We start from the raw sequence: 72089 nt of genomic DNA, 5'->3' as shown, positions 1-72089 counted from the left end.
GTCTTCATCTGGCACAGGGGCTTCAACATAGACTAGCTGTGTTTTGATGCTCTTCAGTCTATTAGCTAAAGCTGCAATATTTTCATCTTCACGCATGCGAATAGAATATAATTCCATTTTTAAACTCATTTTTGAATACTTAGCTTTGGCACCAAAAAGCTTCTCTAACTCTATCCGGGCAGCACTTGAAGAATCAACATCATCCAAATAATGAATAAAGTCATCTTCTAAGGAAATTAGAATGATTCCAAAAGCTTGTTCGTCTTTCCTCTGTTGCTCAGCAGATAATGCTCTTGTAACTGCAGCAGATGTGCCAGATTCGTCGGCGGCTGCGAGAGGCTTGACCATGTTCCATAGGTTTTTTGGCATCAAATAGCCTTTAACTTTGATTTGCCAAGTGTGGAAGCCAGATCCATTGAACTTATCCACCTTTGATGCCATCCTTGATATGCTTTATGATACGCCACAAAAATCCTCTCAAGCTCTCAAGTGGTATTTAGAAGTTCTTTGGGAATCCCAGCTATGTCTTGAACGACCAATTTCACCACCAAAGAAGAAAAACAAAAACTTACTTTGTCGGAAGTGTTTGAAAAATTGCTAATGTATGAATCTTCAATTCCGACTTATTGGTCATGGTAGAGAACTTGCTTTCCTTGTTTATCTACTAGGAGCACCGGGTAGAGGATGTGAGTAAGTTGCTCGAGGTACTGAGGATGTGAATACACCTTTGCTCAAAGCCAATTGAGTGGCCAATGTATAAGAGTGCGAACACAAATATAAAGAAAAAACAATTTTTTTTGCTGCGACCAAAACTGGCGATGGCGTGGATGATGGAATTCACTTGCAGCAGGCGGTATGATGCGAGTTGGTTGCCAAGCATGTGACGAAAAAGGATTCTCAGGCTAGAGAGATTTGTTTGCAGCCATCTTTGCACGTTTTGGTGCAGGTCGACAACGCCTCTCTCTTCTATGCTAGCGGCTGCTCCAGCGCTGTGTTGACTCGAGGAGAGGCCGGGTTGCCAAAGCTCTGATACCATATGTTGGGGAAGGAGGGGCTAGCTATGGAAGCATGATGGTGCAGGCATGCTACAGTAGAGAGCAAGAAAGAAAGAGAGATATTGACTCAGCTTGCAAAAAATAACACGCTACTACAATCTTTAATTAAGTTATTTACATATATATATCTTTTGTGAAATGCTATCAACCATTCTTTGACTCATGCAAACTCCACTAAGCCTCTGCATGTGTGAAGAGGTGTTCCCACAGGCTAGACATCATTGCAAAGGGCTTGGATACCCAACAATCCTTGGCCGCTTCTAGTTCGTCTTCTATCTTGTCTTTCTCGTCATGCAGGCTCTTTATCTCCCTTGAGACCTTTGCCATCTGCAACGTAAGGGTGTCTATTTCACTCTCAATATCCCTTAGCGTTTTAGTGAGATCCTCAAGCTCTTGCTCTGCCACCTCAGCTCTTTGACTTGTTACCTGGAGAGTTCTTGTGAGGTTGTCATATTCTTCTTGCATATTCTCCTCCCTTGTTTGGAGCATGTTGTTTTCCTTTGCTAGTGTAATAGAATTCAGTCTATTATCTGATGAGCGTCTCTTGCATCTTCTTCATTAGTTGCTACCATGTTTCTTGCCAAAGGGCTAGGGTTGGCTTCGTCCATCCAAGCTTTAGTCAGCTTTAGTGTTTCATTTGGGATGGTAACCTAGGGCATCCACTAGGAATTATGTAAGATAGCACGTGCGAATGAAATAAGGGAGTTATACATTTACAAAAAAATGTACTTACATAAAGGGTTTATTAATTGAGAAAGTGAAAATTTTAATACATAAAGGCTAGTTTTTTTACAAAAATGTATACATAAGGCGTATATATAATACTTGAATATATACAAGTAAGGGATTATTTAAATACCTCTTGTTCGCACGTGCTATATGCAGTTTTTACATAGTGGACTCCCCGAGGATGGTAAATGGCTATGCTATTGCAATTATATCTTTTAAGGAAATTATTTTCTTCTTTGCTGGTGGCGACTTACTGACATCCATTGATGCTACACACACTCCAAGTGCAAAAGTTACCGTCTTTTACAAAATCTGGCAATTAATGAGCTTCTAGCTATCCAAATGACTTCAAAATTGATACATAAGCTAATTAGGCCCTATGGATGCAATGCATGTGGCCAAAAGTGCATTTTGGGTGCAGATTCAGGTTGTGAGACATCGTACGCATGCTCAAAATGAGGCGATTTTTCATATCTGCATAGCTCATACCATGTACATCATGGATATATACATGGATTTCAATTTGGATGTCATTTGGGAAAGTTGTGACCATTAGAACTCCCTTCATGCTTTGAAGCTAGATTTTGGCTTAGTTTTGAGCAAGTGAGGTTCAAATGGGATAAAACTCGGTAGATGCTCTCACAATCATGTAATGAAGGCTTAGAATAGGTCAGATTAGGTTTCAGTTCCATATTCAGGCTAGTGAGACATCATACACGTATTATGTCTACCTTGTCCAAAGGGGCTCAAACTTGTACCAGAGGTGGGATTTAGCATGGATAGACTCATGTGGTATCGAACTTTGATTTGGGATTGTTCTCATGTGTTTGAAGCTAGAGCTTTAAAGTTCTAAAACTTGGGTTTAGATGGGTATAAAGAGTTGAAACTTGATGGGACTTGAGCTGTGGGCTAACAATAATGGAATAACGGCATTGGAAGTGAGAAATTCCCCTAGATTAGTCATTTTGGCCCCTGGAGACATCATACGCGTTGTCAAAATGTGTGCGGTCTAGCTGGGAAGGTGCAAAACCTCTGGCTCTGAGATTTCGTAATGAGAGTCACAAACACTTTGTGAAAAAGCATTTGTGGAGAATCACCAACCCTCTTTCTAAGGGTGACAGAAAATCTAAAGCGTTCGTATCGTTTGTGGAGAATGTCCTGCGTGGCTTTAGATTTTGAACATAATTATGATGCAATTCTGCAACGGTGCATGTTAGTTGCTATTTTTGGCAATTTTTGCTCGCATCAGTCTTTATAGGCGAGATGAGTGTACCACCATGAAACACTTGGACTATGTACATTGTCAAACAAAATTAAGCATCTTATAAAGTGGAAAAGCACGCAAATGCGCCACATCCAGGACCACGACTCCCCGGATAGGTATGTACACGATAATGACCGTAGTAGACGCTTCAACATATATCACAATATGTACATGATTGCTTTTATTTGCATACATCGAGAAGTTCAAGAGTGAGGTGATTGTTTTTATTCACGCTATGTACATGCCACGACAAGAGATCCACCCCCTCTGAACCTGCACTGATGGGTTGCAGTCGTATGGAGGATGCAGTCGATGGGGAAGATGAGCCATGGCAAGGAGCTCGGCTTGTAGAGAAACGATAGAGAGAGCGAAAAATGCCGATACTCAGCAAGTTTAAAAACATCCTATGACTGATGATATTATTTTTTGTGTAAAACACCTTACAATATATGAAGCCAACTTGCCATGCAAGACTTGAACTCTAAGGGAAGCTACTTGCATGCTTCATAAAAGGGGAGTTTCCCATAGGCTAGACGCACACTAGGTTTGCATACCCAACACCCCCCCCTCAAGCCCAAACCACTGAGAATGGCCTTGATACAGACCATGTCAGAGTCCAATCACCTGAAACCATGAGTAGAAGTCCCCCCCTTGACTATAGAAAAGGCATGTGTGTGTACTATCCTCAAACAACCATCAGTGTGAGACATATTAGAACCCAACCAAACAATAAAGGGTGGTCTTCCCACTTTTTATGTGGTAGTGTCTATAACCCGTACAAAGTTTTTAGCATGACAATAACAAACAACTGAGAGGCTAAAACAAGGCTTTGAAATTGATATTGACAACACACCAAATTTGAAATAAACCTGTGACACTTAACTGGTTTTGTAAAACTTGTACTATAGTCGCAAAGTAGATACTCATGTGAGATGTGTAGCAATTGTTGATGTATCGAGTGCTTGAAGCAAAATCGTTGAAAAGGCTGGATGGTTCTTCACTTGGTTTCTTGCTTGATAAGCTTTGATTGTGGAGTCGCATATTTGCTATTCTTTTACTGACCTTGATTTCAATATCCTGCATTGAACAATGCCAATATGCAAACCCTTTTGAAATCTTTAAGCTTTACAAAGCCGCCGAACACGACTTGTCGATGACGATGAATAACGGGGTGTGAATGGCCATATGTGTGAATTATCACATTGTGCGGGAACCCTAGTTTCAATAGGGGTGTTTTAAGCAAATCCTTGAAAAAAAACTACAACTTGGGAGGAAATAACGAGTCTCTGGAATGAGTCGGTGCAGACACAGCATTGCTTGGGAGGTTCTCTAAAGCACCGTGAGTAGAGGTAGGTTTTAGGATGGCACTGCAATTGTTTTGCTTAGTATGGGTTGTGGAGGTTATGCAGCTTCGGCCTTGTCTCCTGATGAAGCTCCTAGGCTCTGAAGCCCACTTTGTGATCACCAAACCATGAAATTGTGCACCATCCACGAGCTTTGCAATTTGACCAAGCTCTGCAACCGGCAGCAGTTCAAAACGTAGTGCTTTAATTCCTACCACAGAAGCCGCCTTGCCAAATCTATCGATGCCAAGAGATCCTCTCCTCCTTGCTTTAGCGGCCCACTTGGGCTCTGATACCATATAATGGGTTGTAGGCCTATTGAGGATGTGTTACCATATACATGTGGTAGTGATGTGTGTGAAACTGTAGGACCGCCGGGGCATTTTTCCCTCTTTAGGAGGTTTTCCCCCCCGTGCATTGTATATACGCCCATCAGTCTAGGGCTATCTATCTTTCCATTGCACACTAAGTAACAAACTCTCTATTGTGTGCCTTGAGCTTCCTTCATCTTCTCCAAGCTGTGTGCGTTTCTCTGCAACCCTAATTCCAACAATTGATATGAGAGCAGGTTGCATCCTCTCCGGCTTAGTCGCCAGCTGCTCCAGCACACGCCTGCTCATTTTCTCCGATTTCAATGAGCTTTGGCGAGCGTTCATAGGTTGACAAAATTTGTGGGAGTGCACGGTAGAGCTTAGTCTGCTCAGATTTTTCATTCGGACTCCTTTCGGCCTCCGTTTCCCCTACAGATAGGTCTACATAGGCAATTTTGTCATTTTGTGCAAAAATTCTGTGATTGCCATTTCTGCATAAGAAGTGCCTTACAATCTTCTATGATTTGTGCTATAAAATACATGTTGTTTCTGCTCCGTTTCTCCTCTTTTTGGGCAGTTTTCACATCAAGTGCAACATTTACCACGGCTGACAACAACACAAATGTGTTCAAGATGTTTGCCGTTGAGGACAGGTTGGATGGGGACAATTACCCTATGTGGGCTTATATGATGCAACACATTCTTGTGTCAAAGGGCGTCTGGAATATTGTGCAGGGCAATGAAATACGTCCTGGTTCTGAGCGATGTTGAGGATGTTGTAGGTCTTGCTACAAGGATTGCTACTATTAGAGTTGTTTTGCCTACGATAGAACAAGATCATTGGGATGTAAAGGATGCATAGGCTCATGCATTGACTGTGTTGTCTATGAAGCGCACCATTGTTCCTCACATTTGTTCAGCAAAATCTGCAAAACAGGCTTGGGATGTTCGAGTAGGTCTTTATGCAAGCCGCAATGAGGCTAAAATTTCTTTGCTGCGTAAAGAGCTGGAGTCAAAGATTATGCATGAGGAAGATGATATGGACACTTTCCTTGTTGGTGTCAAGGATATCAATGCGCAACTTATTTCTGCAGGTAAAGTCATTTTAGATAGTTCCCTTGTGCAAACTGTTCTTGATGCCTTACCAGATTCTTACCAGACTTTTGCTAGTACTTGGAGACTTATGACCCAAGGAAATCCTGAAGTTGTCAAGTTTGATGCATTATGCACATTGCTGTTGCAAGAGTCACTTTCCAAAAAAAAAAGGACTAGACAACGTGCAGTTGAACATGCTTTTATTTATTCTCAAAGAAAGGGTGGTAACAGCAATGCAGCCACTTCTTATAGTTCTAGTATGAGTGGCAAAACTTATGTTCCCAATGCTTCTATTGGTAGGACTTCGTCTGGAAATTCTGGTGATAAGAGCAAAAAGAAGATGCATTGCCATTATTGTAAAGCTAACGATCGCTTGATCAAGCAGTGTCCTAAGTTACATGCCAAAGAGGCTAAGAAGAAAGAGGGTGGTTCCACTGCAAATGCTGGTTCCACTACAAATGCAGTGTCCTAAGTTACAGGCCAAAGAGGCTAAGAAGAAAGAGGCTGGTTCCACTACAAATGCAGCCATTGTTGAGTCTTATGTGAAAGGAGACTGTGATGCTGATGTTGATGCAGAATGGGCTTTTAGTGCAGAGTGCACTTACAATCCTGCTGTCCATGATGCATGCATGTCAGTTGCTGCAGATTCACATGTGTGCTATTTCAACAGTGGGACTACAAAGCACATTACCTAACATTGTGAATTGTTCCCCTCTCTCGAGTTTGTCCCTCATGGGAATTCAGTCACTTGTGTGAGCAATGCCTCTTATCCGGTTTAGGGAGTTGGAAAGATTGTGCTTACTGCTGCAAATGGAAGTTCTGTCACACTTGTTGATGCACTTTATGTACTTGGGATCAAGAAGAATATTTTGTCTGTATCTGCACTTGCTAGACTTCGATTTGTAGTCAAATTTGTGGATGAAAGATGTACAGTTCATGATCTCAGTTTTGGTGATAAAATCGCCGCATCTGGGCTTTTGTGTCGTGGGTTGTATAAGCTCACTTTGTATGACAAGTGTGGACATAATTTTGCAAATGCAGTTGCAGATTCAAGGGCTATTTCAAATGCAATACTTTGGCATGCACGTTTTGGTCATCTGAATTTTGCATGTTTGCTGTGTTTGCAGGAATCTGATATGGTTGCTTCTTTGCCGCCTCTTGAAGCACTTGTCAAACATGTTTGTGAAGGCTGTATTTTGGGTAAGATGCAGCATTCGAAGTTTCCAAAGGATGGTTCAGTTAGGGCCACATGTAGGTTGCAGCTTGTGCATAGCGATTTTTGTGGATCCATGCTAACCCCTTCCTTGAGGAATTACCTTTACTTCGTGACTTTCATTGATGATTACTCCAGGCATGCATGGGTATTTCCGCTTAAAGCGAAGTCCAAAGTTTTTATGTGCTTCAAACAATATTTGGCTATGGCTGAAAATGTCTCAAAATGTACTATGGGCACCCTCCGTTCCGATCAAGGGGAGGAGTATATGTCTCTTGCATTTAATGCATTTCTGGCTAGTCGTGGGATAAAACACCAATGTACAATGCCTTATACACCTCAGCAAAATGGTGTTGCTGAGAGGAAAAATAGGTTACGCATGGAAATGGCACGCTGTATGGTCAAAAGTCAAGCTTTGCCGAATTCTTTTTGGCTTGAGGCCATCATGTGTGCCACTTATGTACTTAACAGGTGTCCTACGAAAGCTTTGCAGTCCATTACTCCATATGAAGCATGGCACGATAGAATGCCTTCTATTGAGCACATGAGTGTTTTTGGCTGTTTAGCATATGCTTTGGTGCCACAAACACAACACAGAAAATTGGATGATAAGGCTGTCAAATGTATTTTTGTTGGTTATAGTGCTAAAATCAAAGGTTACAATTTGTATCATCCGCAAACAAAGCATATTTTGGTTTCACGGGATGAATTTATGGAAGATTTTGTTCAGCCCTTGCTGTCATGTACTAGAGACAGTAATGTAAGCTCATAGGACATTAATGACACTTTGTTGCCTCTTTTTAGTGGTGGAAATACCAATGTAAATTCCAATGAGGAAAATGTACATCCTATGGGGGTTTTTGAAAATATTACAGATTAGCCTATTATTGATGTAGATGTACATGATGTACTTGATGAGGAAAGGGCTGAAAATGAGCAAACTAGAGGTATGCCAAAATGGCTAGTGCATACATTGCGTGATAGTAAATTGGATGCACCTTTGTCTGCTTGAACTCGTTCAGGCTCTTGCCATGCATCTTATGCATTAGATTGTTATGCTTTGGATGTGTCTAGCTTACATGATGTTGAGGAATCTCTCTCTTTTGATGAAGCACAAAATTCAAAAAATTGAATGGCTGCCATGCAATCAGAATATGATGCACTTATAGAAAATGACACATAGACTTTATGTGATTTGCCTCCTGGAAAAAGGCCATTGGTACAAAAAGGGTTTACAAGTTGAAATGCAAGCTAGATGGTGAGATCGATCGCCATAAGGCTCGACTTGTTGCAAAGGGTTATGCACAGCAAAAAGGCCTAGATTATGAAGAGACTTTTGCTCCCACTTGTCATATAACTACTGTGCGTTTTCTATGTGCATTGGCAACTCATTTTGTTTGGGATGTAGTGCAGCCTCGTGGTTTTGTCAAAAAAGGACAAGAGGACAAAGTGTGCAAATGTAACAAGGCTTTGTATGGGTTGAAGAATCTCCTCCTGCTTGGTATGAGAAAGCTAGCACTCATTTGGTCAAACAATGTTTTCGTAACAGTCCAACAGAAAGCACATTGTATGTAAAGCATTGTAAAGCATGAGGGTGATGTACTTCTCATTGTGGTTCTTTATGTAGATGATTTGCTGATCACTGGACCAAATGAGAAACACATTGGGTGGGTAGTAAATTATGGTGTTCATACTCTTGGATAAGTGTCTTGGAACACCAAAACTTCTAACTCTATTTGCTGGAATTACATCAATGACCTTGTCCCAAAGCCACTCATTGAGGGTTTTCTCGATACCGTTAGAAGTAGCAACAGTGACACCCGAATGTGAAAGCAACAAGTAGTATAACTGCACTACTCTCACTTCTTCTCCCCAACGGATTTTCTTTAAGTTGGTAGCCAGGCATCCTAACTTCCGAGCGTTGATGTAGTAAATCCCGCCTTCGTGGGTGGGTCCAGTTGATCTCCCATCCTTTATTCATGCGAGTGGAGTGCGGTGTATTGACTTTTAGCAGCATCTCCATCACGTCTCATTGAAAACAATAATTTGGGGAACGACGTGCTTGCTCGTAAATAAGCTTAAAGACTTGAAACTTTTGGTATTCAAGTGCGGGATCTTCCTGCAACACCAATGCAAGGAGTTCCGATTAGCTACCTAGATTTCCTTAGTTCTAAAATTTTCAAGCAGTACAAATTTTAGTTCCCAGTCTATCCTAAACTTGCTCTGATACCAGGTGTGAGGTCCCCACCCCGTCATCTCAAACGACGGTTCTGACGGTAAACCTGGTGGCCACTAGATCTATAGCGGAAGCAAACCAAGTGGTTTAAGGGATCAACTAGCGGACGAGCTCTCATCACCAAGTGAATTGAGTCGAGCCTACTAGCAAAGAGATCTAGTTCCACCCCGCAGGGAAAAGCGTGTCTAACCAATTATCAGTCCTAAGACTCACCTTCCAGAAGGAGAGAAGTATCGAGTGCCTTTTTCCCCATTGCTTTCAGAGGCACATATACTTGGGACTTCACTACTTTTGGTGTAATGAGCAATTCTAGCGTCATTTACCGTACTATGGGGACAGAGAATTCCCGACCAATCGGGACCACCCTTCTCATAGGCATTGGCAACCCGAGCCAAGCCCCCACTTTCCACCCCCATACTCACATTTTGTCTTGTGTGTCATAATTGCTAACACATTTGTTGTTCAACATATATATTCATTGATTAATTCCGATTCACAGGTTGTGTTAAGACAGCCCTTCAAACAATTTTTCAAAGCAGCACCAGAACAATCTTTCTAGTAAAAATTCACTCAATAACTCATTTCATTTAAACTTCCAATGTCCTGGAGGCACGAAATCCCACAGCGAGTGTTAACTCCACCCGTTGTCACCTAGTTGCCCATACAACTAGATTTGTCCACCGCATAAAAAGCATGACATGGACATCCCACCGCAAAGAACGCAAGTTGTGGGTATCCACCTCAAAGAACGCAAGACGTGGATCAAAGCCCTAAGCTAGGTAATCTTAGCTACTGCGAGAACCTCGCGAGCTGCCCCCTGTGATCAAGAGGGGGATCAGGACTAAATCAACATTGGAATTAAAAATGAACTGGCCGAGTTAATTTTTCCTAGCAAACAGTCTTTCCTAGTTCAGATAGTTTATTCCAAAAACATTCATTCCTACTTGAATTTACTAATACACTAATTAAAATGCCGTGGTCTCCGTTGGATTACCAACATGTTTGGGGTAATGATATTTTCCTATCTTACCGAAATGCAATGTTATTAAACTGTATTTGAATTAAAATTTAGGTCTACCTCGACAATTTCCTCCTCATTGCTTCGTGAGATGACCGGTACTTGCTCGACCATGGGAGCCTTCCCCTTTTCGTTGGTGTTGGTCGTCCCGGCCTCATGGACGTGAGATCCACCAAAATGGGTCCTCTAAGACATAGGATCCTCCTCCCTACCTCCCTTTATATAGGCCTACCTAAGCGGATCCCTAGTCCACACTGGTCCAGTCCAGGCCCTTGGCCTAGGTCCCTGACCCCCTAGGTTGGGCCTTGCCCCGTAGGACCCTTGTCCTGACATTACTCCCCCCTTAAGGAAGAGTTTTTACCCTCAAAAACTAGAGTGAAAAGAATAAGTTTTCACAAAAGTTGTAAAGCAATAGACTTGACTGTAGACTAGTCAAATCATCCATAAACCGTACCATATGAATCATATCAAGAGTTGTAATGTGCATATGCTATCTAGTATATCCTAAATGTATGTTCTTAGCACCTTTGAATGGTGTTGCCACCTATATTTTATGCTCGTAGTAGCAAGTTTATGCTCTCAGCATGTCTATTGTCCTTTCTTAAGTTGCAGAATATAAACCCTTTGTTTATAACATGCTCATAACTTAAGTTACAGGAATGATTGATGATTTACTCCTTCCATTCGAAAGAGAGGTTTCATCCTTGAAACAACTGGAGATGTAGTCTCATGCCGCCTTAGACAAAAGAGTGTTAAACACTAGGGCCCATAACACCTAGTGTGCATGCAATAACAAACCTTTATCCTAGCTTGTAGAATACAAGAATGCATAAATCATCATAGATAGATAGCATTAATTTACTTAGGTAACACATTAGATCATTACAGAGAACACATGTTTCAGTCTAAAGTGTGTAACTTTTTTCAGTTTCCTTGAAAGTGACTTGCTGACGTAACTCATCGGCCAAGTTTAAGTCCTTGACTTGTTCTCAAATTTCATCAATAAACAACCATAACCAATGTTCAAAGTTGAGAACCTGACTTATACATGAAGAGACTAAACCTAGTCGCAAACATGCTTTAACAGATAGTCAGTAAACTCCAAATAGAGCAATAAATGCCTATTAATTGGATATGCTTGGTGCTAATGTACGCATTTTGCATATCCTTTAGCCCAAGATTACACTTTGTAATCTGCCTATCCCCTTGGATAGCTGACAGTCCTGAGGCGTGTTTCCTTACGGTTTACAGACAATCATCCCACATGACTGGTAAATGGGAATCACAATATCGTGTAACATTGTTGAGGAGTCAACAATGGCTGGAATAACCTTCGTGGTTAACTTGAAAAATCCACAAACACTCAAACCGAGCCATGACCTCTATTGGTGATTAGTAGACCCAAAAGTAATCTCCTAGAGATACTGCACATAGAGTGCAAAATGCTTCATAAGCAATAACTTGAGGAATATGCATGCCGTTCCAAATCAGCCTTTGCTAAAACTAGGGCCCATAACACCTAGTGTGCATGCATTTAGCAAAAAACAAATCCGAACCTGTATATCGCTGATTATCCTTGCCAATACGTATGGCAAATGTGATGTGTGTAGCACACAGTAAAGAGAAAGGTAAGTAGTTCCAAACAGAAACTAAATACTGTCAGTGGTAATCAAATTCAAGCCTTGCTGAAATGGTTGAACCATAATAGAAGATGAAACAATGATCACTTCTAGGTACAAACAATGAAACTTTTTCATTAAAAACGTAGAGCCTTGCTATATGTATAAACAACCATCTGTAATGTTGTTTAGCAATACTTGTAGCTGAACAAGTCATTCTAAGTATCCGACAATTTTTGGCCCACTGAAATTGCTCCTGATACGTCGTGCTAAAATGGTCGAGAATACAGATTTGACCAGCACCTAGGCACTTTATCATGACACATATTGGAAATAGTGGCGCCAATGTCAGTCCAGAGACTCATATTCTCCACATGTGGAATATGTCTCATGTGAGGATGTGTAAAAAAGAACATCCTTTAAGTACAAGATGTACTTGTGTGTGGAGGTAACTCTAAACACTTTGCGACAAGAGTGAGAGGGACCCTCATTCATTGCTCCACATTGACTAAACCGAACTCCTTGAGTTCCTAGACCATGTTGTATCCCATGTGACAACATGTGCCAAATTGAACCCTACAAGTAGGTTCGTAACAACATAAGGCAGAAAGATAGATTGGACACTTGGCCCAAAATAGTTTGTGCCGACATGCCCTTGACATGACTCTATAACATTCAAGCGTACTTATACGTCTTGAAAAACCAAGAAAAGCATACTAAAAATGGAATAACACCAAATCAATAGATGTGTACCTGGAGATTTGAATGTAATGTTCACTTACCCGTATTCAAATGGAGAGGAGCACGTCCCCTACCTGAAAAAACAAACAGCATTGCACTGGAAACCCTGGGTGTTGCCTTTGCAATCCAAGCGCTTGGATTAGAATCTACGTAGTCAAACCCCTTGATAAGACTCTTTGTAGAAACTGCTCAACTAGCAGATAACGGTAACCAACATAGTCAATCGTGTATAGATTGATTGGAATCAACCTGAAAAGTGTGTTTGTCTGCTAGCGCGTGGTAGATTTCAGAATTATTTCCTTGAAAGTATAACGGGGATAGATCAACTGTGATCCTCAATGCAGATCAAAATGTGATCCTTAATGCCTATGGGGTGATGTAGCAATATCACCCACCGGGTCTTACCCCAAAACAGTATGTCCATAGACACTCCGTAGTGCTATAAAGAGAGCAGGAGACCCACACAAGTGAACTGCCGATCTCTTATGGACAGCCATGCTGTCAACTGATTGCTACATCTATACTTTCTTGTAGAGATCAGCTGCTGTGAGTTGAAGATTATCAAAAACTCAACTTGAGTGTTGCACTGAAAACATGTAGTGCAAAAATGACACCCTAAACATCCGTAATGACAAGACTCTTGCTTGTTCATTAACATCGATGTGTACTTCCTTGGGTAGATCTTGAAAACAATCACCCAAAGAATGCCAATAGTTGGGTCTTACCCTTGGCCTGACAACGGCTCTTAGCCTGTTTGGCTCATAGCCCTTATGCAAAATAGTGTTCAATCGACGAACCGATGAAGACTAATTTGAGTAGCATCTTAGCCACGTGCTAGTTGTGAGTTAGAGCACCTTGGCTCAAGTTGACTCACGAGCAAAACATGTATCAAAAGCTTCTTAGAAGATTTTCATTTTTTTTTCTTAGACAGAGAGAGATAGAGAACAAAAAGAAGAGCATGCTGGGCTGAGGAACTTTCCTTAAGTTTTTAGAGTTTGTGCCCAAGCTATGTGCTCTCACGCATCTTATGCCTGACTTGCAGCTTATCGTATAAGGATTCCCCAGTTTTTTGGTATGACTCTCTCATCGAGAGAGGTAACAGAAAAACACAAAACTCATTCCGATCCACCTACCTTGCAGGGGTCGTGATTGTATGAGGACGACTTAGCATTGGCACTTTGCCCATGAAATAAGTCCTAGATTTAGGCCCTTGGCGAGAGTGATGGCCTCAAACATGAGAGCCAAAACCATTAGTGCTTTGCACAGTCTAAAAACTGGTGATATTCCCTACTTTCCAGTTCCCTGAAGTCGGGCTTCATATAAAATTGCCAAAGCAGTTTGCTTTGCACAACGACAGTAATTGCCAAGTAAAGTGTAAACAAGAAAAACTTAAACTTGGCTAACCTGGTAGTTGTTGTAACCCATTGGCCCGATATTCCGTGGAAGAAAACTCGCTTAAAAATGGTGCATAGCCATACCTGCTGCACGAGTGGGGTCTGTCGTATGTACAGATATGACGCTTGTGTCATAAAATCTAATATCTAATATCTAACCAACCCAAATGATTTTCTCATATTAAACTAATCACTTAATGTGGAGAATAAACGAAAACAAGGGTTAAGATATAGACATGTGCTTATAGATCTATCTCAACACGGGGCCAATGGTAAAGGAGCCCAAATGAGAGATGGTCTATCAAAGAGCAAGGTTAAACAATGGAGCATAAGACCTTGGGGTTAGCTTCATTGAAGACCTCCAATAATGTGTGTAAAAGTCCTTAGATTTAGGACCATAGTCAAGCTAGGTCTGAGCTTGAGGTGGGAACCCGGCCCAAGCTCGAGGTGCTTGTCCTGCTTGAAGTGCTTGTCGTGCTTGAGGTGCCTGATTAAGGTGCTTGAGGTGCTTGACCTGCTGCATGATTAAGGTGCTTGAGGTGCTTTGACATGCTTGCCTGAGATGCTTGTGGGAACACCCCTAGTCCAAGTGCTTAGTCATGCTTGATGACTAAGGTGCTTGAGCACCCAAGGTCAAAAAGATCCCTACAAAGAGGGGGGCGAGCCCTTTTCTTAGGGGTTAGAAAGAGAACACACACACACACACTCTCAAGGAAATCCCAAGCTTAAAGAGGCATCAGGGACACATGGCAAGCCCCTACCCATGTTACCTCCATGAGGTGCTTGAACCCTATTGACTAGGATTAAAAGGGGTCCAATGATAATTACAACAATTATCTAATTGTTTTTGCATTTATCAAGTCCTCTCTCTCTCTAAGGGGAAAGGGGGACACTTGTCCCAAGACTACACCTATTGCTAGAAATGGCCCAAGCTTGTGATTGGCTAGGCTTGGCATGAGCCAATGAGCTTCAATGATGAGATAGAAGAGGGGGTCGACCTAGCAAGGAGGGGGGTTGCTTGCAAGGTATACTCACCCACACACACTCACAAACACTCTCATTGTGTGCTATGCAAAGTGCAAGAGATCCCTCTCCTTCTCCAAGCAAGTAGAGGTTGAGAGCCTACACCAACACTCTTGGATATGGAGTGCAAATCCAACCAAGAGCCATGTTTCAATGCTTAAGCTTGCCATCTCCTTCTTCTTCATTACTATGCTATTATGTATGCTAGCAACAAGAGTTATGATAAGTGAGGAACTAATTCGTTCTCCTACGAAATGTTTCTTCTTCCTCTTCCCTACCCTCATTCCCTGCTAGCTCTCTCCACCTTCGAAGGTGTTTGAGGTCTTGGGGCTGAGGCTTGGGATAGTTAAAGCTTTCTTCAAGTTTATGTTATGTCTGTGATGCATGAAGCTTTCCATCTTCATTGCATCACCTAGGTCACAAGGAACACAAAGATTGTATTGTAACAAGTCTCTCTTAATGGGAGAAATCATAATACAAATGCCTATTGGAGGGGGGACCGGCTCCACATAAATCCGGTCCTCAACTGTTGTCATGTTCTCTAAATTCTCTCTCTTGCAAAAGTATTGTTCATGCCAAGTTAACTAATTGCTATGATTATGTTGCTATCTTCAACTATGTTCACCCGCTATGCTCACAAAGTCATTTCTCAAAAGTACTTTCATTAATTTCCGCTACTCTCAAGTTAAATAGGCCAATTCCATTACACTTGTATCATATAAGCCCGTCTGTTTCTCATGAAATAACCTGTTGGCATATTGTCAAGTCCTTCCCAAGTTTGTATGCTCATAGCATAGGCCAAACATGGAAGTCTTGTCTTTGCATGATACTTTCTGGTAGACCCACTTTGGATGCTACCGTGCCCTAGAGCTACAGATATTCTTGCTCCTAGACAAATGTTCTAGTAAAGAAAGTCGACCTTGTCGAGCAGTCACAAATAATTGACCTTGTCGAATTGTACAATGTATTGAAAAGCAAAAAATAAAAATTCCTTGCAAAATATGTACCTCGTACCGGAGTGGCTTGATGACGGAGACGAAACCGTGCTCCAGTGATGTCTAGAAAACAAGCCCTAACAATTTGCTTGACAACTTATGGAAATGGTCGTTAATGGTTGGTCCTGGCGAGCACCTTTGATAATTTGTTGTATCGGCCACAGTGCCCGCGTTTTTGAGTATCCTTGAACCTCGAACCATGTCCAATCTTGAGTCAAAGCCTTGCTCGAATACTGAAGATCATATCATTGCCTTGCCAATACCTTCATACGGAACACCATATGACGATACTGTTGATCTTCTATGAATAGCAATTGAAGCCTTGAACAATTCTCCAGCAGAGGATCATGACCTCATGTAATCGCTTGTACAGATGAAGCCGTATTATGAATGCTTTAGCCCTTTTTAGGACTCTAAAGCAATCTCCTCGAGTAATCTTCTTGTATCAACAACATGCATGCTTTGTCTTTGCAAATCACTCAGTTTGCAAAGATTTGAAAATGTTCGGCTGACCATGCATTATTCCCGACCACCACCATGCTATGCATGGGTTCTGCATAATTTTCATACTTTGTGTTGATCTCGTAAGTTGAAATATTTGCTAAAAATATTTTCTTGCTTCATGTATCTCCCTCCTTAAGAGCTCGACTACACATGGTGATACTTTTTGAACACGGATGCAAGCCATTGTTACCGCAAACGAAGCCGAAACCTAGGCCATGTCGTTCCATGGTCTCATAGTAATGTACAATATTGTGGTCAGATATTGTGGTCGATGTCTGCAATTTCAGAAATTGCAGCGGTTTGTTCAAATTCTGCACTGCAACACATGCTGTTACTTGTTGTCGCTCCGGCTCCATAGTCGAGGATAGGAGGAAAATACCTCCGTATCCATAAGGTGAGAAAGACCCCTTAGCCAAGAAATTTTTTGGGTCTAAGCATATCGGGCTCTTCCCTGTGTAAAACCAAAAGCTCGACAAGCTATGGCGCAGGAAATAGTGGCGCGCTAGGCAGATTGCATTGAGAGAGAGAGATCGGTTGCAAATCTTGCCATTGTGCAGAATCAAAACCTCCCCAGTAAGTCTGCGCGATGCCATCAAGAATGAACTCGTTCAATTTGCTGTTGGCCGACTTTTCCTCCCCCCTTGATGCTAGGGTCATTGCACGTGGGCCTTCCCCGTCCTCCTTCTCTGTCGCCTATCAAGGACCATTGCCCATGGCCTTGCTTCTTTGGTGCATGAGCATGCAAAAGTGGTTGACTCCACACCCCCCTTGCCAAAAATAGAACTGCTTGGATACCAATGTAAGACCTAGGAGACTAAGACATAGGATCCTCCTCCCTACCGCCCTTTATATAGGCCTAGCTCCTAGCTGTTGCCCTAAGCGGATACCCAGTCCACACTGGTCTAGTCTAGGCCCTTGGCCTAGGTCCCTGACCCCCTAGGTTGGGCCTTGCCCCGTAGGACCCTTGTCCTGACATTTGGGGCCATTTTTACTCACTACTTAAGAAGATGATTCCGAAAAAGAGACTAGAGTACGGTATACCATGAGAATTCGCAATTGGTCAGATAACAACATGATTAACTTTAACAAGCATTTCTTCTTATACGAAAGAAACAGAATCATTTCATGGGTATGATAATTCCTCCTCTATCATAATCTATCTTTGGAAAAAGTTAGATTAACACTAGTGATCTAAGTTTTAATTACATTGACAGCATCTTCACATGATCTTATGAGAATTGGCCTTAAAATTAGATGTTTAGATCGGTAATTGGAAAATTTAGTTTCCTTTGATTACTTGCTTAATCAGAGTAATTGAATGTTGAATTTGCTATACTAATTGCTTCTCTAAGGTGAACAAAAAAGTACAGAATTATCTTGTGCACATGCGCAAGAATTTCCTTTTCTATAATGACAATAATTTAAGAGGGTGATTAATTTCTCTAATATACACATTAATCTCTTGTAATTAGAGTTTAATTCTTGTTAATTAAATTCATTCCTAATGCAATGATCGATTGAAGTCGTTCAATTTGCTACTTTGCTAGAGATTAACTTATTTCCATCATTGATGCACTGAACTAATTAGCTAGCAATTCACTATTATTAATCTTGGATTAATTGATGATTAAGGAAGTTGATTTCATGCATAATTAACTAATTGGATTAAGATAGTGAAATAGATTAATCACATATGTGATTTAGAGAGCTTACTACTAGATAGAGTAGCTAGATTTTGCATAGAATTAGCGGGAGATAAGGAATTCATAGAGAAATCGAGATGAAAACATAAAATTGACTTTGGATTATCGTAAATCGAGCTAATTAGTCCAGAAATGCTGATCAAATGAAGCCTAATTGACAAGAGATTGGCATCACCTTCTCCTCTTAATCCGCTTCTAGAGATTGTGTATGCCGACAACACCTCGCCCAATGTGTGTGTGTGTGAGGGAGTGTGTGTGTGTGTGTGTTGAGTATATGTCTCTGTGTGTGTGTGAGCAGGTCCTTATATAGTGCTTAGTCTCATGCAGATCTAAATCTGCTACTAAATGCATCTGAGTGAGCACTTGGTCTTGCATAGGCAGCTTGGGTGCATGGCTTGCAAAGTGTCCAGTTAGCTTTTCCAACTGCCTCTCACACTCTCTCTCATGCTTGGTAAGTCTCCCACGAGCTCCTAGATGAATGGGGGCACCCTCTAGCTGCTAAAGCAAGCCTCCAATGGCCTAGAGCCTGTGCACACACTAGCCCCCGAGTGCCGGTGCCCTTGCTAGCCTTATAAATTTTTTTTAAATTTTTAACCTTAGACGGTCGTTACAGCTTGGATTTTAATTCCGAAACTTGCTGTGCTAAGACGGAACTAAGGTGCATCATCCCAAGTACCTGCCATATTTAGCAGCTCCCGGTGTCCGGAAATGCATTTTTTAAAATTCTGTGTGTGGGTGCAGTTTGTCGAGCCGGTCAAAACTAGACGGGTCGGGTGACCAAAAACTTATTATTTTAGGAAAATTTTCACAAAAATTATTTTTATTCATTTTTGAAAGCTCTATAACATTCTAAACATCTTGGCACCGATAGATTTAGAAAAACTGCCAAAAATAGTAACTTTTTGCAGTATGATTATTTTGTAGTACAGGGGTGCTCTTTAGCTCGGGGTCAGAGATCTTACAGGATAGCTTAGAAAACCCTTAGGGAAGCTGTGGAAAAAGTTATCATGCCTATATAGGAAAATAAGAAATTACTAGGTCAAGAATTTACCAATTAAGACTATAGATTTAACCTAGATTTGGGTAAAATTGGACACAAAGGTTAAGTCTAGCTTTTGGATAATTTACCTAATGATTAGACGTCCTTTTTATAAGGATAAGAAGTTATGGCACCTAAAAGGACCCGAGCCAATCCTACATCTGATGATGAGGGCAGAGCTCTAAAAAGAACGAGAGTGTCGCACGACGATGAAGTTGGGCCTAGTAGTAGGCCTACAGAGGAGAGTATTCAGGCGCCAGTGCAACAGCAGATGACCAATCAGTCCCAAGTAGGGTTTTACATTATTAAATTAAGTCTTTAAATAGTTTAAGCTCTTTTATAAGTTAGCATTGCATACGTAAGAAGTGAGAGAATCAGAAAATGAATAGTTGACCAAAAACGGAAGGTAAATTCCAACGTGCATTTGTTTATAAAGTAGGAAAGTATTGTTTGGGTTGAAACTGTTTGAATTAGGAAAGGTATGGTTGATCATCCTTAAGACAGCTTGTCTCAAGACACCTCCGACTCCTTGGTATATTTTGATCAATAATGATGGCTTTCCAGCCACTGATAAGTCGGTTATCCCCATGAACGATGAGTTTCTACTCCATGTCATGTCTTGATGTTTCTATATAAGTTAGGATACCGTTTTTATCCTAGGGGAGCCGCCCGTTTGTATGGGCAACTGGTTTGGTGTATGGGCATCCGGAACCTTGGGTAGGGGTTTATCCACTCCGGATTGTGAATAAGGAATGGGTGCCATTTTTTCACCCTTAGGTGGTCTTGAGACAAGAAGAGTACTGGTCATGGTTATTATGGACAATGTTTTGATTGACAGTACCCTATCTTAAGTTTAAAGATGTCTGTTTGCTAAAAGAATGTTTTCAATGCTGTTTTAATGAAATTCTATTATGAAGGATAAAAGGAATCATTATTTTTAATTGTGATGAGAACGTGGTAGTGATTAAATAACAAATGAATCATGTGTGAGTGCGAGGTGGTAAGTAGAGATTGACTAAGGTTGTCAATCATGGACGGGCGGACCTGATTAGTCAGGTAACTATCCATCCCCGCGCACTAAAAACGTTTGGAAAACATCTTCACTTGGAAGAGGAGTCCACTAGCGGCTGTGCCCTCACATATGTTAGGCGGAAAAAAGCGTTGGTTGAGGATACCTTAGCCCAATTTGTGGAAGTTATAGGGCCGAAATAGTTTTTTGGACTTTTAATACGTTGTTCCATTTCCGCTGTGAGACATGACTAGGTCTTCTTCTAAGGCTATAGATCCAAGCCATTGTCAATGGTAAAGGTCTATTCCTTGGATTTTTCTTGTTTAGACACTCTGATTTTTATCAGACCTAGAGACCTGTCAAGGATCCCATCCCAATCTTGGTATTGGCGGGTTGGGGATCTCACAACAATCAGGGATAGAAAAAAAAGCGTTGTCCGAGGAGTTGGGGAAGCCAACGCTGTGTCGAGGAGACTGAGAGGGGAGTCTTGGTTGGGCCGTCAAAAGAGAGCAGTAGAAGATCCAAGGAGGAGCGCTGTTGAATATGAGGCCGAGCAGGGAATATAGAAACTATTGTTTTTTGTTGTGGCGCCAATTGCAGAAGCATTGTTTTTTTAATTTATTTGTATTTAAACTCAAAGTTGAGTTTTTTTAAAGTGAACCAAGGGGTAGTACATACAAGAAGAGCCGAGTAACGATAAGAAATCAAAAAAATTGCAACAATAACTGTGATAGAAACTTGAGGAGCAGCTTCATGAAGTTAGAGTGAGCAGGTTTACAGCCCGGGGAGGTCACCTAATAAAAATGTAACCTATCACGTGAGTTCAACAGAAGGGTATTTAAAGTTCTTGAAACTTACATAAATATATATACAGAAGGGCATTATTTTTTCAAAATTAGCAAAAATTTATAGATTTTAAAAGAAAAGGGTACATTATATTCCTAACAAAATTCACAGATAAGGGGTTTTACAAACATGTCTTGAACGCACGTGATATGGTAGTTTTACACATAGTGAACTCCCCGAGGTTTACAAAGAAAGTGCACTATTGATAAGGAAGGCAAGTTTGTGTTCGTAGAAGAGGTCGAGAAGAGCAAGGGAAGTGTATTGAGGCTATAAAGCTTTGGCTTTGCACTGATAGCCGTTTTTTCGGCTCTTTGTAATTGCCACAGTGAGTTACCTCACCCTACCAAAATCACCCAAACACTGTGGCTATCCCTACCATTTCACTGTACATAGGCGTGCGTGAGTCACGGGACTTTTCCCATATCTTCTTAAAAAACCCTCAATTAGCTAGTCATTGGGCTAGTTGAGCCAAAAAAAAAAAAAAAATATAAGTGTATTAAGGCCCATGCGTATGTAAATATTTCTTTGTATATAGGGCCTAAATAAAAGATTTTTTTCATAATTATTTTGGTATTTATTTAAATATTTCTACCTAGGTGTGTGCTATTTATGCTCTGTACATTGCCTCACCATTACCACAATTTTTCTTACCATTTTTCATACTCTTTATTCCATATAGAAATATTTTCATGTAAGCTTCTCTTATTTTTGGTGTAACTCCATCCCAACAAAAATCCAAAAAAACTAGTTTTATTTATGTGTATATTTTTTCACTATTGTGATTTTTCCCTTCCTACATCTATTTTGTTTTTTTTTAGAACACCAAAAATATTTATCTTTTTATGGTAGCCTCATAATGAGAGAGATTTCTTTTGACCCCTTTATATTTTTTCCACTTATATTATTTATATTTGACATGTACATATTTTTTAGACCCCTCAATATTTGATTTTCTTAGTTGTACTATTCACTTATATCATAATCTCAACAATATCTTCAATTATAGACCTACCAAATAAGGTCAAGGGTAGGTGGCATGCATACATGCACTATGGAGGGCTCACTCTTGGAGGTATTCAAAAGAATCATCCAAAGAAGGACCCCACAAGGACCTTGTGCAGTGGAAAAAAACGATCGGTTTTGCTGAATTTTTAAAGTTCACTTGCTCTCCGAATTTGAAAAGGTGATACAAACAAAAGTTGTAGCTCGTGGGCTGAACTTTTGCCTCAAATTTTTTCATATTTTTTTGAGCTACGAGCTGTGAGCTATGATTTTATTAGTGGACCCCAGTTTTCCCATGCTATGCAGCCACACTCTCTCTTCCACTTTATCATTTTCCTCTTTCACACACACTTCTCCACTCATCATCCCCACCTCTCTCACCACTCCTCTCTGCACCCTACTCACCTTCTCCTCAACCTTGAAGAATAAGAGAAACCATGGTGAACTCATACCTCCCACACACAATTCCATTCCAAAATTGACCACCTAGTCTCATTTTTCCTCCTCCAATTTACCCATATCTATCAAAAAAACCACAAAATTCAGCCTCTTCTCTTAAAAGACAGCATCATGGTGGTTGATTACTCAGCTTCAATTACCTTGTCTCTCAAGGAAGGTCAAGAGTGGAGAAAAAATGTACCGTCAAAGCTAGTGGACCGTCAACAAGCGTCAAAAATTGGCCCTACTCAAAACACTTGGAGCATCAACCTTGTAAGAAATCCACCTTTTCTTACCTCTTAAGAGTTTTTCTTCCTTATTTGTATCCTACATGGATACTCCCATTGTAAATATCCAATTCCATTTGTAAATTAATACTAACCCTACTAACACTAACCCACTATGAAAAGTCCTATCACCTCCATTTCTCTCCTCTCTCTTTCCCCACCAACTTCTTGATAATTCCAAGCAAAAGAAATTAGATAAATTGCGGAAAATCTAACCCAACCATGGTTAGATGAGTAACCCTAGCCTTCAAAATTTCTATAAAAGGAGGGTGTAGCTAGCACAAAAAGGGGGAGCCATAAGCAAGAGCACTATGCTATAGCTTGAGAAGCCAAGCTCAACCTCTCTAGAAGGAGCTCTTGAGTGGAAGCTCATTGTCTTATGCATGTGCATGTGTTGTAATAGGGGATTAGCAAGGGAACTCTATGCCATTGTAAAAGAGAGAGTGATCATTCAATTGAGAGTAGGAAATCTATCATTTCTCCTACTAGTGTAAGCCCAACATTTGCTGAATCAAGGAGGGTGGATTTGGACTAAGCCTGGATACTTTGTCTCCCTTCCAACGTGAAGTAATGGACAACAATGATGCGTAAGTGTCTTGGTGTTTTTTGTTAAGTTCTTGATAGCTTGTCTCTGGTGTTGTCATCAATTTAGCCATAAATCCCACATACTGTAAGAGGGCGACAGGGTGGAGAGGACTCCCCTGGCTTTAAGACAGTGATTGAGGTGGTTTTTTTTGTGATGTGTTGTGGTGAACTTTACGCAAGCTATGTTGAACAAATGCTAATCTCACTTTGATTTGTCATGATAGATTTGTAAGAAGGTATTAATGCAACAAGCACCCCCTCCCCCTTTCTCTCTCTTTCTTAAATATATAGTTGTGTTTGCTTGATCATTGCCGATACGTTTCAAAGCAGCCCGAGCACTATCTCTCTCCCTCTCTCTCTTTCTCTCGTGTTTTAGTGTGTGAGAGTGTTCCATTGGTGTTAGGGTCAGTGTAAATTCCTTGCTTGTTTGTGGGTTGCTCTAACGATTCTCCTCTTTTGCGTCCTAGTTCGCTCTTAAACTAGGTGGTGCCCCTTGTGTAGTTGGGATTTGGCTGTGGGTTTGTTGTTTTGGTTTGTGTTGTGTTGTGCCCCAGCCCCATTGAGCAGCACGGGAGCCTTGAAGGGTGTCTAGAGGTTTCTCTTCTTGTTGCCCGCCCCGGACCGCCTCAAATTGGTGTCCCCACGGAGGAAGGCTTGTGTATTTTTGTGTAGAATCAACCTTTAGCATAGTCAAGTAGTTTGCATGAATCACGAAAATTTGTATGATCCCTTCATTCCCATTGCAAGACAAAAGGTACACATAATTGTTAGTACGAAGTTGCAATTTCAACGTGTCATTCGTAGAATTTTAGGTCCTCTTAGGTTGGCCGAGATAAACGCTTCAGTAAATCCTTTTATTTTTCCTCTCATTAGGTACGACCTTAGTTTGGACGTCTGTATTTTTGTTTTGTTTTAAGCATTAGGTCATGCATAGACCATGGATAATGGCCCAGGAATAGAGGTTTTCCCCTTCCATTTCACTCCACACATTAGAATAAACATTGCAATTAGTAGGAAAATCCATTTTCAACAACGTATGGTGTTCATGTTTGGTGCCCAAAGAGTAGGAGAAATTCTCGCATCACCAAACCCTGTCATCCTACCTCTTATTGATTATCATAGGTCGTTTGATGTGAATATCTTTATTTTGTTGTAGAATAGATTGCAAGCTAGATACATTATTGTGTAAATCTTTTTAAGAAAGAAAAACAAAAACGGGTGTCACTTTGAAATCAATTCAATGGAAAGCCAACGCCAAATGTCTGGGTATCCTCTTTTATTTGGAGAGCCTGGAGAGGATGCTGAATTATTTTTAGCGAATTTCAAGATGTCTTGCCGTATCAAGAGGATAATAACTGATCAAGAACGTGTAGAAATGTTTGAGGTGGTCCATAGGAAAGATGCTAGCACTTGGTTTGACTCTTTGCCTGAGGAAGTTAAGGGGAATTACACAGAAGTTTTGAATCGTTTCAAGAAATACTTATTTGATCCCCAAAACACTCAAAAATTATGGCAAGACATTGTTTCTCATAAGAAAAAAGACTTAGATGACTACTACTTGTACAAGCAAGAGTTTCTAAGTCTTTGGGCTCTATGGATACGAAATGTTGCTAACCCTGGTGATGGTGCAGAATTTCTAAAGAAGGAGAGGTTCATAGCCGGACTCTTTCCTGACCTTAAGGTAAAAGTTGAGGCGGGTGCACCTGCTACCTTTGATGCAGCTGAAACTAGGGCTGCTGAGAAATATAGGAAACTCAAGTGCTTAAGGGGAGAGGTTCCAATAGAAGGTCTTAGACCCAAAGGTAAGTCACAAGAATCTACATCGAGGGAGCTTCCTGAGGTAACGGCAGAAGTAATTGAGAAGTTAAACGAATCTTTAAGCAGCCTGTCAATTCACCTTGCACAAGTTGTAGGTCCAAAGGGACAAGCAAAGAAGTCAAAAGAGAAAGAGCCACGAACTAGGAGAGTCTTGCAATGTTGGAATTGCGGAGAGTCTGGACATGGGATGTATAATTGTCCTTGGCCCCGTGGAGAGCCAGGGAGACCTAACTTGAATTACCCAGTGATGAATGCAGGAGAAGGAGCTGGTCAACAACCAAGGCTTCTACAAAGGCCAAATGGACCAAGACCACCTCCACGAGGGGTAGAAGGAGTTCCACCTTTGCCAGATCCAAATGTGCATGTGGTAGAGGTGACAAATTCAAATGAGGTTGACATGGAAGCCAATGGCATTAAGCGTGGCCGAGGAAAAGGTAAAGGGAAAGAAGGAGTCACATCACAAAGTGACCATGGACAAGGCAAGAAGGCAAAGGAAACCAAGGAAACCAAGAGGACTCGACGTCGTATCAACCTCCAAGACTTCCCTCTTGGACATGGTATGGCTCCGTACGACTTGTTAGAAGACATGAGAGGTAAGGGTCCTGATATTTCATGGCCTCAATTTCTTGCATTATGTCCACAAGTTAGGAGGGATTTAACAAGGGCAGTTAGCACTAGGAGAAAGGTAAAAGAGAGTGTGCCTGTTGTAAAAATTGCACAAGCTGAAATGAATGAGGACATTACACCGGTGCTAGACTGTTACATCAAAGGAAGATTGGTTAGGAAAGGTCTAGTGGATGGGGGTGCACAAATTTGCATCATGACAGAGGGACTCATGCAAAGACTAGGCATGCACATCTATGAGACACCTGAAATCAATGTCAAGATGGCAAACAATAGCAAGGCTAGGTGTGTAGGCATTTGTAAAAATGTCTTTGTATAGGCCTTTGGCATTAAGAAAGCGGTGGATTTTTATGTTATGTCGACCAAGGGAAGTGGTTATCCATTTATCCTAGGAAGACCATGGCTAATGAAAATGCGAGCTTTGCAGGATTGGGAGAGTGGGAAATTAATTTGCAGGAATGACAATCATAAGAAGGTTGTCTTTGACATGAAGGAGCAACTCCAAGAGGAGCTCCATGAAGAATCATCTCAAAGTGAGACGGAAGAAGGTTGGACCGATAGCACTTCAGAAGAAGAAAGTAGCGGCAGCATTACTGAAGAGGAGTCTTCCATCGAAGTCATGGGGGTAAGGTTTAAGCCAAGCAACCAAGAGACCTCTTGTCAAGGCTTGGAGGAGGTAGGTCCTCAAGAGAACGAAGGTGTTCAAGATGAAGGGATGCTGGAAGGTATTCTATCAACAACACTTACAAAGGATGAAAGAGAGGAGTTCAAATGTGTGCTAAGGAAATTTCCTAGGCTTTTTGCTAAAGACTACACCGATGTGCGTGGAGTAGATGCTGTTCAACACAAAATTGAGTTGAAGCCAGAGGCCACACCTAAGGCTCAGAAGCTACGAAGGCTAGGAGTCATCAAGGAGCAGGCTTTACTCAAGGAGGTAAGAAAGCTTCTAGCAGCAGGTTTCATTTATCCAGTGGAGAATTCAGAGTGGGTCTCTCCTGTTGTTGTCACTCCTAAGAAAAATGGCAAGTGGAGGGTGTGTGTGGATTACCGTCCACTCAATGAGGCAACAAAAAGAGATCACTTTCCCCTCCCATTTCAGGATGAGATACTAAATGATGTAGCCGGTCATGAGAAGTACACTGTGTGTGATGGCTACTCAGGTTACTTTCAAATAGGGATTGCATTGGAGGATCAATTGAAAACAACCTTTATCACTCCTTGGGGTTGTTATGCTTTTAGAGTCATGCCATTTGGTCTGACAAATGCTCCTGCAACATTCCAACGTTTCATGAACATGGTGTTTCAAGCATTCTTTGGAAAGTCAATTAGGGTGTTCATTGATAATTTCTGCATTTATAGCTCAAAATCATTGCATCTACAAAGGGTAGAAGAAGGTTTAAAGAAGCTCTACGACATGGGAGGTCAACTCAATCGCGACAAGTGCCACATAGGTGAGGATGAAGTGATCTTGCTCGGTCACAAGGTTTCCTATAAAGGCATTGAGGTGGATCCTTCAAAGGCAAAGGCTCTTATTGAGCTCCCATCACCGAAGAGTCTTAAGGAGGTCATCTCTTTCATTCAGAAGGTGAAGTATATGTCACGCTTCATTCACTTAGCCTCGGAGTTGATTCATCCTTTGCAAAAGTTGACACAACAAGTAGAATTTGCATGGTCTGATGATCTTGAAGATTATTTTTGTAACATTAAAGTCATTTTGTCAGAGCTACCAACACTCATGCCTCCTTGTTGGGAGTACACATTCTTTGTTAGCTCTAGTGCTGGGAAAGAAACAATTGGTGCTGTGTTGCTACAACAAGATCCCCACACTACAAGGATGCGACCCATCTACTTTGCTAGTAGGGTCATGAATGCTTTGGAGAGAGACTACACAGAAGCAGAACTCATGATGCTTTCTCTCATGTTTGCGGTGAGAAAGTTTAGATCCTACCTGCTACCAAAACCTTTTGTAATTCTCACTGCAGAGAATTTGTTCCCTTGGGTGTCATCTCAAATGAATCTTAGTACTAGGATCTCAAAGTGGATTATGGAGTTGCAAGAGTTTCAATACTCTTTCAAGGTAGAAGATAGTGTGCGTGCACAACTGGCAGGGATTCTCACTTATAGGGTGCATGAAAAGGAGATTAAGGTGCCTGAAGTAAAGACCCTACCATTACCACCACCAAAAAGTATTCCTAATGCTTTTACCTTGTTCTTTGATGGAGCTTTTCGTCGAGCCACAGGAAAAGCAGGGGGAGGGCTAGTGTTTCTCAACCCAAGTGGAGAGGTGGTCATGAAAGAGAAGTTCAATCTACCAAGTTCAGCTAGCAACAATGAAGCAGAATACGACACACTAATTCATGGTTTGAAGATGTGCATTGGCCAAGGGATACAACGCCTCATGGTAAAGGGAGATGTACTTCTCATTGTTAAACAGATTTTAGGCATTTGGGCATGCAAGAATGAAAGCTTACGGACAAAAGTTCATGCCATTCGTAGATTGTTTAATCAATTTGAAGAAGTGCAACTATATCATATTCCTAGGAAACAGAATGAAGATGCCGATTTACTTGCACAGCAAGTAGTTACATGTGTTGAGAAAGAAGTGCAGGTCATCATGGTGGCAGCAACTGTCAAGCAACCGAGATACCAGGGATTGCAGTCATTGACTCCCATTATTAGCTACATTTTGGAGGGCGACTTTCCACAAGACTTCACGAAGGCTCAGAAGAGGAGACTCATGAAGAAGGCAAGCGCATATCTCTTCCTAGAAGGCTCCCTCTATCAAAGAGGGAGGGATCAAGTATGCAGAAGAGTACCAACTATTGAGGAAATTCCAGCCATTCTAAAAGGTTTGCATGAAGAAGCATGTGGTGGTCATTTTGCCCAAGAATTAACTGTGAAGAAGATTTTGCTTGCGGGGTATGTTTGGCCAAGTCTGCATGTGGATGTCCAACATTGGTGTAAAAGTTGTCACAATTGTCAGGTAAATGGGAATAGAAGATTGGTTTATGGTCCAAGGCAAATCGTGCTTGCAAATGGACCCTTTGAAAAGTGGGGCATTGATGCTATGGGTCCTCTGCCTAGGACAAAAAATGGTAAACTCTACATTCTAGTGGCTGTAGACTATATGACTAGGTGGATGGAAGCACAAAGTGTGGCAAAGGTAAATGAGAAGACAGTGAGCAAATTCGTCTACACTCACATTTGTTGTAGATTTGGCACACCTTTGGAGATTGTTTCTGATAATGGTCCAGGGTTTAGAAAGGGATTGCTCACAGAAGTCTGTGAAGAACTTCACATTCTACATCGTCACAGTACACCCTACTATCCCCAATCAAATGGTTTGGTAGAAAAAGCTAATGGTGTCATTGCAGGCATCATTAGAAAGATAGTGAAAAACAAGACAAAGTTGTGGGATGACTTCTTGGATGGTGCCTTGTGGGCGTATCGAACCACATATAGGGAAGCCACGGAGTTCACACCATTTCACTTGGTCTATGGTCAATCTATGGTCAAGAGGCTTTACAGCCAATTGAACTAAACATTCCAACAATGCAACTTCATGGCAAATCAGCACAAGATGATCAAGAAGCATGGATGGATCGACTTCTTACCTTAGCTGAGCTTGAGTGGAAAAGAGAAGCAGCATACGAGTGCTACAAGAGGAAAGCTACGCAGCCAAAGGAGAAGCTTGACAAGAAACTAAAGGACAAAGGCATCAATGAAGGAGATCTGGTGCTAAGGTGTGACAATCGACTCGATAATCGTTTTGATGCCAAGTTTGAAACTAGATGGCAAGGGCCATACATAGTCAAGAAGGCTTTCAATTCAAGTTACTATCAGCTTATGGACTTGAATGGTAAAGAGCACTCCAGGAAAGTAAACGGGTATCGCTTGAAGCCCTATTTGAGTCGCCTTCTACCAAAGGATCTACCAAAGATTTGTCAAAAGGCCACTGTCTCATGTAAGTATTGTTACATGAAGCATGAGTGTAACTCTAGCCAAAATTCCGAGGGGCCAAACAATGAAGATCTTGTCAAGGACTCTGAAGCACTCTCTTTGGAAAAGATGCTCTATGATGGTACATGAATATACCATCATCCAGGGGGAGGGCTAATGATAGCCGTTTTTTCGGCTCTTTGTAATTGCCACAGTGAGTTACCTCACCCTACCAAAATCACCCAAACACTGTGGCTATCCCTACCATTTCACTGTACATAGGCGTGCGTGAGTCACGGGACTTTTCCCATATCTTCTTAAAAAACCCTCAATTAGCTAGTCATTGGGCTAGTTGAGCCAAAAAAAAATAAAAAAATAAAAAATATAAGTATATTAAGGCCCATGCGTATGTAAATATTTCTTTGTATATAAGGGCCTAAATAAAAGATTTTTTTCATAATTATTTTGATATTTATTTAAATATTTCTACCTAGGTGTGTGCTATTTATGCTCTGTACATTGCCTCACCATTACCACAATTTTTCTTACCATTTTTCATACTCTTTATTCCATATAGAAATATTTTCATGTAAGCTTCTCTTATTTTTGGTGTAACTCCATTCCAACAAAAATCCAAAAAAACTAGTTTTATTTATGTGTATATTTTTTCACTATTGTGATTTTTCCCTTCCTACATCTATTTTGTTTTTTTTAGAACACCAAAAATATTTATCTTTTTATGGTAGCTTCATAATGAGAGAGATTTCTTTTGACCCCTTTATATTTTTTCCACTTATATTATTTATATTTGACATGTACATATTTTTTAGACCCCTCAATATTTGATTTTCTTAGTTGTACTATTCACTTATATCATAATCTCAACAATATCTTCAATTATAGACCTACCAAATAAGGTCAAGGGTAGGTGGCATGCATACATGCACTATGGAGGGCTCACTCTTGGAGGTATTCAAAAGAATCATCCAAAGAAGGACCCCACAAGGACCTTGTGCAGTGGAAAAAAACGGTCGGTTTTGCTGAATTTTTAAAGTTCACTTGCTCTCCAAATTTGAAAAGGTGATACAAACAAAAGTTGTAGCTCGTGGGCTGAACTTTTGCCTCAAATTTTTTCATATTTTTTTGAGCTACGAGCTGTGAGCTATGATTTTATTAGTGAACCCTAGTTTTCCCATGCTATGCAGCCACACTCTCTCTTCCACTTTATCATTTTCCTCTTTCACACACACTTCTCCACTCATCATCCCCACCTCTCTCACCACTCCTCTCTGCACCCTACTCACCTTCTCCTCAACCTTGAAGAATAAGAGAAACCATGGTGAACTCATACCTCCCACACACAATTCCATTCCAAAATTGACCACCTAGTCTCATTTTTCCTCCTCCAATTTACCCATATCTATCAAAAAAACCACAAAATTCAGCCTCTTCTCTTAAAAGACAGCATCATGGTGGTTGATTACTCAGCTTCAATTACCTTGTCTCTCAAGGAAGGTCAAGAGTGGAGAAAAAATGTACCGTCAAAGCTAGTGGACCGTCAACAAGCGTCAAAAATTGGCCCTACTCAAGACACTTGGAGCATCAACCTTGTAAGAAATCCACCTTTTCTTACCTCTTAAGAGTTTTTCTTCCTTATTTGTATCCTACATGGATACTCCCATTGTAAATATCCAATTCCATTTGTAAATTAATACTAACCCTACTAACACTAACCCACTATGAAAAGTCCTATCACCTCCATTTCTCTCCTCTCTCTTTCCCCACCAACTTCTTGATAATTCCAAGCAAAAGAAATTAGATAAATTGCGAAAAATATAACCCAACCATGGTTAGATGAGTAACCCTAGCCTTCAAAATTTCTATAAAAGGAGGGTGTGCTAGCACAAAAAAGGGGGAGCCATAAGCAAGAGCACTATGCTATAGCTCGAGAAGCCAAGCTCAACCTCTCTAGAAGGAGCTCTTGAGTGGAAGCTCATTGTCTTATGCATGTGCATGTGTTGTAATAGGGGATTAGCAAGGGAACTCTATGCCATTGTAAAAGAGAGAGTGATCATTCAATTGAGAGTAGGAAATCTATCATTTCTCCTACTAGTGTAAGCCCAACATTTGCTGAATCAAGGAGGGTGGATTTGGACTAAGCCTGGATACTTTGTCTCCCTTCCAACGTGAAGTAATGGAAAACAATGATGCGTAAGTGTCTTGGTGTTTTTTGTTAAGTTCTTGATAGCTTGTCTCTGGTGTTGTCATCAATCTAGCCATAAATCCCACATACTGTAAGAGGGCGACAGGGTGGAGAGGACTCCCCTGGCTTTAAGACAGTGATTGGGGTGGTTTTTTTTGTGATGTGTTGTGGTGAAATTTACGCAAGCTATGTTGAACAAATACTAATCTCACTTTGATTTGTCATGATAGATTTGTAAGAAGGTATTAATGCAACAAGCACCCCCTCCCCCTTTCTCTCTCTTTCTTAAATATATAGTTGTGTTTGCTTGATCATTGCCGATACGTTTCAAAGCAGCTCGAGCACTATCTCTCTCCCTCTCTCTCTCTCTCTCTCTCTCTCTCTCTCTCTCTCTCGTGTTTTAGTGTGTGAGAGTGTTCCATTGGTGTTAGGGTCAGTGTAAATTCCTTGCTTGTTTGTGGGTTGCTCTAACGATTCTCCTCTTTTGCGTCCTAGTTCGCTCTTAAACTAGGTGGTGTCCCTTGTGTAGTTGGGATTTGGCTGTGGGTTTCTTGTTTTGGTTTGTGTTGTGTTGTGCCCCAGCCCCATTGAGCAGCACGGGAGCCTTGAAGGGTGTCTAGAGGTTGCCCTTCTTGTTGCCCGCCCCGAACCGCCTCAGCACGTCTGCTTAGAATCTTGGCAAAGTTTAGAGCACTTCATGCCTATTACAGTGAAGTTTCCTTTGTATTCAAATTTTAAGCTCATTTAGTTTAATAACTTAGGATTCTAAGGTGTCATTTGTGTCAAATCATCTTCTGCTGTATGTTTCTCTCACCAAATTTCGACAACGAGCAACCCAGTGTTGATCCCGTCTCACTAACCACACTTATTTTTCCCCAACATCTTTGGTGAACGTGACGTTGTCAGGAGTTTTTTGGAGCAAGGGATTGCGCATATGTACATACCCATGCATGGGGCATCAAATAAAGGATTGCCCATTTTCCAGAGCCAGGTGGTTACGTGGGGCCCACATGTGTACAGGTAGGACAAGGTGTACATAGTGCATCGATTTTCATCGTTACTAGTACCAGTGTGTTTTTTCTACAATAATGAGGAGTTGGTAGCGCGTAAAACTTCTTGAGGAAGCTATCCACGGGCCAACGACATGAGATAAGCAGGTGCGTCAGATGGCATCTAGTGGCGTCATGAGGCTGAATGGGGTCAATATTTGCAAGTAGAGAAGTACGGACACGATGTGGGTGTTTTCTTGTGATATTTATGCGGAAATTTCATCATGAGGACCACTTTTTGGGGCCACTTCACGTGGTTGCGGGATGCATTATTGGGAAAAGCTGAGTGCCAGATGTGCGGATGATGCAAAAAGGTGACAACTATGCACTGCGAGGTCAGTTTTTGGCCTGTTCGGGGTCCGTTTGAGGTCATCTAAAAGGCCAAGGGTGCCCAACTAATAAAGCTAAGTGTGGGAACTGAAAAAACTGAGAGAAGACCAGAAAAAAACGTGGAGAAGAGAGGAGGAACAGCCGCAAGTGTGTTTTTGCTGTTTTTGGAGCATTTTTTGGCCCTAAACTGCTCATCCGAGGTCGGATTTGAGCACTGTGACATTGTAGGGTGGGGTTTTTGGGCGTTCCAGATGCAATGGAGCTATCCATTTTGCCAAATTCCTCACAGATTTTCTGATATTTTTCTGTGTAATCTTCTCCGGTGAGGGAAGCCTCTGCTTAACTTTGTGGTTGTATCTGGTGTATTTCCTCAATACTGTGTAAACTATTTGCCCCATTGGTGTTGGGCTGAGCTTCATTGAGTCTAAACAACAGTAATTTGTCTCCTCTGAGCTGAATTGAGAGTGTGTGTGTGAGTGTGTATGTGTGAGTGTTGAGTGGGCAAGTGGGAAATCTCTCTCTTCTCACTCCGTCTGTGTGTTTCCTGTCTCGGCCAGGTTGGTTGTGTAAGCCGAGTGGTGCCCCATAATGTGTGTGTGTATCCTTCCAAGAGTGTGTGTCGGGTCATTATAGAGGCGTTCTGTGTGTTTCCATCCCGCTCACATTCTTTTGGTGCCCCCACGGAGGATCTTCTTCGAGTACCTTCTGCTTCAAGCTTCAAGCTTTGAGATTCATGATTACAGATCACAGGTTATAGGTTACAGGTTACAGGTTACAGGGACATGTATAGGTACATGTGATTCACACAGGTACAGGTAGCTGGAGTACAATGATATACTGGCAAGTGGAAGTCACTTGCAGTTTCTGAGTGTATGCATCATTGGGCGTCTGTTTGAGCACATGGTCTTGTATTGTACGCGACTTGTGGATATTGCCATTGTACGCCTTTGTGGAGCCATACTTGGTTTTATTTGGCAGTCCTAGCCATTTCTGAGACTTGGTCTGGAAGATAGTCATTTCTGAGACTTGACTATACGAGGTTTGCATAAGCTTTCGTGAGAGGGTCGATAGCGTGAGGTTTTATTGAGCTGGGGGATTCTCAAATGTGAGATCCTTTCGGTGATACAGGTGGCTGGAGCATCCTTTTCGTGACCTCGCCATAGGCTATGTACTAGTGATTCCTACTTGATGCTCGAGTTCTACTGTTGGCAGCTTATGCATACACATACACTCTATATTTTGAGTTCTCACTGCTCTACTTCTGGGGAAACTCTGTCAAAAATTTTCCAAGTTATGATGGTTGGTTTTTGGTCTTTTGAGCCATTTATGCTATTATGCTGCTGAAATTTTGACAAAATCAAAGGATAAGACAGGTGTGCTTTCTTGGGAGCTGCATGGTTGACTTTCATGGATGATCAAAATGGCCCTCAATTCACTCCTTTTCATTTAACTCAGAGAATCCAGATAAATGTTCATGTGTCTAGGAAGATTTTTTTCCAGCAGCGCATAGTCTTTTTGTTCGGGCCAAGAAGATTACGAGAGATCCTGGAATGTCCTTTGCCTGTTGTAATTCCAATGATTAACTATGAAAACTCATTTGATGTGCATGTGTTTGTCCTTATCTAAAGCTGAGCTCCATTGAAGTTTCTGAGGATTGGGTAGTGAAAAATTTTGGGTTCTTGCACGTGTGTTCGAAGGGGTTCTCAAAGCATCATAATTTGGGTAGCCATGGCTTTCTCTTATCCGGAGTTTCATGGAAGAAGTGATGAAGATGTGGAAGACTGTTTGGAAAAGATGGAGGTTGCCTGCATTAGCAACCAGATTCATGACCCTGCACAGATGTTACGTCTTCTCCAAATCTGTTTGAAGAGTGATGCACGAGTTTGGTCCAAGGCATTTGAAGAGGAGTTGCGTATGGCTGATCCACCCGTAAGGTTGAGTTGGGACAATCTACGGCATGGGTTGGAAGTGGAGTTTGTGAAGATAGAAGATCCTGACAAAGTGTGGCAAGAAGTACAGGCTTTGGTGCAAAAGGAAGGTGAGCCAGTAGATGCATACATACGTAAGTTCTCATTGGCATGGGAGAGGATGTGCAATGCCTTAGCACCATAGGTACCCCCACCTGACATGATGAAGAAGGACAGGTTCTTGGTTGGTCTTTGGGAGAATATACGTTGGAGAGTGGAGTTAAAGAAGCCTAAGACATATGAAGATGCATTGGAGGTGGCAAGGAACAAAGAGTGGAAGCTGAGAAGAATGAGCCAGCTAGGGGTAGAGTCTTCACCCAAGAGGCCTGAGTTTTAGCCTATGGATTCTTTACAAGGTCGCATGCCAGGGGTTCATTACGAACCAGTGGTTTCGATTACTCTTCAAGTTATGCCAGCAGTGGTCACTACAACAGTGCAAGATGATGGACTAAGGCAAGACATGAGGCAAGTGGTAGATTTAATGAAGAATATCAGCCTAAACATGTTAGGAAATGTGGGAAATAATCGAGGTCGAAGGAGGTTTGCAAATCATCCAGGAGGTGAAGAAAAACCCAGGAATGGTGTTGGGCAAAGCAATGGTAGGTTTTGGAGGCAAACACCCACATGTTACAATTGTGGAGAGTTGGGACACATCATCCCGCAATGTGATAAGACACCAAGGATGGGGGGAGACATGTATCCATTACCAAGAAAGGTGCTAACTGGGTCAAATGATTATGGCATCGAAATTAAGGGAGATGAAGGAACCAGTGGGTTAACCTAGGAGGAAAAGGGAAAGACAAAAGTGCTAAGTGTAGTCACCTTGGAGAAGGCATCAAAGCTAGAGGATACATTAGTGATGCCTATTGGGAAGAGGACCAAAGAGGACAAGGAAGGAAGAAGTACCCTAGGTCCTAGTAAGAAGAAGGGAAAGAGCCATGAAGGTGAGGATGTCAAGGCCAAGAGGAAAAGGAGGGCTCGTCACAAGTTTCATGTTTCCGATTTTCCACTAGGGGATGGGCAATTAAGCTATGATTTGAAGGAGGATCTGACGAGCAGGAAAGCCGATATTACTTTTGGGCAGCTTATAGAGATGGTGCCGAAGCTAAAGTGACAGCGGAAGAGAATGGTTAACCCAATGGAGAAAGAGCCAGAGAGAGGTTCAGTAAAGGTGTTGGCAATGGATGAGCTACCAGACATTTGTCCAATAGTAGATGTGTGGCACAAAAGAAAAAATCTGGGACAAGGTTATGTTGATGGCGGAGCCCAAATATGTGTCATAACACACTCATGTGTTGAGAGGATGGGTCTTACAGTGAGTGGGGTGTCAAGCTTCCGGATAAGATTACCAAACCATCAGAAAGTAAAATTTTTGGGTGTTGTAAAGAGCTTAGAAGTGGAGGCATATGATGCAAAGGTGGTGGTTGATTTTCATGTGATGCCAGCGGGGTTGGGAGCATATCCTATTATACTGGGCAGACCATGGTTACGTGCAGTGGGAGCTGTTCAAGATTGGAGATGTGGTACGATTAGCCTCTATGGAAAGACAGGTGCCAAGAAGATTTATAATATGGACACAAGGAAACGATTGGAGGAGCTTTATGAAGATGAGGATGAGTCTAGTGATGAAGACTATTCCACAGTGTTTGATGAGGACAGTGATAGTACTACCAGCAGTGATGAGGATGCTGATATTGCATTTCTTTTGATGGACAAAGAAATCCAGGAGTCTGGTTTAGTTTCATTTGCAAATGAGGTTGAAGATGAAAGTGAAGGGCCTTATGAAGTGATTGAAGGGCTGATGCAAACCAAGGTTGAATTGTCAAAGAAGCGGGAATTGATGACACAAATGATCAGTGGAGACCTCTCAACTATGGAGAAGGAGATATATTTGCACATGCTGGCTAGTTTCCCTGATTTGTTCATTACTTCATATGAAGAGATTAGAGGGTTCAAAGGAGAAGAGATGCATATAGAGCTGAAAGAAGGTGCTAAGCCAATGCGGCAAAGGCTAAGAAGGATGGGTCAAGAGCAAATGGAGGCCTTGCGGGGAGAGGTGGACAAGTTATTGAAGGCAGGGTTCATAGTCCCAGTGGAGACCACAGAATGGATGAGTCCAGTAGTTGTTAGTCCAAAGAAGGATGGAAAGTGGAGGATTTGTGTAGATTTTAAACCCTTAAATGCAGCCAGTAAGAAGAACCCATACCCTCTTCCATTCATCGATCAGATCTTGGATTCAGTGGCAGGTTATGAGAGGTACAGTGTGTGTGATGGTTTTTCGGGCTATTATCAATTGAAGATTGCTCTTAAAGACCGAACAAAGACAACTTTCATTACGCCATGGGGCTGCTATTGCTACACGGTATTGCCATTTGGGTTGTCAAATGGACCATCTTTCTATCAAGAGAGAGCAAATTGGGTATTGGAACCATTCATTGGTAGTTGTGTTAAAGCTTTTATGGATGACTTCTGTGTCTACAGCAGTAGGGCTGAACATCATGAGAAGTTGCAGATGGTATTGGCTCGATATGATGAATGTGGAGGACAACTAAATCCAAAGAAATGTCATCTAGCACAGCCAAGGGTGAAGTTATTGGGCCACATGGTGTCAGAAAATGGCATTGAGGCTGATCCTGACAAGGTTAAGTCTATTATCCTTCTTCCATCACCTACGAGTACGAAGCAATTGGCAACCTTTATACACAAGGTGAAGTATATGGCGCGGTTTATTCCATTGTCTTCATAGCTTCTTTATCCATTACAACAAGTGGCAAAGCATGATCCATTGCAATGGGATGACAAGTGTGAAGAAGTGTTTCAAGAGGTGAAAGAGGTGTTAGGGGGGTTGTCAGCCATGCAGGCTCTTGATTGGGAGAAAGTTTTTTATGTAAATCCATCAGTAGGGGATGATTCCATTGGGGCCATGCTATTGCAAAAGGGGAAGGGTAGCCATTATATGAGGCCAGTGTATTGTGCAAGTCGAGTGAAGTTGGTAGCAGAGAGAAAATTCTCGGAAGTAGAGCTAGTGATGGCCAGTGTAGTATTTGCTTGTCGACGATTTCGTCATTACTTGCTACCAAGACCTTTTGTTTTCTTGACGAGTTATGCCTTTTTGCCAGAGCTAATTAATGGCACTAACATGTCAAATGTGGTCAAGAAATGGGTAATTGAGTTGCAAGAGTTTGAGTTCTCTTTTTTAGTGGAAGACAGCACAAGAGCTACCCTAGCTGATTTGTTGACTTACAAGGAGAATCCCGTTCTTGTTAAGGAAGAGGTGGTGAGAAGGGTAGATGAAGACGTGCCACATATCAGCAATGCACATGTTTTGTTCTTTGATGGCTCATACAGGAAGAGCCATGATGCGGCTTCAGGGGGTATAGCACTTTATGATCTAGAGGGTAAGCTAGTATGCAAGAGAGGGTTCAAATTGGATGCTCATAGTAACAATGAGGCTGAATATGCTACTTTGGAAGCCGAATTACACATTTGTTTGAAGCATGGGATTAGAAGGTTGAGCATAAAAGGTGATGCCTTGTTAGTTGTGAAGCAAGTGCTGGGTGTGTGGAAGAGCAAGAACACCTCATTGAAGGAAATGTGTTTCAAAATTAAAGGCCTGTTAAAAAAGTTTGAGTCATGGAGCATCAGACACATTGAACGTGCTCTAAATGGAGAGGCACATGAAGCAGCTCAAAGCATGATTGGGGAGCTATTTGTGTTAAGGACCACTTTACCTCTTTATCATGGCCGGGAAAGTTTGGCTCAAGAAGAGGAGTTTTTGCTAACAGGAATCATTCCAAAGGAGATTCAGAAGTCTAAGAAGTATGGTTTTGTGCGTAGAGCATACATGTACAAATTGATTGGTGATGTCTTATACATGAAAGGGGCTGATCTCGTGTTGAGACGTGTACCTTGGCGGGAGGATCTTTACAGAGTGTTGGAAGAGAATCATGAAGGCACATGTGGCGGCCATTTTGCTCTAAAGATCACCTTGCATAAGATCTTGCAAGAAGGGTATGTATGGCCTAGTCTACACAAGGATGTTCACCATTGGTGTAGGTCTTGCAATAGGTGTCAAGCATTTGGGAAGAGGGTGTTGAAGCCAGAGCTACGAAAAACCATTATGGCATTTGATGTGTTTGAAAAGTGGGGGATTGATGCAATAGGCCCGTTACCTATCACAAGCAGAGGAAAAAGCTATATTTTGACTGCAGTGGACTATCTCTCTAGATGGGCAGAGGCTATAGCAGTAAAACAAATCACTGCAAAGGATGTGGCAAAATTTGTGTATGAGGAAATATGTTGCAAGTTTGGGGTGCCATTCGAGCTACTTTCAGATAAGGGGCCAGGATTTAGAGCTAAACTGCTAGACTTTTTATGCGCAAAGATGAAGATTAGGCACCAGCATACCACTCCTTATTATCCGCAGTGTAATGGCTTAAATAAAAGTTTCAATGGCGAGTTGGTACAAATTCTTTCAAAAGTGAGAGAGCACCAAGGAAAGAATTGGGATTTGGAATTGCCTAGTGCATTATGGGCTTACCGTACTTCGGTGAAGACAGGTACAGGGTTTACTCCATTTCATTTGGTATATGGAAAGGAAGCACTATTGCCTGTGGAGGTAGAGTTGCCTGCGGTAAAGATGCTAGAGAAGCTACTTGGGCCGCCTAGTGATGCATTCGAAGAGAGGCTCTTACAGCTACAAGAGGTTCAGCTGGATAGGATGAGAGCATTGGAACATTATGGGCAGATTCAAGATAGGTCTTTGGCAAAGATAAATGAAAAGGTCAAAAGTAAGGATATCAAGAAGCATGACTTGGTTTTGCGCTACAAAAGTAAGCTGGACAACACCTTCCAAAAGACGTTTCAAATTAAGTGGGAAGGCCCTTTCAAGGTAGTGGAGTGTTTCCCGAATGGTACATATCAGTTGGCTAACTTGGATGGGTTTCTACATAAGTCAAGGGTAAATGGATTGCGTCTTAAATTGTATCATGCTAGGTTGATGATGGTCGAGCAAGATGAGTTGTCTGTGGATCAAGGAGTGTTGGTGAAGGATGAGGAGACTTGTGACGCTGCGAGTCTCATATCGCTTTTTGCTGCTGCTGCTGATGATGAATGATCTAGCAGGCTAGGGGATGGGCAAATTATGTCAGGAGTTTTTTGGAGAAAGGGATTGCACATATGTACATACCCATGCATGGTGCATCAAATAAAGGATTGCCCATTTTCCAGAGCCAGGTGGTTACGTGGGGCCCACATGTGTACAGGTAGGACAAGGTGTACATACTGCATCGATTTTCATCGTTACCAGTACCAGTGTGTTTTTTCTACAATAATGAGGAGTTGGTAGCGCGTAAAACTTCTCGAGGAAGCTATCCACGGGCCGATGACATGAGGTAAGCAGGTGCGTCAGATGGCATCTAGTGGCGTCAGGAGGCCGAATGGGGTCAATATTTGCAAGTGGAGAAGTACGGACACGACGTGGGTGTTTTCTTGTGATACTTATGCAGAAATTTCATCATGAGGACCACTTTTTGGGGCCACTTCACGTGGTTGCGGGATGCATTATTGGGAAAAGCTGAGTGCTAGGTGTGCGGATGATGCAAAAAGGTGACAACTATGCACTGCGAGGTCAGTTTTTGGCCTGTTCGGGGTCCGTTTGAGGTCATCTAAAAGGCCAAGGGTGACCAAGTAATAAAGCTAAGTGTGGGAACTGAAAAAACTGAGAGAAGATCAGAAAAAAACGTGGAGAAGAGAGGAGGAACAGCCGCAAGTGTGTTTTTGCTGTTTTTGGAGCATTTTTTGGCCCTAAACTGCTCATCCGAGGTTGGATTTGAGCAATGTGACATTGTAAAATGGCGTTTTGGGCGTTCCGGACGCAATGGCGCTATCCATTTTGCCAAATTCCTCACAGATTTTCTGTTGTTTTTATGTGTAATCTTCTCTCGTGAGGGAAGCCTCTGCTTAACTTTGTGGTTGTATGTGGTGTATTTCCTCAATACTGTGTAAACTATTTGCCCCATTGGTGTTTGGATGAGCTTCATTGAGTCTAAACAACAGTAATTTTCCTCCTTTTAGCTGAATTGAGAGTGTGTGTGTGAGTGTGTATGTGTGAGTGTTGAGTGGGCAAGTGGGAAATCTCTCTCTTCTCACTCCGTCTGTGTGTTTCCTGTCTCGGCCAGGCTGGTTGTGTAAGCCGAGTGGTGCCCCATAATGTGTGTGTGTATCCTTCCAAGAGTGTGTGTCGGGTCATTATAGAGGCGTTCTGTGTGTTTCCATCCCGCTCACAACGTGAAAGCGAGCGGGGGTGGGACTTGGTAGCAAAAGATGTTGACACCACAGAAAGTAGCAATGCAACAAATGATACAGTAGTTTGCAGCCTATATGCAGCAGCAAGCTTCTCAAGGGATCTCACTACTATGCGTACTCCACTTGGGTTGGTAAGGATGTGTACTTTATCACAAGGTGCCACAAATTCTGTTGCTCACATGACGAATGGAATGAACAAGGTGTTAAGAGAATTCATTCCTCACATTACTATGTCTTTTATTGATTTGCCAATGAAGGGTTGTGAAGAAGGTCTGAAAGACAAGATAAAAGATCAGAGGGGGTGCCGAAGCTTTGTTGCTTAGCATATTGCAGATTGTGAAGCTATTCTATCTAAACTTGAAGAGGTAAATCTAACACTTTCAGGTCAAAAATCAATTTTTGGTGCCAAAGAAATATTGATTGTTGGACATATGTGTGGGCCACATGGACGATGCCCAAGCCCAGCTAAGGTGGAAGCAATACAAAGGATGAAGAATTCATGCACATCAGTTACTGAAGTCGGTTGTTTTTTGGGTGCTTGCGTGTTTTATCGTATTTGGTTACCTCACTTTGCTCATGTTGCAGAAGTACTTTACCAGTTACTAAGAAAAGGGAAAATATCTGTGTGGGAAGATACTCATACAAAGGCCATCAAAAAATTGAAGAAGATGCTTTTGGATGCTCCTACCTTAAGGAAGGTTGATTATAAATGTGGAAGCTGGCCAGTGATTTTGACGGTTGACACTAGTCCTACAGGCATTGGATGGGCTATTGGTCAAGATGATGAAGATGGTCATAGATATGCTATTCAGTTTTGTGCAAAGGTGCTTAACACTTGTCAACAAAGTTACCCACAGGTTAAGAGAGAGCTTTGGGGCATTGCTACTACTCTAAATTCTAACAAGGAGTATTTTATTGGAGCTTCAGTTGTAGTGGAGACTGATTGCTTGCCATTGATAGGAATGATCACGAATTGCTCCACTCCGGATATTGCTATGTTACGATGGATAGCTTTCATTAAGTCTCTTAATCCTGAATTCTGTCATATTGCAGGAAGGGACAATCCGGTAGCAAATATGTTATCAAGAGCCATATATGAAGATGAGGAGGAGATGCTTACAGAGAGTGATGATGTGGGCTTAAAGTTTTATACTTCTTCTCATTTGCATGCAAGTTGTAGTGTTCTTGCTCGTGTTTTTGAAGCTTTTTTAGATGGGATGTACGATGGAGAGTGGCTTTTGATAGGCCGTTATCTTAGCACTCTCACCAGGCAAGAGGAATGGAGTGACCAAGAATACAGGAGGATCAGGAAGAAATCTTATGGTTATTTCCTTAAAGATGGGCACTTGTGGAAGCAGCCAAAACGTCCAGGAGGATCACCACAACGAGTAGTATGTGAGAAAGTAAAACAACAACAGGTAATTAAAGAGTTTCATGAGAATTTATGGGCAGTACATAGAGGAGTTTGGGCAACATTTTGCCAAGATTAAAGACCACTATTGGTGGAAAGGCATGTACAAAGATATTGCTCGATTTGTGGAGACTTGCATGGTTTGTCAACAGTATTCAAATGTGCGACATCAAGATGAGTTACATCCTACTTATCCATTGGCTATGCATTATAAGTGGGTTGTAGATTTGATTACTATGCCAGTCGGTATTTGGCAAATGAGGTATATTGTCCTTGCCAGAGAGGATCTCACTAACCAGGTGGAAGGAAGAGCTTTGGGTACCAAAGCTACAAGTTCAGTATGCAAGGTTTTTCTTGAGAATGTGATTTGCCGATATGGTTGCATTGGAAAGATTATTGCAGATAGAGGAGAATTAGATGCAGATGAAGCTTATGAGTTCTTCAATCGATTGGGAATCAAGTTGGCTCTTACTAAAGCATATAATCCGGAAGGTAATGGAAAAAGTGAAAGAGGGCATCTGCCTCTTGTTAAAGCTTTGGCCAAGGCTTGTAGAGGATGAATTGGTGATTGGCCTAAACTTTTACCTTTTGCTCTATGGGCTGATATAACTACTCATAGCTCAGTTACAAGATTTAATCCATTTGAACTTATGTATGGGCAAAAGACAATCATGCCTACAGAAGAGACCATTGTTTCTTGGACCATATTGCCATGGGAATCAGAAATGTCAATCGAAGACTTGCTTGCTATGCGCATTCGGCAGTTTGAAAGACGCCAAGAAGACATTGACCAGGCAATAGATAAGCTCAAGGAGGCACAATTGAAGAATAAAACCGCATTTGACAAGAAGCATAGGTTGAGACCATATACTATCAAAGATGGAGATTGGGTACTTGTTTATGATAGCAGTTTGGAAAATCAATATTCGGCCATGTGTAAAATGGCTAAGAGATGGTTTGGACCTTATCTTGTGCTGCACATTTATGATAATGGAACTTACAAGCTCAGAGAACTTGATGGCATCAAGCTTAAAGTACCCATTGCAGGAAAGAGGATCAAATTATTCAAGAAGCGTGAAGGATAGGTGGTTCTGGGTGAGATAGATTCTGGAGGATGCCAAGAAGATGATGAGATGTATTTTCTAGAAGATGCTTCTGGTGATACTTTTGCTTATGAAGATTAACAACCTGAAGACGGTTGGCACATGCCGGAGGATGTGCAGGTTCAGAGGGGGTGGATGTCGTGACGTCCCATGTTTATTGAGAGAAAAACACACATAAAAAGAAAAAAAAAGGTTTTAAGGTTTTCTTACGAAAGAGCCGTAACTTTTTGCAGTATTGATGATTACAAATAAATAATGCTTGGGATTCTTTGGGTGAGATAATGGCGTCTCTTGAAGTAAAAAGATTATGGGATATGGCAACGTGATATGGTTGGCATGGCATTTGGTGAATATTAAAGAAAACAAAGGTGATTAAGGAGCTTCATATTCACAATGTTGGTTCTTGGAGCACGACGATTGTGGTATATACTTAGCAATTTGGGAGGAAAGGTCTTTCTCAAATAAAGCTTTCTATGCTTGCACTTTGATGATTGTGTTTAGTAATGCTTTGGCTAATATGCGAGAGGAGGCTTTGATCATCTGAAGGAAAGTGAGGTACTTGTCTCTTCGGGTATTGTATAGGGTTCGGTGGTTGCAATGATATACTTTAAGGACAGCCTCTATTTTTTTTTTTGGTGATTTGCTAGCTTCCATTGATCCTGTAGGCACTCCAAGTACAAAAGTTAGCGTTGTTCACAAAGTTTGGCATTTTCTCAGTTTCTAGCCATCCAAATGACTTCAAATTTAAAACACAAGCTAATCAGGGCCTAAGGGTGCTATGCATGTGTTCAAAATTGTATTTTTTGGTGCAGATTCATGTTGTGAGACATCATACATGTATGATGTCTAAGCGTGCAAGATGAATTGATTTTTCATATGTGCATAGCTCATAGCATGTACATCCTGTATATATGCCTAAATTTCAATTTGGATATCATTTGGGCAAGTTGTGACCATTAGAACTCCTTTCAAGTTTTGAAGTTGGAGGTTCAAATGGGGTAGATACTCTCAAAATCATGTGGTGAAGGCTTATAAGGGGTCAAGTTAGCTCCTAGGTTCATTTTTAGGCTAGTGAGACATCATATGCGTATGATGTCTACTTTTTCCAAAAGGGCTCAAACTTGTACTAGAGATGGGCTTTAGCATGGCATAGGGTTGTGTGGTATTAGATTTTGAATTGGAATTGTTTTCATGTGTCTGAAGCCGTCTGAAGCCAAAATGTAGGTGTAGAGCTTCAAAATTCTGAAACCTGTGCTTAGATGGGTATAAGGAATCAAAACTTGATGGAACTTGAGCTGTAGGATAACAAAAATGGGAAAATGGCATTGGAAGTGAGAAATCCCCTTCGATTGGTCATTTTGGCCTTTAGAGACATTATACACATATGATGTCTTCATTGAGATTTTTGGCCCAGACTTGATTTATAGTTTCCTCAGGTGATGGGTAACCCTCTGGTCATCTCATATTTTGATTTGGAGATTATTCATGTAATTAGGGCCATAGATAGTGTCCTAAGCCAGGATTTCCGTTTTTGGGCTCCAAGTGGTAGCACCTTGCTCAAACTTGTCCAAATTGAATGCATGGCCTTTATGCTACGTGGTGAACTTGCTCATGATGAAAATGTGGAGTTTGGTATATGTATGAGTGAGTAGACATCATACGCATATGATGTCTGTTGATGCAAAATTGCTTGAAAGTCATTGGGTAAGATGTGTATATCATGAGCATGGTGCCCATAGCCTCAGATTTGAAATTGAGCTTGAAAATGGATGTCAAAAGTCATAAAAAGTGTTTGTGCATCTAGATTTCCGTCTTTTGGGTAATTGGAGGTCAAATGATATCCAAATGTGATGAAAATTTGATGGGGAGCTCATAATGATGTGGTAAAAGTGCTAGAGTTTACAAAATCATAGCAACATGTCAATTCAAGGGGTCTAGATATCATACATGTATGATGTCTAGGTTGGAATTTTTGGCTCAAACTTGATGCAGAGGTAGCTCATGATGTGCTATTTCTTTTACGTGTGCAAATATGAACTTGAACTAGTGCTCATGTACCCAAGGCCATAGAAGGTGTTTTAGACACTTTGATTTGGAAAATGATGAGGATTGTGATCAAAACATACCCAAAGGTGCCCAAAATTGGTGTAGAGGCTATATGTACCATGTTATACAAATCTAGATGACCAAAACGTTGACAGAACTCCTCTAAGGAAGGTCTAGACATCATACATGTATGATTTCTAATCTTGGAAAATGGTTATTTGAGCATAGGAGTATGATGTATATGCTATGTGTTTGACTTGTGTGAAATTTCACTTGGTTTGGAGCACTTTTGGTAGATCTAAAGCCAAATTGTGGGATTAGGCCTAGAATTTGCGTTTTTTGGGCATTGGACACCCTAACCATCTCCAAATCTAATGAAATTTTATATACTTTATGTTGAGAGTATGCACAATGTGTTTGTGGATTCAAATGAGTAGTTCTTGTGCAAAAATCGGTTGTGAGAGTATGGTGTCTAGGTTGATAAAAATAATCTCTGATGCTTTGAAGTGCTTTATGCTTGTGCCCTAAGACCTAATTGCTAGTTTTCATCTTAAAACATCAGTTATTTAGTTTAGAAACTCCCTATTTGGCATTTCAGTCTCTGAAAGAGATTCCTTCACTTTGAAATGACTTTCTGTGGTGATTCCTCTTGAGCTTAATCTCCCAGGCTTGTGACGCAATAGGGCATCTTTCCATGGCTTCAGTGTAATGTTTGGCCTTACGGATACCCTTTGTGGCAATTTGTCACTCAAATAGTGTCTTTTTGTGAGGAGATGGTTGCCGATGATTTTTCTTGCTGTCTAACCATATGTGTCGTCTGATGATGATATGTCGATGATGCCCATGAAGTTTGGTGGCAAGCAGACACACCGTTTGGCCGTGAGAGCCAAATGACGCCTTGCATGTCCAAACCCTAGCTTGATGTTTTGACTAAGTCCTAGTAGTTTGACTCTGGAGGCAATTACATAGGGTTGTAGGCACCTTTGAGGAGCATCTACTCATAAAATTTGGTAGCATTCTGGAAACTTTCTTTCGATTGGCTTTTGCAGGCTCCAGGAAGTTAGGGTTTTTCCAACTGACCTAAACCAACATCATAGGAGGTCATATACATTTGTGGCAGAACCAAAGCACAAATTGGTGGTATCTTAAAATTTAAGGGCAAAAAACCCTTCCCTTCACCCACTTAGCAAAGGATTCCAAAGAACAAAACAAAGGAGGTTACTGCTGCAAAACCAAGCACCACAAATAGTTTAAGGAGTCTATCTGGCAAGCCTAGCTGGCAACGGCCACTACTGCATTCACAAAAAGCACCTAAACAATTTTGGGTTAAGAAGGTAGAGGTTGCACAATTTTCATAGACTACACTTCCAGCTACCAAAACAAGGGTACATGGTAAACCTTGGCAAGCAACCCAAAAGTACAATTAGGTAGGGGTATTGAGAAAGTTGATTGCTGCACAAGGTCATTCAACACAAATGTGGATTCCAAAGCGACAGAACAAAGAAATCCCTTCAGTACAAACCCCTCAGATCCATCCCAAACCACATCCCTATCACCAAAGACCCATTTCACGACACGATAGGAGCACATGTCAAATTTCATGGAAAGTAGTTTGAGGACCCCCAATATAAGATATTTTGGGCTCCACTTACTATCTCATTTCTGCTATTCACATTTAGAGAGAGAGAGAGAGAGAGAGAGAGAGAGAGAGAGAGAGAGAGAGAGAGAGAGAGAGAGAGAGAGAGAGAGAGAGAGAGAGAGAGAGAGAGAGAGAGAGAGAGTGCATGGACTTTGACGGCTTTGTACGATGCACATAGGACACCGACCGACGCCATACATGAGAGATAGGCTCCTCACCATGTGCCCTTCTTGTTGTATGCTTATTTCATCGTGAAAAACCTACGGAAATGACAATGTGGCATCGTGGGGAAGAGACCAAAATGGGACCGTAATGCAACAACTACTAACCTGATAGCTACAAGACTTGATGGGGGGTTGATCCTAGGCTAGATGAACACTTGCACATGTTGAATGTTGATTGTATTGGAGCTCCAATCAATATGTACATTGTACTTTCACTACCATGGCTGACCAAGCAATAATCGATGTTATGCTGACTTATCTTCTACCACAAAAAATTTATGCGGATAGAGGTATTGATTAATCTGCACATGTATCACCGTCCAGCCCAATAACTTGATTGAGTGCTTAGAATACCTTTGAATTTCCTATTGTGTTGGTTGAAGATGTCCCTCAAGTGTCAGCTACTTGTAAAGGCTGTAGGAAATGAGATTTTCTTGAGCTCCGGAATCTAGGACTGCCCTAGCCTCCATTTGGTTACCTCCAAGCTTGACTTTTATGGTTGGATCCACTGTATGGTCCTCTTCAAAATTGATCACTTTGATCACATTGATCCGTAGTGGTGGTCCATGCTGTTGTTGTTGTCGTAGAAGCTTCCATTTTGACATGTGCTCCCTAACGTCTTCTTGAGCTTCTTTGACTACCCACTACTTTTCTTGAGATTGTTTCTTTTCCACATGGATTTGTTGAAGCATGCCATGTGTTAGTGGTAGATGGTGCTTGTTAAGGCGACAACCAGTAATCCAATTAGGTATCTCTTCACCATCCAATGTAGCAAGCTTGACGGCTCCACTTGGTGATATATCAGTGATCACCATGGGTCCCATTCCTCACTTTTTAAGTTTTTTAGCATGTTGTTTCAATGTGTAAACCAGAACATAGTCTCTTGTTTTAAACTCTTTCAAGTGTACATGCTTATCAAAAAACTCCCTTTGCCACCTTTTTTGAGCGTAGATAGAGGCTATATGGCCTTCAAGTGAAGCTCATCTAGTTTTTCAAGGTCATCAACTTTGGAAGATAATTCATGGCCTGTCCATTCGAGTTGTTTAGATACTCTTAGAGTGGGGATCAAGAGCTATAGTGGCAAGATCACATTAAGGACAAACACCATGTTGTACGGTGTTGTTCCAGTAGAGGTTTTGTAGGATACCCTAAAAGCCCACAATGTGGCGTGTAATTGTTGGTCCCAATCTCTTCTTGTGCACTACCATGAATTTGTCCAAAAGATTTTCAATAACTTCATTAAGGAAGCGTGTGCCACGATCACTGACAATTTCTATGGGTGGGCCATATCTAACAAAGGTATTTTTGTATAAAAACTGTGCAGCTATTCCTTACATCTACTTTCTGTGTGGTCTTAGCTTTAGTCTACTTTGTGAGATAGTTTGTAGCCACAATGATATATAGGGCATGAGTTCTGTAAGTGGGGGGTGAAATTGGTGCCACAAAATCTATACCCCACTTAGCAAAAGCTTGGGCTCCCATCATTGGCCTTAGAGGCATCTCATCTCTCTTCATCGGTGCTTTGGTACTCTGACACGCATCACATCTCTTAACATATTTGGCAGCATCCATTTGTAATGTAGGCCACCATATTGCAACGGTTAAGAAATTTTTTGCCATCTTATCCCTTGAAAAATGACCTCCACTGAGTCCTTCATGTGCCTGCTCTAGGATTGGTAAATATATGCTTTTGGTCGCACATATCCTGAGATGATTATCCTTTCCTCTCTTATACAATTGATGTTCAATTAGTACAAACTCTTGAACCTTTATTCCTATGGCCCTTTGTCGTGCCCTAGAGGTATGTTTCAAAAATGTCCTCGCTGTCAGATAATCAATTATGTATTGCCTCCATTTTGGTGCAATTTTCATCTGAAACAGTGTAGCATGTTCTACCGGTGGTTTAGACTTGTAGGCCACATATGCAGTCAAAAAACTCCGAAGTGTTGCAAGCACTTGTGTGTTTTCTTTTGCGAGCAATGAAATGCTAAGTCATAAACACGTTCTTCCAAAATATAACAATCATACTCCTTTGGACTTATGCATGACTGCAATATGTTGTTCGAGCCTAATTGATACAAACTTTCACCCAGTGAAATACCATGATTGTCGAACCGTTCATCTTTTACTTTCCTGTCCCGTTCTATCAAACTCACCTCCATAGGATACTAAATTGACTATCTCCTGAGACCATTTTGGTATCATTTCAACGTTGAAAAGATATGCGTCAAGGATGTCATTGTATACCCCTTCTGGAGCTTCTCCGTTTGGCAATCTGGAAAGGTGATATTCTCATAGATGCATATTTCCTTTTTTGACCACTATAGTAAAATCAAACTCTAGCAATATGATAAAACATCATACAATTCTTTCGGTATTGCATGGTTTGTTTATGAGGTATTAGAGGGTTGGATAATTGGTGAAAAACACAAATTTGTTTGCAAGGAGATAATGCCAAAATTTTATAACAGCATATATCATCCCCAGCCCCTCTCTCTCTGTGCTTTTGTAGTTCTTTTTAGCACTATTAAGCTACCTATTGGCATAACAGACTGGAAAATCCATATTTCCTTCTCCTGGTTGGGCTAAGATGCATCCAATAGCGAATGTCAAAGCATCGATATGAACATGAAAGATATTTTCCCTTCTCTTCTCTCTCTCTCTCTCTCTCTCTCTCTCTCTCTCTCTATGTATCGACATCCTCAAGCATCAGCATACATAAGGGCCCCATGGTCATTGTTTCCCTTAAGAAAAATTACAGTGTATTTTGGCATGTTTAAGGGTTTTTGAGAGGTGCTACTTCCCATGGTCCCTTGCTGCTGGAAGCCTCCAAGTTGTCAGTTAGCCATTCACTGATATGATCCTTCAAAAGAGGTGTCTATATCACCACCCTCTTCTATGATAGGTGCTAAGGGATCTATCCTTGCTTGGTTTACACTCTCTTCTATTGGACACCAAGCTAACTTGATCTTCGACCGCTCTCTGTTCTCATTGAATACACCTTTCGGATCTCAAATTCATCAAATTCTTTATACAAACAACTATCAACGCAAACCTCTTACCTTAGAAGTCTGCTTGCAATTGTTTCTTTGTCCTTGTTTGCTTCCAAGTTGCTTCTCAAATTGGTAGAGTACTTTGCAATTTCAATTGATTAACAACTTGCAAGGTCCTTGGTTTTGGCTATCTGTACAAAACTTTGACTTTGCAATTCTTTGTCAAATCAATAATCCTCACTTATTATTGCATATAAAGACAAGATCCTTATATGATCTCCAAACCCTGATCTGATAAGACAAATAGAATGCTAGGATATCATCAAAGGCTTCTAGAGCGGCATATTCTCATTTTGAACACTAAAACTGGTATGTAGACATCATACGCATATGATGTCTAATCCTTCAGGAAAACTTGAACCATGCACTCTCCTTGATTATTTTTAATCCAAACCTAGGCTCAATTTGAAGTTCTCACCCCTGTGGATATGTCAATCTCTCCTATGTAGGTCTTGGTCGCTCCCTGCTTCTCTAAGAGGTTAACCAGGTAAAAAATGATCCAAATTTAGGTGAAACTTGGTCCTTAGGATTTCCTTGATGTGTTTAACACCAGAGTAAGCTTTGTTGGCAATTCTGGTCACTAAATATGCGCTTGAGACATCATACACGTATGATGTCTATCTAGACAAAATGGAGCGAATTTCATTCCAGAGGATCTCCACCACCCAAGAAACTCACTGCCTCTCACAGAATGTAATTTCAATACCTATTGTGCTAGATATGGTCAAAACAATCATTCACTTTGCTTAAATCCATTCCTTAGTCTCCCCTTGGTCTCTATTAGCCTTAAATTGCTTCAAAGTCAATGGGACTTGGCCTATTTAATCCCTAGATACCCATAAACACAATGGTTCACAAAAAGATGCCGTTTAGCCCAAAATTTCGCTTCCTAGACATCATACATGTATGCTATCTAAGTTATCAGAATGAATTTCTGTTTCTTGCCTAGGTGCCCCTTGATATGTACAACATGTACAAGTTCTCAGTCGCATGATTAACCTCACTCCTCCATAGCCTTGCCGCATTTCAAGTTTCTCCAAGACCCTGAACCGAGGCCGCAAAAATGCTAAACTTCATCTGCAACGAATCTCGAGCAACCACGCCCAACTTTCCAACTGCTATAACTTTCCGCCCAGGGCTTCGTTTGACAAGCAGTCAATTTCTATTGGCTCCATACACTGCATAGCACCTTTTAAACTCTATCAAGGCCCCAAAAACACCAGATGACACGACTCCCCATGCGATCAGGTGGGCACCAACCTAGCCCCCGACAAAACTTTAATTGGCCATAACTTGCTATCCATAGCTCCAATCTACAATATGAAAAGACGGGTATGCTCCAAAACTTGAGCACTACGTGTCTATACACTGACTTCCACTTGGGACAATTGTCCCTAGCTACCCTACTTGAAAAGGATTTGCAATGCACTACACCTACAAACTCAAGTATCCTGGGCTCCGTAGCTCTGTTTGATGAACCATCTAGACATGCTCCTTCAACGCTTCAAGCTCTACATTTCTAGACCCAAAGATTGGACCTTGAATCTCCTTCATATGCTCCTCAAATTAGTCCCTTTTGGAGCCTTTCTTGGCCTGTAAACCGCATCAGCCATACATATCCGCTGCTACTTGGCTGCCTAGGATCTTTATAGCTGCTCTAGCCCTTTGCCATGCTTTTGCTAGCCTGCACATACGTGCCCATGCCATCTTCTATGGTCGACCAACTTTGGCTGCACCAATGTTATAAAAAACATAATGATACACATCGTTCGATGCATACACAACATTATCTGATGGAGGTCGATGTGAATTGAGATCTTCAAGAACAATCTCGCCTTCTCACTTCTTGAATAGCTTGATCCATTTTCCTGTAATAGGAACCTTGAGCACAATGCTATCAAGTTTGCATAGTTGATATGTTGCATTATCAAAAACATGAAGCACAATATATGGTCCAAACCACCATTTAACCATTTTCCGCACAGTAGTATATTGATTCTCCAAGCTATTGCCATAAACAAGTACCCAATCACTGTCTTTGATAGCATGAGGTCGTAGTCTGTGCTTTCCATCAAATGTTGCTTTATTCTTCAACCTTGCCTCCTTAAGCTTCTCTTTAGCCTGTTCAATATCTTCTTGACGCTTCTCAAGTTGGCGAATATGTAGATCAAGCAAATATTCTATAGACGTACCCTCTTCCCATGGCATTATGGTCCAAGTCATACCGCTTCCTCTGTAGGAATAATGGGTTTTTGCCCATACATTAGCTCAAACGGCATAAAACCTGTAACAAAAATGTGTGTAGTGTGATCAACCCCCAAAGCAAATGGTAAAAGCTTAGGCCAATCACCAATATGCCCTTGACATGACTTCGTAAAGCTTTAACAATAAGCGGATGTCCTCTTTCACTTTTCCCATTACCTTTTGGATTATATGTTGTAGTGAGAGCTAGTTCAATGCCTGTATGAGCAAAGAACTCTTGAGCTTCATTTGCATGCACATCTCCTCTATCAACAATAATTTTGCCAACACATCCATACTTGGAAATAACATCTTCAAGCAAAAACTTGCATACTAAACTGGTAGCTTTGGTACGCACAACTCTGCCTTCAACCTAGTTAGTAAGATCTTCTCTAGCAAGAACAATGTACCTCATTTGCCACACTCCTACTAGCATCGTAATTAGGTCCACCATCCACTTGTAGTGCATAGCAAGTGGATAGGTAGGATGAAATCCATCTCTATGTTGCACATTAAAATATTGTTGGCATATTAAGCATGTTTCCACAAATTGGACCACATCTTTAATACATACCTTTCCACTAGTATCGGTCTTTACTCTTGACAAAAGTTTCCCCGAATCCTCTGTGTCCAGCCCATAAACTTTCATGAAATTCTTTGATACCCTACTGCCGAATTGCTTTATCACAAACAACCTATTGTGGTACCCCTCTTGGGTGCTTCGGTTGCTTCCATAAATGTCCATCCTTCAGAAAATAGCCGTAGGCCTTTTTCTTGATCCTCTTATACTCACGGTCACTCCATCCTTCTTGTCTAGTGAGAGTGCTAAGGTAGCGGCCAATCATAAGCCACTCTCCATCGTAGAACTCCTAAAACAATTCTTCAAAAACACGAGCAGTATTACCACAATTCGCATGGATATAAGAAGACGTGTAGAGCTTCAAGCCAACATCATCACTTGTGTTCAACATCTCTTCTTCATCTTCAAATCTAGCTCTTGATAACATATCTGGAATAGGATTATCTCTCCCTATAATATGAAAAAATTAAGGGTTAAGAGACTTAATATAGGCTATCCACCATAGCATGGCATTGTCTGGAGTAGAGTAGTTTGCAATCATCCCTATCAATGGCAAAGCAATCTGTTTTTACCATGATTGAAGCTCCAATAAAATATTCTTTATCAGACCTTAGAGCAGTAGCAATGCCCCAAAAGTTCTCTTAGCCTGTGGATAACCTTGTTGACAAGCATTGAGCACCTTGGATCTAAATCGAACTACATACCTGTGTCCTTCTGCATCATCTTGACCTATAGCCTATCCAATAACTGTCGGGCTAGTGTCAAGTGTTAAAATAACTGGACTTCTGCATTTGTAGTCGACTTTCCTCAAGGTTGGAGCCTCGGGAAGCATCTTCTTTAATTTTTTGATAGCTTGCGTGTGAACTTCTTCCCAAACAAACCTTTTACCTTTCCTTAGCAATTGATACAGCACCTCTGCAACATGAGCAAAGTGTGGCAACTTAATAAGGTAGAACACACAGGCACCCATAAATTGACGAACTTCAATAACCGAAGAGCACGTTTCCTTCATCTTTTGGATAACTTCAACTTTAGCTGGACTTGGCCTTCTAACCTCAGGACTGCACATATGTCCCACAATTAAGACCTCCTTAGCACCAAAAGTTGAATTTTGACCTGAAAGTGTTAAGTTAACTTCTTCAAGCCTGGATAAAATAGCATCACAGTCAACAATATATTGAGCAACAAATCATCAGCACCCCCTCTGATCTTTTATCTTGTCTTTGGATCCTTCTTCACATCCTTTAATTGTTAGATCATTAATGAAAGGCATAGTAACATGAGGGATAAAGTCCCTTAATACCTTATTCATGCCATTCATCATATGAGCTACAAAATTAGTAGCACCCTGTGTGGCAGAGTGCACATCGTTACCAAACCAAGAGGAGTTCGCATTGTAGTAAGATCCATGCTCTCCAAAGCTAACTAGAATTGATTGTATCCAGAATAAATGTCACCCATGGAGTAAATAGATCTACTTGCAAAGGCTTCAGAATATTCATCCACAATTGTGCCAGTACCCACATTGCGGATTGTTACCTTATTAACCGGATGCATATCCTGAATGAACCTTAATGTATCGTTCTTCTTTGGAACAGTAAACCATCGATTAGAATATGACACACATGATGGCTCCAAAATTCCCATTTGTGTCTTCTCATTAAGCAAATCAATAAGATTTGGCAAGAGAAATTTAGGAACTGGAATAGGACGTAAGCTCCATGGCATGTGAGGAACAATGAATATAACCATAGGTGAAACAACACTTGGATCCACACACCCAATCTCACTTGGCTCAAAAGCAAAAGATTTACCGTGTTTTTTGAGCATACCTTGAAAACACTTGATTTCCTCTTCGTTGAGAAAACCATATTCTCCAACCTTCAGCTGCTGCAATGTTGTTCTTTGTATTCTTGAGTATAGGCTATCAAGTAGATTCTTTGATCACCCCATCACTTCCTTCTGGTAGAGGTGTAGCCACCGGTCTTTCTTTCTTTGCACTAGTCTTGTACTTTGTCTCTACTTGTGCTTCAACTGCTTTACTTGAATCATCCTCAATATGCATAAGTGCTTCATAAATACCCAACTTTTCATAACTGTCTATTGAGTGGACCTTAACCACTTCACTTCCGCTTTGTAACCTGTATTGCCTAATCTCCAAAAGCTCTGACATAGTATCTACATAAGATACCACTTCAAAGATCCCTAGAATCACATCATGTGATTCAAGCACATCACATCCCTGCAATTTACTTTAAATACTTGAAACATATTTTTTTTTCCCACTTTGGCAAATAATTACATTTTCTGTAAGATACTGAACTTTAGATGTTAACCCAAAAAAGCCTTAAGAGAAAGCTTCTCCTTGCAAGAACTTCTCCTCACTTGTACCACCATACTCCCGCTTTATAGTGGCACTCCGAGAAAATCCTGTGCAAGCCTGAGTTCTTTAAACTCCTTGTGTATCTTTGGTAGTGGATGATCACGTAAACTATCTTTGTTCATGGCATGATCAACACATACAATCAAGAATTGAACCACTTTCTTACCATCTCGGCTCCGAACCCTGGCATAGGCTGAGCCATCATCCAGCACCTTGGTTTCCATCCGCACAGTCGTAATGTAGGGTTGTCCCAAAATCAATGGATAAGAGGAATGCTCATGTATAAAGAGATTTTTCTCATCACAGACATCCCCTACAGGTACCTTAACATTTGCACATGCACCATAGAGGTCTCCAGGAAGCATGTTGGCAGCTTGAATCCGCCAACCATGGTCTACATCAATAGGCCATTTTCCCTTTTTGTGCAAGCTTTTTGCCAACAAATTTATCTCCGATCCATGATCTATTAGTGCTAAGACCGGTTCTTCAATGTCGCCAAGCTTCACAATAGTTTTAGTTGTTGCCCTTGCCCAATGAGTTCTTGAAAAGTGACTCCTGGGTATAAATTCATTGTCTTAGTCCATCATTAAAATGAACATGTCTTACCTCAGGTACAATTGGGTTTGAAACCACCACAAACCTTGACTCTTCTTCTTGAAGATCTGCCAAATATTCGTCATAATCATCCATAATTGCTTCAATGTGCCGAACCTTCTAGCTCTTAATTGATTCTAGATCCTGCTCACTTAGTATATGCCGCTTCCTCTTTATGATATCAATGATCTCCTCGTGGAACTCATGTTTGGCAATTCCTAGAATATCACACAATGTGAGCTCCACTTTGCTTTTCAGAATCACTCTTCAAAAACTTTATTTAGGTCTATAGCTAATTCAATATCAAATTTAAGCTTATACGAGGGCCTGGGCTTACCTTGTTTTTTGTCGTTGGGTGCCTCCTCCATAACCACTTCAAGAGCGGGCTTAGGAGTAGGACCTTCTTCTTTCTTGCTGCCAGATCTTGTTGCCCTTTTTGATGTCTCTACAACTTGTTCATCCCTTTTTTGATTTTCTTCCACCATAGCCTCATTCAATGAATGCGTACACTAAGACGGAATCCACTAGATCAGTCCACATTGTGGTTTCTTGAATTGAATTCTCTACCTTCCCATAAGTTACCTTATTGTCTTCAAAGCATAAGGCCACAATTGACCCTTTGTACTTGCACCATCATCATCACCCTTTCCGCAAACCTGCAGCCCATTTGAAGCTGCTTCCACAAGAGCAACATTATGCTGTATTGCTTCAACTAGCTTTTTCATGCCACCCCTACCAAAGTTCAAGCGGATCATCTCACCTGTTGCCCTAACCTGAATCTTCTTATCCTTCCAGAAAACCACATTCCTTTTGTAAGCTTCATGAAATGCATCACATTCCTTAACATACCTATGCTCTTCACTATTGCACCACATGCATTGATCCCAGCCTTTGCATGGAGGTTGCTGCCTAGGCTGAGAAGTAGACCCCTTTGTAGCTAACCCTTCAAATTTTACAGCTTTGAAATTCAAAAATAACTCTTGAATACCTTTATTTCACCAATTCTTCGAGAGCTGGCTCCTCCAATTTGCATATTGTTGAGGTTGATTTCTCCTTAGTTTCCTCTTCCACAACATCCATGACATCAGCCACAATTAGCTTATCAACTCTCATCTGTCGTTTCACAATCATATTTACCGCTTCAGTGACCATCTTCCAATAAAAAATTAAGCCAAATTCACCTATTGAATCCTCTAGCAATTGCACCAGACTCTTTTGAAGCCGTAGATCAGCCTCCCGAATGAACAGTTCAACCTTCTGATCCTTCATCAAACATTGTTCTATCGAGGACAATTGCTCGAATTTCTTTTCAAACTCCCGCAACAATTCGCGTGTAGATAAATTTGTATTTTTCTTTTGCACCCACTTCATGAAGCTCTCTCTGGTTACCCTTTGTGAATCCTTAAGAAAATATTCCTCTTGCAGCACCTTCTTAAATTGCTGCCAATTTGGGCCGAACCGCCTGAATCTCTTTAATTCAGCCCGTAAGCTTAGGTACCATAATTAAAAAAAACCCTTCCACTGCATTTTGATCATCGATTTTCATTGCCTGCTCATAGATATTGAAAAATTTGCTAATATCCCGTCCTTCAAATTGCTATAATTTATCTATAACTGTCTCTTGAGATTTAAAAATCCACTCTTGTAGATTATACTAACATTGGGTAGCATGTTGTAGTTGCATATATGTTGCAAATTGCTGCATGGTTGCCTCTTGCGGTGTTGACATCTTCTCCACAGATTTTTCCCACCCCGGCTCAGTTTCATGTTGGGTTCACCAAGAATTTCGGGGAATTTGTGTTTGAAAGGTGAGCCGAGAAGGCACGAGGCCTCTGGCTGTGAGAGGTGTGAGAAAGAGTGTTGCAGCAGATGCAATAATTGTAGACAAAGCTTAAAACTGACAGCTTGAACAAGATTCTGAAGCCTCACTACCCAAAGCGGACAATTAACAATACCATTGCTTAAATTAAATGTTAATTGTGGAGCTTAAGGTCCTTACATTGGTTTAATCTACCTCAATTGGCCTACCAAGCTTGCCTTGATAATATTCCTCTCCTTCAATATTCCTCTGCTGCTTTAAGGTCTCAAGAGAGAGAGATCCCAGAAAAATGATTACTTATGGCTTATGGAAGAGATTACGGCTTAGGTTTTGGCTTCCATCCGATCAGGCTAATAATATTGGCTTATCAATGTAGATTTAATGGATTTCCAAGCTTTTGGGAAAAAGCTTGACAGATTTTCTCCTCCGACAGAGCTTGCAATTCCAGTCAGCTATGGAGGCTTGGATTAAAATGGCTATGGAAGCTTAGCTTAGGATTAAAGTTTGCTTTGGAGGGTTGATTAGAGTGGGCTTAGGAGTTTAGGATTAGAGATGGCTTATCGTAATTAGATTAGGATTAGAATTGGATTAGCAAGGTTTGGATTAAAGCGGGTGAAGGAAGCTTTGGATTGGAGAAAGTTTAGGATTAGGATTAGGAGGCTATCGAGTTTAGCTTAGGATTCGAATGGCTATGAAGGCTTAGTAGATGACTAGAATAGTTTGTGGTGGATTAGCATTAGAGTGCTCAAGGCTTAAGGCTTCCCCCTCGAGAGAGAAGAAGAAAAAAGTGAGAGTCCTCTTCCTCTTTTTATAAGAGCCGACCTTGCTTTGCATGGATAACCTCCCTTGACATTTATAGCCAACCCACTAGAGATATCGCTAGTGGGAAAGTCCCCTTGGTGATGTGGCATGGTCAAGTTAGACCCGCGCAGAAAGTGATGAGAGCGGTACCAAACAGGGGTGACATGGTGCGGTGAGCATTCTTTGTTTCTTCAGCGTCATCATTCGAGCACTCTTCGGATCCTCGCAAGCTCCTCTCTCTTCCCTGTGCCCCTCGCTGGCTGCCACCCTCCATTGCCTCCTTTTCCTTTTCTTTGGTTCAACACCCTTATAGATTTAGGGTGGCGCTTTGCCATAGTGGGCGGTCATTCCCTTTGGTGATTGGGTGATCGGCCCCTTTTAAGGCACCACATTTGGCATACATAATCACCAAGGCACCATATTTGGTATACATATCGGGCAAAGCACTACTCCTCCTTTTCTGCTGATGACCATCAATGAGCGGCCATGGGTTGCTGTAGTGGACGACCATCATTGGACTAAAAAATGCATTTTCTAGTGGGGACGGCCTTTGCTTGCCACCATACTTGGCATATATATCGACCAAGGCATTGCCATGTTAAACCCTTCGAAGTTCATCAGGATTTTAATGTACTTTCATGAAGGCATCACATTTGGTGATTACATCATCCAAGGCTTAGCATTTGGCTCCGATGGCTCCTATGGTTAGTGTAAATCAATATGAACTTCCACTAGCCGTCCATGGAATACAATTCAACTGAAGCACCACACTACATTTCATGAAATTTTGAACATGATACCATTTCCTAGAACCTGGATGAAGCTTAAAACTCTCAGATGAAGAACTGACTTAGACGACCAAAGTGGACTGGAACTGGCCCCCCGGTGAAACTTAAACTGGCCTTATCTTGACAATTGGACCTTCGATTGATAAACTGGAAAGACCGACACGCTCCTGAAAGTGAGCACTTCAGGCCCATGCATTCATATCATCTTTGCCCAATCCGGTACAGATCTGCTATTGACTCAAACTCTAAACTGTCATAACTTCCTATCCGTAGCTCCAATTGACGAACCACAAAGACAAGCCTATAAAGCACTTCAAAATGTTGCAATAATAATCAATAAAATCTCAGCTATAACCACTTCAAGCATACTCACTGTTAGCATTAACAAGACAACTTTTGGCCCTTTAAAGCCGTATCTAGCAAAATTTTAGCTTAAAATTGGCTTGTCATCAAGCCCTATTACTGCTGAATAATCATATAGGATTCAATTAAACCTGATCTGCATCCCTTTCCTCATTTTCTTTTCATGGAAACGGAGTTGCACGACAACGGATTACCAAAGAAAGTATTGCATGACGCAAAGCAAGCTCTCCGGACTAACAAATGAGGTGGGCAAATTTTCTTTTGCAATTTAATTTTCATATTGCTCACATTACTGGCAAGCATAATCAAGTAGTTGATGCACTATCATGATAACCAAGGGCAAATGTGATGTCTAGAGACTCACAATGATCTATCTTCCATGTTAGATAAGTATGCTACTGACTCTGATTTCAAGGATATAATCTCAGCTCTTGCCTTAGGGAAGAAAGAAGAACCATTCACCTTGCAGGATGACTTTCTTCTCCGTGGAAACATGCTATGTATTAGTCACTCTCTTCATGAAAAAGTACTGTATGAATCCCATGCTCCTCCCTATGTGGGGCATAGAGAGGATCAACCTACTAATTGAGGAGTAGAAACATATTTTTATTGGCATGCCATGAAAGTAGACATACAAGAGTATGTTTCAAAATGTGTGGTATGCCAAAAGATAAAGTATGACAGGGGGTGGCAACCTGGATTACTTGAGACATTGCCAATTCCTAATTCACTGGGAGAGCATATCCATGGATTTTATCTTTGGATTTCCCAAGTATATCCATGGGAATACGGGAATATGGACAATAGTTGACAAGTTGAGCAAACAAGCACACTTTGTACCTGTAAAAAAGACTATTAAGGCACACCAAATGGCAACCCTCTTCATATCCCAAATTTTTAAACACCATGGCTTGACAACATCAATAGTCTCATATAGAGATCCTCGAATAAGTAGTAATTTTTGGAAGGGTCTCTTTGAGAATCTAGGTACTAGGCTAAATTTCTCTTTGGCCTATCACCCACAAATGGATGGCCAAAGTGAAATAGCCAACCTTACCATTCTAGACCTACTCAAGAACTATGTTACGGAAGTAAATCAACATTCACAATGGGAAAAGTACCTACGTCTTGTATGCGTACAATAGCACTGCCCATACTACTACACGGAAGGCACCTTTCAAAGTCATTGAGGCAATACCTAAAAGTTCTTTGGTACTTAAGGTACATGGGAAGATCTTCCATGTCGATGAGTATAGATGAGACCTACAAGAATCTTTTCAAAAGATTAAGGAGGCTATATCCATCTCACAACAAAGGGCAAAAGTTATTGCTAACAAGCAGAGAAGGGCCTTAGCTTTCAAGGAAAATTATTGGGTCCTACTCAAGTTTCCCAAGGCTTGATCGAGGCAAACTACGAGAAAAGACCCTAATGGCCACCAAAAGTATTATGCTAAATTAGCAAAAACATACTATGGCCCTTCTCAAATCTTAAAACCAATCAATGAGATGGCCTACCAACTCAAGTTTCCCAACCATTGGCTCATTCACAATGCCTTTCATGTGAGCCTACTCAAGCCTTACAAAGGAGAGCCACCATGAGAACCAATCATTGAGGACCTGCCAAAGATCAAAGATCAAGAAGAGGTGCTTCAATCCAAATCCATACTTTGATATGAAGACAAGGTACTAAGACATGGTAAGATTATTCGACGATATCTTATTAAGTTAAAAATTTATCCTTTTGAAGATGCTAGATGGATGCAAGGAACACAGCTTAAGCATAGTATGAACCTTGTCAATGCTTACAACGCTACACTAGAGTAAGCAAATGTAAATGCTTTTAAAACTAACAATGTTTTTGTCTTATAATACTACTTCTCTCTTTTGGGCACAAAATTGAGTAGTATGCATGCTTAATATCGTGTTTGTGATGACGAAGTCTCTCAAACACCAAGTAGAAATTTTCACTCTACTTTGGAATGATATGGACTAAAGAGAAGACACGCTTGAGGCAGCTAAGCATTCCAAGCACCAAATGGATTAGTCATCCATTTAGGAATGATGTCGTAGGGTAGAAATTTATCCTCAATGCAGCCACAATCGTGCCCTACAAATGGTATCAGAGCTTTGGTTAGGGTGCAATTGAGAGTAAGCATATTCTCTCTATAATAGAATCGCTTAGCTTTGTTTTTTGTTTCAGCCTTATTTAATAAGCTCATTCATTGAGTGCCCTCTTATCTCTTACTTAGTATGTATATACTTCTTTCAATGAGACTCACTAATTGAGCATTTCAATTTCTTTAAATTAGTGTGTACATCTGCTTAATGCATGCGTTGTCTTATGAGACATCATTAGTAAGCCTTATCTTCTTCATTGCTTATTAGAATTAATTTTGTGTGTGTGTGTTTATTATAAAAATCCTCTTTGATATACAAACTGTATAATTAAATTAGGCTAAACACCAATACAATAAAATAATATTGATATATGTATCAACATTTTCATTCATAACGGTGATCAAAGTACATCATTTTGATACAAAGGAATCCTCTACATAGTAAGACTGAAGTTTATACCTGCCACCATCCAACAATGCAGATGCATTAGAACATGCCTAGACATTGTGGGTAGACAGGTACAAGGCAACATCGGCCACTTTTCATCGTTGTCAATCCCATAAAACATCCACTGCACATTCAAGTGTTAGTACAACGTTATTTATTCAGGGTAATGTACAACATTTTTGGCTTTTCGGGCAAGAAAAGGTCTAGTCCTAGACAAGGTTATGTCACTTGTATCGTGAATAACTACCAAGGGGTTTGGTTCTTGCTTGTTATGTTCTAAAAATATTTTCTCATTGATAACTGCCATCTTGAGAGGATCAGTACATACACGCATTCTAGCAATATTTTTGAAATTGCATTCCATGCCCTTAGCTTGATCCTGAAATACATACCTATTTATGAGATATTGGCAACAAATGGAAAGTGTAACAATAAAAGAAGTTATTTAAAAAACAAGTCCCAATTATCATACCACAATATATTCAATCTTGATGATCTTCTAGCTCAGCATGCCACTTTATTAAAGCTTGAAAGAGAGAGTTTGTGCTAGAGGTGCAAAAGAATAGGGTCAGTCTTGATGACATGGTGGTTTTTCACTTTAGTGATTGTAATCCCAAAGGAGTTTCATACAAAAAGTACAATCAATTGCCATTTTCATACATACCCTTATGGTGCCCTATGCACAAAAAGGAGTGCAAGCTTATCCAGGAGTCCTTTGGCTTTCTTTTCTATATGAATATAGTATTTGCTAGTCTTATGAAAAACCCTGATGAAATCCGGGAGGAACAAGATCTATCACCAAATGAACAAGAGGAAGTCGAGAAGGATTACAATGAAGTGAAAGGGATAGAAGAGGCTATTGATTTTGAGGTAGAAGCAAAGGAGGTTGAACAATGCAGAATGTTGTTTGTGAAAACATCAAAAAATTAAGCTACCCTTGGATGTGACTGGATTCGTTGAGAAACAAGCTGAGTTAATGCTTCTTGGCATGACAAAATTTAGATTTGGTGACAAGACATACATTTTCCTCCATGACATTAAAAGTATTTTCTATCTTCGAGAAGACTTTGCACTAGGCAACATTTCCAAATTCCACGACGAGATGAGAGGATTTGTCTCCAAATACAGCAGTGATGACGAGGCATCAAAAACATCCAGCAACCCACCGGAGTGCCTCAAACTATGTTTCTAGAAAGAAAAAATATAGAGGGAGACTCACCTTGATGAGGCCACTTTTCAGGCAATTAAAAAATAGTTTGAAGCCCTCAAGGAGCAATGAAGAAGTAGAGAAATGGTATCAGCACCTAGCACAAGGGTTGTGCCACTTGGTGGACCGATGGAAGGAGGAACTATGGATGCAAGATGAGAGTTTCATGGTAACCCCCCCCCCCCCCCCCCCCCCCCCCAATGTCTCTCTTTGAATGTGACACTTAATTCTGGGTGCAGTCCTAGATTGCTAAAAAGGATGAATTTCTCCATCATCAGATCAAAGAGTACCGTGGAAGAGATGTAGCTCTTTCACAATATCTTGACAAAATCTACAAGCTAGGCACCGATACTAGTATCTCACAATGGAATATCTCAACGTTTGTCTTGAATACATTATCCCACTTTCTAGGTGGACCGATTCTATTAAAGAATGTCGACAAATTCATTCTCATTGAAAAATATTTGCAAGAGATTGTTTTGGATATAGTCCTAGGTATATAGGCGGTCGTGCTACAGATTACTACACTTACATAGCAATGGCACTATCCTTAGGGAAACAAGACCCAAATGAACTATTAGAGTATGGTAAACACATGATGATAAGATACAAGGGCAATGTGCCAAAACATATATCTAGAGTCTCAAACAGTTGAAAAATGGTTGTGACTTGTACATGTTGTCTTAGTCATTGCAGATTAAAGATTTGTACATATCTCGTGGCAAACACATTACCATAATTTATAGAAGTACATATTGTGTCAAACACCCAGTGTCTTGCTCCACCTTGGTAAATATTCCATTGTCTCTCTCCACTTTCGTTGGCCTTCTCGAGGTCTGGAATTGTTGAAAGCCTCATATCATTAAATTTTTCATTGTTGTAGTTGTGTAATTGCATGTGATGTTGCTAAAGACACTCTTACTTTCTTTTGTTGCATGTGGTGAATGATTTTGTGATAGAACCATTGAAAAATATCTTTCAAATTGTTTGACTTATCTTGATAGACACCAAGCTAAGTGTGTCTGAAGTAGGCATTCCTCGCCATGTAATGAGAATTTTCTAAGACGTGTGTTTTTCATATGCTTGGGTTTCCTTACTTTTTGAATGAAGTAAGGAAAATGGTTGAAAATGATGTGCTAAAAATGAAGAAAAGTTGGTAAGCACAGACACTAACAGTTTATTCTAATCACAAGAATGGTTTTGAGAGTACCATGTAATGAGTGATCTGAGTGTCTGCCCATGCTGTCTTGAATGATTTCCTTAGAACCTGTAGGTTCTCCTTAAACTTGCTGAGATCCTCTTGTGACCAATCATCTTTGTCACACATAAAAAAGAGCACATCTATGGAACACGAGACATCAACCTTGGCGTTGCGAGTAGCTAGCTCCTAGTCCTTCAAGGCCATATGTAGTTTTTTGTCATTGCAGATACTTAACTTTGCTAACATAGGTGGAGTGATATATCCTTCCATGCTTTGTCAGCTTCAAATATTTTATGCCTAGTGATTTAGATAAGAATCAGCGAGCCTTAACACTGCCAATGGATGGTTTGCAAGGCACATCATTCTCATTGTTTAATCTTTTATTGTCTTGCTGGATTTTGACATTGCCCCCATGGAGACCCATATCTAACAATACTAGTTCAAGGGCACCTAGAGCCATATGGCATTCACCTGACTTATTCATTTTCCAAGAAAACCCAACACAGAGATATACTACCTTCTCCACAATTCTGCAAAGAGCATGCATTGTACAAATGTGGACATTATCAAGTGGAATTGCCAGAACTGGGCGGAAGTTGGGGTCTTCATTGTGACAAGTAGGAGCCTTTATCCACCACTTTGGGTCCATCACCGTTGTAGACTCCATGCAAAATAAGCATGGAGATTTTTCCATTGCACCCATTACACAATTATACATACACTTTAGTGTTTAAAGGTCCCCTACAAAATGCCATTGGACCTGAAAGTCTCCCCTCCCATCTGTCTATCGATTATATCAAGAGTGGGGATTTGATTGAAGACTCAAAACTTTAAAATGTCATGGTCCTCTTTCTTTACCGGAAAGATTTATGCAAGAGTTTTGTGAAATGAAATGTATTGTTTTAGTGAAAGGGCTGGAAGAAAATGAACTACCTCAAAAGCACCGAGCCACCATATGTTGGCTTCAAACTGAACAATAAAGTATAAAGGATCATTGGTAGGACATTTTGAAAGTGCCCTATTCATCAATGTGAGTCTCACTTGCTCTAGCTTCTTCTCTTTAAGAATCTTACACGCATCTAGATTCAAGACAAAATGTAGCACACCACAAGTCTCTGCAAATGTGACATTGTATAACTCTACCATTCTGGCCTACAAAAAAGTGAGGTCCATGAAGATATTGTTGTGCTCATCATAAGTTTTAGTTAATCCTTGGCCTTTGTAAGTACTTTGAATATGAAAGGGACAATCAAGGAAGTGTCTTTGTGTGTTGTTGAGCTGAAGTCTCTCTTTCCAGACACTTGATGTTGTTGGTGGCATCTTGGATTTTATTCCCTTCTTCACAAATGGAGGAGATAGATGTTGAATAGATGAATACCCTCTCTTGATCTTGACAATTGAGTCAAGTGTGCCTTGTATCTCTATTGCAGGCACTTCATTCTGAGATATAAATGGGTTCACAACATCCCTTTGCAAAACCTTAAACTTCTTGTCATGGTGGATAATGTATTTTGCAAGACTATTTCTTATCCAGGGCTTTAACTACTCCCCTACATTGGATATGGGATCAATGTTTTCCTCGGATAAATAGCATGTCTACAAAGAAAGCAATTTATAACTCAAACCAATACATAGATAGCATGCCTACAAAGAAAGCATAAGTTAGTCAACCCAATACATTTATTAGCATGTCTACAAAGACATAAATACATAAGTCAAACCAATAAGATTGAACTCCTCATCTCTATGCTTGAATTCTCTTTTTAGAAAACCATATCCAACCTTCAAGGTTTCAAGGTTCCGTAGTTCCTTCTTTTGCACACAAGCACTCAAGCTCGTATCTTTCCTTTGTAAACTCTGCACCTTTTCTCGTAGGACCTCCTCCGTGTGCTACAATATGGTTTTGTGGTCATGACAATACAAATCAAAGAGTCATAGAATCTCCTTTGCTTGAGCATGAAGCATGCATCTATGATTTTTAGCTTGGCCAGTTAAAGCTTTGCAATAGCGAAGCAATCCATTCTCTCCATCACCAGCAAAGGTCAATAGACCAATAGGATTTGTAAATGAAAATTAGGAATTAGTCTTAGGATAAAGAGGATAGAGGGATCCCTGTGTCCAAATGTCTACATGTTGTGCTCCCTCTACTCTCAGTCTCTCTTTTCTTGCTTCTATGACTTGTTTGTTGGTCTTGATTCGCTTACATAAAGGCGCATATTGAGGATCTAAGTCAATGTGTAGATGATATTTAGGACGTTTGGTGAGGAGGTTTAAGGGTGTGGAGGATAGAGCTATTAGTGCTTAGTGCAAGGAAAACAAGAATGCTATTACTGCACAGTGCAGGAAATGTTGAGTCTCCCTCCAAGATGATGAGATGCATTAAATGTAACCGAAAGAGGCATTCCCTCAATCATCACGACCGTTATGACTCTGTCAATAGAATCTACTTGGAAATACACTTTATGAACGGTTATAAAAGGAAACCTTTTCTTTTACCACACCTATTTTCTAGATAGAGAACGGCCAAAAACTCAATTTTCTTGGAAGGCCCTCCAAATGACCTCCAAAATTTCCTGATGTCTCTCATTCATTGTCTCTCTTTTCTCCTAAATATTTAAAGGCTAAAAATCTTGCATCCAAGGCACAAAATTTGTAATGCATTTCATAATTCTCATTCATGGTAGTGCTCTTATAAAGAGGTAGAAATTGACCTTCACACACTGCTAAGTGTTAAGACCCCTCTGCTTTGCACTACGGGAGACGAAGGAGTTGAGAAATTAAATGGAAATGCCTTCCACACATGACAGATGAAGCTATGATGACACCTCATGAGGAAACAACTATGGGTTGATGTCAAACTTAGGGCAAACAATCCATCCACTTTTGAAGAAACACTCACTAGAGCCCAAGTTGCACATGCACATGCAAATGATAAACAAGGTTTAAGTATAATTATCACTTCCCAACATGTTAATTATGTGCACTTCAGGAATGAATGTACCACAACACTTCAAGCATGGATAAATTTTCTTGTGCTAAGTAAAAGTAAATCAAGACAAGCTTAAAGAAGAATCTTTTATAAGGTAACTATGCTTCAAGGGGAGGTCATCAAATAGGTAAATCATGCACAAAACCACAAGGAAATCTATGTATTATCTATCATCAACAAATATAATACTTGGTGTATGCTCATTATAAGACCATTAGACACTACCCCAAATTAGATTTCAGGTAAGACCTTCCTCGTTTGTGTTGACATCATTCGCTCATATTTATGTATGAAAAATATCTTCTTCAAGAAGAGATCCCAAGGTGACAAAGCATGGATAAGCTGCATTGGTAGCAACATCAAATGTAGCAAATGCAAGAAGAGTAGGAGCAAGGGGAGTATACAATGGTAATATGGATGGTCTTCCATTTGAGGAGAGGACACTTCAGTCTGTGTGATGCCATATCATGAGACCACATTGTAGCATGTGTGGCAATAGTCTGTGTAACTACCAGTCTGTGTGATATTCATTAGCCTCTGTGGTAGTAGATCTCTATGCAGTTAATCAGTAGTACAAATATCAAGGGGAGGCTTTTTGGGCATATGGTATTTGGCCTATGCACCAACTCAAAGTGTGCATTGTCCCTAGTTGACTCTCTTCCTATGTGGTAGAACCCATGTGTAAATCCATGTGATAGCATGTATAGCTTTGCCTAGGATAAGCAACATTGTGTCTTAGTCATAAATGACTATGTGAGGTAAGTGCTTGTGTGGCAAGATATTATGCTATATATTTGAATGCATTTATGTAAATCAAAAGGCTTCACCTGGATAACTTTTCAGCCTTATAAGTAAAGACTTTGATATACATATCATATTCTATGCTAAAGGTATTGTATATTTTTTGTATATTGAGTCTATTATCACAAGTGTGTATTTTTCTCTCTCTACCCCCCTTTCTCTCTACTATGTGGCTATTGCTACCTTCAACTTCAAGCCCCCTTGATCTCAATGCAGCCACCATCGTGCCCTACAAATGGTATCAAAGCTTAGTTTAGGGTGCAATTGAGCGTAATCATATTCTCTTTGTAGTAGTGTGTGTCATTCATTGAGTGCCCTCTTATCTCTTACTTAGTCTGTATATACTTCTTTCAATGAGACTCACTAATTGAGCATTTCAATATTTTTAAATTAGTGTGTATATCTGCTTAATGCATGCCTTGTCTTACGAGACATCATAATTAAGCCTTATCTTCTTCATTCTTATTACAACTAATTGTGTGTGTGTGTGTGTGTGTGTGTGTGTGTGTGTGTGTGTGTGTGTGTGTGTGTGTGTGTGTGGTCAAGAACTTTCTATTGACCCTCAACTAATCAAGGTTGTTATGTTTGAGCTCAACTAATCAAGGTTGTTATGTGTGTGTGTGTGTGTGTGTGTGTGGTCAAGAACTTTCTATTGACCCTCAACTAATCAAGGTTGTTATGTTTGAGCTCTAGAACAATGGCATCATTTTTACAAGAATCCAACGCTTCACAAAAATCTACTCATGCTGAGCATATCAAAACTCGGGATGAGATTATAGAAAGCTTGAATCGGAACTTATAGTGAAATAAGAAGAAGGAAAATCACTTCAAAGACAAGTGAAAGATTTTTCCAAAGAGATTCAAAGACTCAAGGATCAAGTGTTAGGGCTTTGATTTTTGTTAATTAGGGGAGTTAGAGGATTTAGTTCCACAACATTCGACAACAATCTTCAAATCAAAAGAACACACAATGAAAAAGTCTCTGTGGAGCCTCACAATCATACAACTGTGCAAGCAAAGACTGGTTCTTCAAAAACCAAAGCTTGGGTTGTAGCTTGAGGCCTTTCACTCACCTTGGAAACCCAAATGAGCTTGAATCAAGTCAAATCTCAAAGCCAACAAAAAGCGTATGCACATACCGTAGCCGACAAAGCTTTGCCTTTGTAGACATCTCTCTCATATGACAAATTGCACAACCTAAAAGATACAAAAACTCTTTTTATGTACTATGTACCCACACTTGGAGCATCAAAAAACGCTATAGCTAAGCCTCATCCTCCTGCTCGCCTTTCGTTGACCTGATGCCACTCTGTTTTTATTTATTTATTTTTCTTTTTGCATCAATTGTTCATTTTTCCACAAGTGCTCATTCCCACCGGGCTCGAAGACTTTTAAGCCACAAGCCTCTCAATCAACCAATACATCCCCATCTCAGACTTGATAGTTAGCAAATCTATGCCAGTGCATTGAATGCCCACTTTTCACACAGAGTCGGCTATCTACGAGTACTTTCACACCCAGAGGACATCTACTTGTAGAAAAAGAAATTCACACCCTTTTTTCAGGCATCACAAGTAGCATTTCACTCACGCACATAAGTGAGCACTCAAATGGAGTAAATTTCTCTTGACTTGACTTGTATGTCAAAGTCATGTACAAATTCTCACATGTTGCTTGTAAGGAAGCATACACATATTGTACTCCAAAATCGTACACACGAATTTTTGTTGTCAATAAAGAGAGGTGATAATCATGCACAAAATCACAAGGAATTGTCTGTATTGTCTATCATCAATGGATATAATACTTGGTGTATGATCACTATAAGAGGATTAAACACTCTTTCAGATCTAATTGGAGGTGATATGTCCTCGTTTGTGCTGACATCATTTTCAGATTGTTATGTATGAAAAATATATTCTTCAAGAAGAAATCCGAAGGTGAAGCTATCATCCACAAAGCATGGAAAAGCTACAGTGGTAGTAGCCACAAATCGTAGTAGCAGATGGAAGAAGACTAGGAGCAGCTGGAGGTGCTAGTATGAGTATACATTGGAAGCTATAGAGGATATGGATGGTCTTTTGTTTGAAGGGAGGACTCTTTAGTCTGTGTGACCCCATATCATGGGACCACATTGTAGCATGTGTGGCCATAGTTTGTGTGAATACCAATTTGTGTGGCGTTCATTAGCCTATGTGGAAACAGGTCTCTTTGCAGTTAGTCAGTAGTCCAAATCCCAAGGAGAGGCTTGTTGGGCATATGGTATTTGGCGTATGCACCAACTCAAGGTGTGCATTGTCCCTAGTTGAATATGTGCGTATTGTAAAGAATGAGGATGCAAGAGAGCTACACAAGACAAGCACAAAGCACAAAGAGATGGAAAGCTTCTTCTTCTTCTTCACAAAAAAGAGAGTACAAAATGACTAAGTGCTAAACCTGAAAAGTAGCACATATGTACATGCGGTCACTAAGTGTGAACTCGCTAGAAGCGTACTAGGCTGGCACTATAACTGTAGTCCAGCTGTAGAATCACTGGCAGAGATCCTCCGTGTCGGTCACCTAATGCGCCAGTGAGTAAATGCCATAAGCGGCCAAG

The 72089-nt window shown here is 40.8% G+C and overlaps 1 protein-coding gene across 1 annotated transcript; it reads left to right on the top strand.

The window, feature by feature from the left end:
• Positions 1–41864: 41864 nt before the first annotated feature.
• On the top strand, positions 41865–43656 carry LOC147459016 (uncharacterized). Its single transcript, XM_086511528.1, has 3 exons — positions 41865–41955; positions 42271–43103; positions 43249–43656. Exons 1-3 carry the CDS (start codon positions 41865–41867, stop codon positions 43654–43656), a joined length of 1332 nt encoding a protein of 443 aa, XP_086367654.1.
• The last annotated feature ends 28433 nt before the right edge of the window (positions 43657–72089 follow it).

This window comes from Adiantum capillus-veneris, chromosome 4 (assembly GCF_014529385.1).
Source record: "Adiantum capillus-veneris isolate H3 chromosome 4, ASM1452938v2, whole genome shotgun sequence".
Taxonomy (NCBI): domain Eukaryota; kingdom Viridiplantae; phylum Streptophyta; class Polypodiopsida; order Polypodiales; family Pteridaceae; genus Adiantum; species Adiantum capillus-veneris.
The sequence above is the reverse complement of the archived record's forward strand: the minus strand, read 5'-3'. Positions and strand labels throughout refer to the sequence as shown.

Excerpts from the sequence above, each read along its gene's own strand:
- LOC147459016 (XM_086511528.1), top strand. The coding sequence starts at position 41,865 with ATGACGAATGGAATGAACAAGGTGTTAAGAGAATTCATTCCTCACATT. Across the intron at positions 41,956-42,270 it reads AATGAAGGGTTGTGAAGAAG|AAGTACTTTACCAGTTACTA; the intron begins GTCTGAAAGACA and ends CTCATGTTGCAG. Across the intron at positions 43,104-43,248 it reads AGAAAGTAAAACAACAACAG|TATTCAAATGTGCGACATCA; the intron begins GTAATTAAAGAG and ends GTTTGTCAACAG.